Below are 72,089 nucleotides of genomic sequence, written 5' to 3' on the forward strand. Positions count from 1 at the left end.
AAGTATGGAGGCTTGTCCGTTGGTAGGGAGTCTTCCATGTGGAACGAGCCGGAGGTGGAGGTCATCTTCTCGGTTGTGTCGGGAATTGGTAGAGCTTCTTCGAGGATCGTCTCAAGGTGGTTAAACCTTCTTAACGAGTTAGGCTCTGATGCCAATTGTTAGGATTTTCGGAAGCTCAAATCGACAACCGAAACGGTTTGCAAAGAGGGGTCGGAATGGTTTTGTGTTTAGGGAGTAAGGAGATTGAAAGATAGAAAATTGCACAGCGATTTAGAGTGGTTCGACTTTATCAACCAAAGTCTACATCCACTACCTTAGCTCCTCACCAAGGATTTTCCAACAAATTCACTAATTTGTTCTTTCTTTTGAGGACAAAGAGATAACCTTACAACTCCCTAGTTTTTCCGGGCTAAACTAGAACCTTTCCCTAGCTTTTACACGGGCTAAGCTAGAACCTTTCCCCTTTACAAAAGGATAATAAGTGTAAACAAGAAAACCTCTCTAAGGTAGGTGTTTACAAGATTGAGCTCACAAGAAAAATATTTACAAGAGAAAGATGAAATAAATTGAAAAACTATTCTCTTGTGTTGATTGCTTGGATAGTTGTTCTCTTACTTCTTCAAGTGTCCTCAGCTTGTATTTATAGCTTGGAATGAGTTTGAAGTCGTATATAGCCGTTGGGGATGTTTTGGAGCCGTTTGGGGATGATTTTTATATTCAAAAAGGTTGACCAGAATAGAGGGAATCGGTACCCCTTCATAGGAAATCGATACCCCTTCATAATATTCAAATATTATGACCGTTGGGCTGTTGAACAGGGGGGGAATCGGTACCCCCTGGACATTCTGTTTTTCTCGGAGGCAAAAACCTGCAGGGGGTATCTGTACCCCCTGGGGGGGTATCTGTACCCGGGGTATCTGTACCCCCTTGGGGGGGAATCTATACCCCCTGGGCAATCTTGAAACCCCTTAAAATATTTTTGGCTCAAATTCGAATTTAATTGATTTTGAATTATTTTTAAAACCTTTTAAAAACTTTGAATAAATTCAATTAAGTCCAAAAACATTTTGTAAATTCAATTCAAGTCCAAAAACCATTTTGCCTTAAATTGTTATATCGAAACATAGTTCAACAGTATATAATCTAGTCTAAATGAATCGAGCTTGTGTATTTGTTGGCTAGAATTGGTAGTCTCCCTAATGGTTAATGTTGCTGGTGGATTAAATCTTAAGCGCTTGTCTAGAGTTGTTCATTAATAAGAGAAATAATCAAAGAACTTCTCTTGATTATCAAGAAACTAAGGAGAAACAGGTTGTTAGAGCTTGTCAATAACCATAACCAATTTAGTGAAAGGTAGAAGATTTTATCATTGCATCTATGATCAATTCTCTGAACCAATTCTGAAATTATACCTTTAGTTGGATATTTTCTTAATATTAATCTCTCTAAATTCTTAGTTGATTTTCATTAGCTTTAATTTTCATTAGAATAAGTAAACCCAATCCCTGTGGATTCGACCTTGCTTATCGCTACTACAATTTATATTTCTAAAAGCAAGTATTATTATTTGTTAGATTCGACACCCACCAAATTTTTGGCGTTGTTGCGGGGGATTGGTGTCATTTAGATGTATTTTGATGCCCCGTTCTTCTCGTGCAGGTGAACTCCAATACGATCCTGAGATCGAGAAGACCGCTCGTAGGTTAAGAAAATAAACAAACTTGCGCAACAGACAAACTTCTTCTTCTTCATCCCCTAAATTAGAATCTACACTCAACTTGGTTGATTCATCCAGCGATTCTGAAATAGAAGGAAAAATGGCCAACGAAGAAATAACTCTAAGAGAATTAGCTACACCAAATGCGAATCAACAACCGCTCAACATTGACTACCCAGCTTTGGAGGTAGCTTTTGAACTAAAATCTGGTTTGATTAATTTGTTGTCTACTTTCCATGGACTTGAGAATAAAGACCCTCATAAGCATTTGAAGGAATTCCATGTGGTATGTTCAAGTATGAGACCACAAGGAGTGACTGAAAAGCATATAAAACTGCGTGTTTTTCTGTCTTCGCTAACCGATAAAGCTAAAGATTAGCTCTTCTATTTACCCTATAGTTATGTGACTATTTGGGCCGAGATGGTGAGGTTGTTTCTTGATAAATTTTTCCCTGCTTAAAGATTCACTGGCATTCGAAGGGATATATGTGGAATAAAACAAAAAGATACTGAGACCCTTCATGAGTATTGAGACCGATTCAAACGACTGTGTGCCAGCTGCCCTCAACATGGGATTTATGAGCAACTTCTCATCCAATATTTCTATGAGGGACTTCTACCCATTAAGAGGAAGATGATGGATATAGCTAGTGGAGGTGCCATAGTGAATAATACTCCTCACAATGCTAGGGAATTGATCTCCATCATGGCCGCTAATTCACAATAATTTAGCTTTAGGCAAGACACATCTTCAAGAAGGGTGAATGAGGTAGGTTCTTCCTCCATTGAACATCAATTATCGCATCTCACCTCCCTTATTCAACAAATAGTTGTAGGAAAAATGCAGCAAGTAAAAGCTTGTGGGATATGTGCTGCGATTGGTCACCCAACTGACATGTGCCCTACACTTCAAGATGATTCTCATGAGTACGCCAATACAGTTGGAAGGTTTCTCGATCCACCACAAAGAAAATATGATCCTTACTTAAATACCTATAATCCATGATGGGGGGATCATCATAACCTGAGCTATGTACCAAGGCCATCGTAATTCTAGCGTTTTCCACCCGAGTAGTCTTCTTCAAAGCCAGGTATGTCCCTAGAAGAAATTGTCAAATCACTTGCAACTAATACACAACAATTTCAGCAAGAGACAAGAACAAGCATACAAAATTTAGATAATCAAATGAGTCAATTGACATCCTCCGTGACTTGGTTAGAATCCCAAGGTAAGTTACCTTCACAAATCATTGTTAATCCAAAGCAAAATGTTAGTACAATCACATTGAGAAGTGAGAAGGAGTTGAAGGAACCTAGTTCATTGGCATATGGGAGAACCTTAGTGGAAGAAAATGAAAAGGAAGTTGTTGCTCCCCAGACTCAGAAATACCAACCTAAAGGACTTAAAAGAGAAAAACCGAAGGAATTTGTCATAAAACCTCATTTTCCCGCTAAATTTCCCCAAGTCTAAGAAAGAAGCAGAAGAGAAAGAAATTCTTGAGACATTTCGCAAGATCGAGGTAAATATTCCTTTACTTGATGTAATTAAACAAGTACCTCAATATGCTAAAGTTATTAAAGAATGGTGTACCAACAAGAGAAAGCTCAAGGGTAATGAAAAGGTAAGTATGGGGGAGAATGTTTCAGCTGTCCTCCAGAAAAAACTACCCCCCAAGTGCAAAGATCCATGTATGTTTAATATCCCTTGTAAACTCGATAATGTTAAGATTGAGAGAGCAATGTTAGATCTAGGAGCCTCAATAAATATCATGCCTCTTTCTATTTACTCATCTCTAAATGCTGGGTTTTTGAAAGAAATAGAAGTGATTATTCAACTTACTAATATATCTAATGTATATCCTGAGGGAGTTTTAGAGGATGTTTTGGTGCAAGTTAATGAATTGGTTTTTCCTGCAGATTTTTATGTGCTTGATATGCAAGAAGATGATTATTCTAAATCAACATCAATTTTGTTAGGAAGACCATTTTTAAAAATAGCTAGGATAAAATTTGATGTAAATGATGGTACACCTACCATGAAATTTGATGGTGAAATTATTCAATTCAATATTCATGATGCCATGAGATATCCCAGTGATGTGTCCTCTGTTTTTGTCATGGATGTTATTGACCTTCTAGTACAGGAAACTTTTGATCAAAATGATGATGACAAGTTGAAAGATACACTCAACATGAATTTCACCTCTGAAGGATTGTAGGGAATTATGAAAAAGTCTGTGTTGGATCTTGATTTGCAAGATACAATCCAATAACTAGAACCACTCAAACCCATGAGGTATGATGTATCTTATATTGAGTTACATCTTTCTCACACCAAGCTTCTTCCTTATCTTGTGCAGGCACCAAAGTTGGATGAGTAGGATGTACAAAGGAAATTACAACTGCAAGAGCTAGAGGAAATTCGTAATGACGCTTATGAAAGCTCGAGAATTTACAAGGGAAAGACCAAAACCTTCCATGATCATATGATTTCCAAGAAAAATTTCTCTATTGTTGAAATAAAAAGTTTGGATACATGTCAAATATTTAAGGTCAATGATAATCATTTAAAACCTTTTTATTAAGGTTTTCAGGCGCATAATGTTGGTCAAATCATTTTGGAGTATCAAACTTAGGATGATTGAGAAGTTATAACATTTAGCCAAAGACGTTAAAGAAAGGCGCTCTTATGAATCAACCCAATTTTTTCCTTTTCAATTTCTATTTTCGTTCTTTTTATTTTTATTTTTATTTTTGATTTTTCGGAATACAATTAATCTTGTTTTCTTCTTTAGGTCTAAAGATGATTTTTTGTAACCCGTGGGCACGTTTTACAAAAGTAGAATTAATCCTAAAGTCTCTCACCATCCAGAAGATGTTTTTATATAAGACGTGTCCACGTCTGAACTCAACACCACTTCTGGTTTATGAAGAAAGATTCAAAGAAACTTTTTAAAATGTGCCTTATCTTTTCTTTATTTTCTCTGCTCCTTCAGAAGAATGCGCGCCACCAGCCATCCTCCCCGCTCCACTCGACCCACGTCTCCACTCAATCCGAGAACCAACCCAGCCGACGAACAACACCTTCACCCCCAGCTCGTGACAAATATCGTGGTTGATGCTCAATATTTTCAGGGGAGTTTTCTGCTCTTATTCTTTTATGGTTTTTGAGCATATACTTTTGATACATTGAGGACAATGTATGGATTAAGTGTGGGGGAGAGTATTTCATACATGGTTTTGCTTTGAACATAGTTTTGCTTCAATTTTTGAGAAAAAAACAAGTATGCTTTAGTTCTTATTTGTGTTTTTTCTCTTCGAAATTCCAGACCTTTCGATGTTTGTCCTTACATGATTTGGATTATTTTGAATTATCGAATTAAGTTGAAGCCTAATAGGGGATTAGCTTGAGTAGTTGAATTCTTATTTGCTACACACTGGTTGATTACTCTTGATGACTGATTAAATGAAAAATGTGTGGGATTTGATACATGTTTACCCTTTTTGCGAGTTTTTGGGCCAATGAGCACTCATTTTTAGCATGCTCCATTTCTTGATTGAGTGATAAGGGCATTTAGGTGAAACCACTTTTAGCTTTCGTAAAGAGCCTACCCTGATTATCATTATTAGAAAGCCAATTTTGAGCCTTTTTGTTTGAAATTAACCATGATACAAGCAATTATTAAATCCTTTTTGTTAATTTCCCTCTTTTGAACCTTAAATTGGAGGATTGTATGAGCTTCTTCACATGAGAATTCAAATTATCTTGAGAAGATCAGAAGATGTTGGAATATAGTGACTCGAGTTGCAATCTATTTTATTGGAAAAAAAAGCAAAATTGTGCAAAGGAAAAGAAGAAAGAGAGATTGTGCAATGAAAAAAAGTTATGTGGCTTGAAGAGAACATTTGGGATTGAGTTCCATGTGGATAAGTTTGTATGACTCCTTCGATAAAACAACTTAAATTCATTTCCTACCAAACCTCACCTAAGCCCCATTACACCCTATTTAAGACCTTGATGTTTTTATGCATTCAATTCATTGATTAGTGGTGGGGATGTGATAGGTTAGCAAGCTTATGGTAAAAATCTTTCTATGTTTTGGCTTGAGAGTTTATTGACACCCTAAATACTTCGAGCGTATTGAGTGAATCCAATGTGAGGGTATTAGATCCCACTGCATTTTGATTTCGAAAAGATTGATGGAGTGATTATTCATGTGCGTTGTTTATGAGAATTTCTTCTACGAATTGTTCATTCCTTACTTGTGTCTAGATTTGAGTCTTTAAGGCATGACAATTTTGATTGTGGAACGATGAACAAAGGAAAAAGAATGATTGATGTCGAGAAGAATTATGAATTTGAACTATTGTATGCTTGAGGACAAACATTGGTTTAAGTGTGGGAGAATTTGATAAGATGCATATTAGTCATAGATTCTATGATATTTTCCTCATATTTGAATAACTAAAATTGCTTAAATCATGGATTTTGATTATATTTCGTATTTTGTGGATTAGGTTGAAGATTTGGATTAAACAAGTTCAAAATCCAATAAATAGCATTATCTTCACGAAATCCCCAAATTAAGGAGGAAAAATCGGAATTCAAGAAGTTAGCAAGACCAGAAGAGGTTTTCGCATAAGGTGTGGGCACGACTTATTCATCCTGAGCTATCGCAGAAGAAGTTTTCAGTTAAGGCGTGGACGCACCTTACCAGTATGTACAACCCTAAATTAGGGTTACATATTTACAAGGAAAAATGAGTTTAATGACGGCTAAAAAACTCTTTTGAATTATTCTTATCTTTTGAATTATTCTTATCTTTAGAAAAAGATGAGGGTATTTAAAACTCTATTTTTGTGGGATTTACTTTTAATAAACTTCATTATCTAGAATAGGGAAGTCCTTATAAAAGAGGGCTAGGGATTTCATAGGGGCCATTAAGTTTTCATTAAGTTTTTCTCTAAGATTATTTTCAGACTTCATCTTTATTTTCTTTTGGTTTTCTTTTAATTATGAGTAGCTAAATACTTTTGTTTAAACTGAATGATAATTTAAGCTTTGGTTCTTCAAGGATTGTGAGATCTAAATAATTTTTATTGTTATTTTATTTCTTCGCTATTTATATATCTTCTGTTTTTATTAAGAATTATTGTCTTGATTGATTGTGCAAAGGGCCTGTTGTTCAATTATCAGGTTGATATATTGTCATTTAGAACTTTAAATCCGTAATTGTTTAAACGTTCTAATATTAGTGGTAAAGTAACATAGTTGATTTTTGATTATGTTATGAAGATATATAATCTACTCTAAATGAATCAAGCTTGTGTATTTATTGGCTAAAATTGGTGGTCTCTCTAGTGGTTAATGCTGTTGGTAGATTAAATCTTAAGCGCTTGTCTGGGTTGTTCATTAACAAGGGAAATAATCAAAGAGATTCTCTTGATTATCAAGAAACTAAGGAGAGACAAGTTGTTAGAGATTGTCAATAACTATAACCAATTTGGTGAAAGGTAGAAATTTTATCATTGCATCTATAATCAATTCTCTGAACCAATTCTGAAATTATACCTTTAGTTGGATATTTTCTTAATATTAATCTCTCTAAATTCTTAGTTTATTATAATTGCTTTTTATTTTTGATTTTTTTCTCAATTTCAAAACCCATTTTATTCGCTTTAATTTTTATTAGAATAAGTCTACCTAATCCTTGTGGATTCGACCTTGCTTATCGCTACTACAATTTATATTTCTAAAAGCAAGTATTATTATTTGTTGGATTCGACACCCACCACTATTATGCTCAAAATAAAATGTTTTTTTGTTATTTTTTTGTAAGTGAATTTTTATTTTGGGCTTTGAAAAAAGAACATTTTTGTTTTGGGCCATAATAAAAAATTAGCTGACCCTTATTCCCATATGTAATTGGGTAAGGGAGGTAGGATAGTAGGCTGTCTCAACGTCAAGTTGAGAGCAACTTTCGTAGGAGACCTCTAAATTATGAAATACCCTCCGTGAGACTCGATCTTACGACCCATCAAACCGGTCATTTCCTTTTTGGGCCATAAACTAGTCTAAATTCAAAAGCTCCAAAAACAGCAATGGAATTTGACCCGAAATATTACATCAAGTTCAAAAGATCCTCTCCAGAAAACACCGCCACACGACGCCCCGCGGCAACTTAAGCCCCCGACATGAGAAGAACAAGAAGAGGATCATCAAGGCAAGGCTACCACAACCACGGAAACGAAGATACCTGGTCCGTCAAACCTCTTCTTCATACTCCTCAACAACCGCCACACGATCCCCAACAACCGCCACACGATCAATCGACCCTTAATTCTCTTTCGACTTCATCTACTTCTAATGAACAACAGTTCCCTGATTCGATCCAAAAACCCCATAAAGATAATCGAAATCGAAGCTGGAAATACCGTCGTGGCCCCGTGGTAAAAACAGAGTTCGTTAAAAAATCCGAGCTCGCTTCTTCACCTGAGGTTAGTTCCGAGGATAATAAAGCGAGTTTGCGTGCAGTCGAAGAAGTGAATGTAGACCAAGATGAAAATAAAGAAAGAGAAGCTTTGGAGTCAAAGATTGAAGAGGATGGGGAGAACATTGACGGAGATGAATCGCATAGCGGTGCGGATTATGTAGTGAGTATGTTGGAGGAGCTGCGGTTAAGGGGGGAAGAACCTGAGTTGCCTGAGGAACAGCTGAGAATCAATGAGCAGTTGCAGGAGGACGAGGTAATTCCTCGAATTTTGATTGTTAGGTCTTTTTTTACCTATTATGTTTTTCCCATGCCATTTTATCGATTATGTTGTCTTTTGTTTTATTCTATTATCATTGTATTCTAAGGCATTATAATTTTTGGTCAACGAATAAGGATAATTCTGTGATTGGCTTAGCTTCTTGAAAAACGTATGCTTGAAAACAGTGTTGTGTGTTCTTGTTGTCCCAATAAAAAAATGAATTCTGTGTCAAAGGAACGTGATGATGTTAAAAAGATTTTTTTTCCTCAGAACTTTCTGAACATCAGAAAAGGTTTATTTTTTTCTTTAATCTATATTCAATTTCCATGTCTGATACTTTTTCTTGTTTTTGGTAGGTACTTGTGATACAGTCTATTTATGGAGAAAATGTCTTCATCCTCGACGATCAGATGGGCTTACGATCCTTGAAGGTTAGGTTTTTTTCTCTATAAGTCATTGTTTTTAGCTACTAGCTACAACCAAGTGAGTAAGCTATACCCTTGTGTGTTATTTTACAGGTTCATATTCATCTTGAAGGTGGTGGTGAGACTACCATAACGACAAAACTAAATACCTCTAATGTTGGTGTAAAAAGCGAGACTTCAGATGACTTTTCATACTCTTTCAAAGTCCAGCATCTTCCACCGATTGTCTTGACTTGTTTACTGCCTAGATCATACCCCAGCCATCTTCCTCCTTATTTTACACTCTCTGTTAAGTGGTTGCGTCCTGCTAGAATTTCCGAGCTTTGCAGTCAGCTTGACTCAATATGGAAGGGGCAAGAAGGGCAGGAAATTATATACCAATGGGCAGAATGGCTGCAGAACTTCTCTCTGTCACATCTTGGGTTCGATAAAGAAATAATGCTTGGTCCTTATGCAATTGAGAGCACCAGGGATAGGCGTGCCGTTTCAGGAAGTGTCTCTCCAGATGTTGATGTTCCATTTATTAGGAGTTACAATGATAAGAAATTCCATGAGAACTTCCTCAAAAACTTGCATGAATGTCCTATCTGTCTTAGTGAGCATGCAGGTAATTCAGTATCAATTGTAAACGTTTCGCTATTGTGAGCATTTTCTACAGTGAACATTTTAGGGCTCCTCCTTTTTGCTTTACCGGATAAGCAGAAGATAATAAGGAATGATGGAAGTGACTTGAAAAGAAGCTAAGGCTTTATTGTGTTGTGTTCTCTTAAGTGTGATGTATATATTTTTATGGTTTTATTTGTTATGCTAAGGTTGATTAACATGGTGGGATCCTGAGTATCGGTAATATAAATTTCATTTAATGATTTTCCAATTATAATAAGTTGTAGAACTTGCATTAACCCTGCTACAAAAGCATCTATTTGTATCACCCAGGGGTTCTTTGGGTTTGATTAAGAATCAAATGTTATTAAGATTAGTCTACATAATTTTGCTTAAGGGGTTTAGGATGATATTTTATGGATCTAGGAACTAGTGACTTCTTTTTGGGTGTGTGTGTGGATTTGAATATGGATAGCTATTAAGCATATGTTCCATGCATATTTAGTAAAAGATTAGAATAAATTATGATTTTGACTTTTAATCTGAAGATAATACTGTACATGCTATTCTGACATTTTTGGTCGTTTGTTGAATCTTTCCCTTCGTGGTTTTTTAATCAGGTATTGAACTTATCAGGCTGCCATGCCAGCATTTCTTCTGCTGGAAATGCATGGAGACATATTCCAATATGCATCTCTCTGAAGCTACCATAACCAAGCTGCAATGTCCCGAAGCTAAATGTGGAGGTATGGTCCCTCCTGGTTTGTTGAAACGGCTACTTGGTGATGAAGGGTATGAAAGGTGGGAATCCCTTATGCTACAGAAAACCCTTGATTCAATGTCAGATGTTGCATATTGCCCAAGATGTGAAACACCTTGTATAGAGGATGAAGAGCAACATGCACAATGCTCCAAGTGCTTCTTTAGCTTTTGTACACTTTGTAGGGAGCGCCGTCATGTTGGCATAGCATGTTTGACACCAGAAATAAAGCTTCGTGTCCTCCAGGTATTAGCTATGTCTTTTCTTCAGTGATGTTTTCATGCTTATCATTTTTTTAAACAATTTTTTCTTCAGCCATTGCTCTCATATTTTCCTGGTAAATTGTAGAAAGTGGAAATAGCTGTAGAAAACACTATTTCAAAATAATGAGGTCATGAGTGGTTACTGGCTAGAGCCGTTAAAGGTTACTTTTATTGTTTATTGCTCTAGCTTGGATTTCATGGATAAAGTTGGATCAATGTTTGTCAAAGTCTTCTTCTGGGCTGTGCCCATTTTCCTTCACTGCTTTCAGATATTGCAGTGTACATTTTATCATTTTCCTTGTCATGTGGTCATCTGCTTTGTATCCTGTAGAGACTTTTCTCCATCGTTTATGGAATTAATATTGATAACAGGAGCGCCAAAGTTCATCCCAATTGAATCAAGAGCAAAAGCACAAGGAGCGTGAGATGATCAATGAACTTCTTAGCATGAAGGAAATAATGCGTGACGCCAAGCAATGTCCGTCTTGTAAGATGGCAATCTCAAGAACTGAGGGATGTAACAAGATGGTATGTGAGAACTGTGGGCAGTATTTCTGTTACCGCTGCAACAGTGCTATTGATGGATATGATCATTTCAGGTACACAACTTAGAATGTTTACAGATCAAGTCTTGTCATTTGCTTGGTTCAACTTTTGAATAATTGATCGGTCAGTATTTAGCTAATGAGCTTTTGCCTCTTTGCGTGTTGTAGGGATGGGGCATGTGAACTGTTTCCACAAGAAATGATACGGGACTGGGAGGAAAGGATGAATGCACGGCAGGTGTTAGGTCAAGTTCAGGCTCAACTATTCGCTGACCATGGGCTGCCGTGCCCTAATTGTCGTCAGTTCAACGCAAAGGTGAGAATATATCGAATTTGATGGAAATTTTCTCCTCCTATGCTTTCCTTTAATCTTCTAATGTGAAAACTAGGTAAGATTAGATGCCACAAAAAAGATACTTTTAGCTTTGGACTAGTAATGTCCGGGATTTCCTTTACATTATCCGTCTAGTTAAGGTTATCCATATGTATTGTAGTCGAGTTTGTTCGATAGTTAAACCCGAATTTTTGGATTTGTTATATAGATACATGGATTGATTGTTTCAATTGTGGTGCATTTAAGCAGGTAGGCAACAACAACCACATATTCTGCTGGGCATGCCAAATGCACTACTGTTACTTGTGCAAGAGAACAGTAAGGCGCAGCGCTCAACACTACGGACCCAAGGGTTGCAAGCAGCATAGTGAGGGGTAGTGGCAAGGAAATAAGTTTGAGACATTTTTATTGGGTGTTGTAAATTGTTCAAGGAAAGATGGTTTGGTAATAATACAGTATCCAGGTTTGATGCTGGTGCTGGTTGTGCTGATTATTCATTTTTCACCTGAATTATACCAAATAAAAAGAGATCCTTCCACTCCCCACAATAAGACCCTCAATTAATAGAATGGCTTATTTATCCTTGTGCTATTCTCATTTTTTTATTATATGTAAAATTTGGCTATCCTTTTGTTTGTTTTTGGTTTGTCTTATTTTGGTCATTAGACCGTTAGTTCTCGTTATTTTATTGACGTGACATGTTAGTAAAAGAATTTTAGATAAAATTTTAATTTACACTAAATTTTAGATAGAATGTTAGTTTGACCCTTAAATCTAGTTAAAATTTTGGCCATGGATTGTTGTTCATCATTGTTGCTGGTCATTGTTTTGAGATTAAAGTTTCCGATGTAGGATTAATTTTCCCAAATGGAATTCTTTCGGGAAAGATTTTTTTTTAAAGAAAAAATATCTGTTTATTTTCGTTTGAAAACCATAAAATTATTTTTAAAAATTGAAAATTCTAAAATCTATTATATATTTAATTCAAAATTTAAGAAGAATAAAGTTTAATTTGAGAAGTTTAAAACAGGAGGGATTGAATTTGCCATTGGATAAAAAAATTGGAGGATGAGAATTAGATTTTTTAAATTCATATAATAATTTTTGAATTTTGTGCATGATAATTAAAAATATATGTTATAAGTGCATTAAATTCATGTAAACTTTATGCTAATATAATCTTTCTCATGTTGAATTATTTGAGGGATAGTGTCGATTTCTTATATATTTAAAAGGAATGAAAATTTGTTCATGATGAATTCTTCTCAAACAAAATTTTATAGTTTTATATTTCAATGTTGCTCATCTCTTACAACTAAATGATTACCTCAAAATCTTGGCATTTCTCCTTTATTTCTCTGTTTTATGGCAAAAGCAACCAGGCTTTAGTTGGAATATCTCAATCCTAAACCAGGCATTGGAGTATCTCAATCCTCGAGAGAATTAACTTTAATCAATATTTTTCAAGCTTGCTTTTTGCATATCATTTCACCATTACTTCCAACTGCCGAGAAAATGATCACCTGAACAGATTTGCAATAAAAGGGCTCATCTCCATCACTTATCTTCGCTTCCTAAACCTTCCCTTTCATTCATTTTCTTCAAATTGTCTTTTGTTCTTTGGTTTCCGTTTTTATTTGGGGTAAAAATGGAACCTTCGAGTAACAAGGACAGTGATCATACAAACAAGAAACAAGAAGAAAAGGAGCATCACAAAGTTCCGTTGTTGAAGTTGTTTTCATTTGCAGACTTTCACGAATATGTTCTTATGGCTTTGGGTTACATCGGTGCATGCGTGCATGGTGCACCTGTTCCGGTTTTCTTCGTCTTCTTTGGGAAATTGATTAACGTTGCCGGAATGGCTTATCTCTTCCCTAAAGAAGCTTTTCACAAAGTTGCAAAGGTAAATAAACAAAACTTGTTTACGTTTTGGTCAATCATTTTAAGCAAATTTGCTACTTACAAACTAAAGATTTTTACTATCTGTTCTTTTTTGGGCAGTACTCATTGGATTTTGTATATCTCAGTGTGGTTATGTTGTTTTCCTCATGGATAGGTTAGTGAAAATGTCTCTCCCAGCTCACGTGAAAACATCATTAATTATATATTTGATGATGTTTATATATGTAGATATAGAGGTGGCTTGTTGTATGCATACTGGAGAGCGACAGGCAGCGAAAATGAGGATGGCATATCTGAAGAGTATGCTGAATCAAGATATAAGTTTATTCGACACTGAAGCTTCAACCGGAGCAGTCATTTCTGCAATCACAAGTGATATTATTGTCGTCCAGGAAGCTCTTTCCGAGAAGGTAATTCATTTTCATCCCTTCTTTTCTTCTTTAGTCTTGTTTCTCAGTCTCATGATGGATGACAACGTGAGGAATGATGTCAGGTGGGCAATTTCATGCTTTACATAAGCAGGTTTATAGCGGGTTTCAGAATTGGTTTTGCTAGGGTATGGCAAATCAGTTTGGTAACACTGGCAATTGTCCCTCTGATTGCCGTCATAGGTGGCCTTTATGCTTATCTAGGAACTGGTCTTACTGCTAGAGTTCGAAACTCGTATGTCAAGGCTGGTGAAATTGTGGAAGAGGTGTAACACCCCAATTTAGGGGTTAAATTTTAGAATTATAAAGTGGTGGATTTAATTGGTATTTTGGAAGAAATTGAGAATTAAATTGTAAAATTTCAAAGTTAGAATACCATTTTATAAAGTGCAGGAAATTCAGTGACTAAACTCATGATTTGCCCATTTTTCTTTTGGAGAGAATTATAAACCTCTACCTCGTATGTTCAGCAGAAAATTTTTCATTTTTCCTCTCCCCGGTCAACGATTTTAAACTCCGATCTACTCACTGTACGACCACCGTTCGATAAACCAAAACCACCATTGTGTTCGTTGTCGAAAGATGAACAAAACCCCCAAACCTCTCGTCGTGAATCGATGTCGTTCATCGTTAATTTCAATCGGAAGTATCGTCGATTTTAACTCAATTTCCGTTGGTTTTCCGTCGATTCACGTAAATCCGACCATCCGTTTTCGACACCTCTCACACCATCGTGTTCCTTGCATCGTTCCGAGTCCACCGATGTCCTTCGTGTCTCCGTCATCGCCGACGCGTGTAGGGGTGAGAAAGTCAGAGTTTCCAACGTTTCAGAATTGAACTCTCTACCGTTCAAAAATGTGAACCGAGCTTGGAAAGTGTCTTAAAATGACTTAAAATAATTTTTAGAAAATTTTCGAGAATTTTTCGGACACCTTAACACTGTTCATGCGCCCCACGTGCCACCCCCTAAGAGTGGGTTTTGTCTGGCAGCTTGGTGAACAGTTAAGCCGAGCCGCTGAGCCAAGCCAAGCCGACTGAGTCAACCTGCACTGAGTTAACTCGACTGAGTTAACTCACTGGGTCAACCCGTTGACTTTGACCGAGTCAACATGTTAGCTGTTGACCGTTGACTTTGACCGAGCCAACCTGTTGACCGTTGACTTTGACCAAAAAGTCAAAAATTTCGAAAAATCATATTTTATGCTTTTTGATGTCCTGAGTTTGATTCGATCCGTTATTTACAATTAAGCTCCGTTTTTTAAGAAATTTGTATTGTTATGTATTTGAGGATTTATTGGAAGATAATTTCAAGATCAAGGGCATTCAAATGGAATTTAAATGGTCGATCAGTATGGCACGAAAATCGAGGTAATACATTACTACCTCTTTATGCTTTATGAAACATGTTGATAATTGATAAATGCATGAATGTATATGATTAGTCTATTATGCCTGTTTGATTATGGATGGATTCAAACCGAATACGGTTTAAGTGATAAATTAGTTAAGATTCTATGGAATTACAAGTCCTGTGATTAAGTGATAAAGGAATCAGTCATGAATATGTAAATTATAATTTATCTCATTAAAGGTACTTGGATGATAAATTATGATAATACTTCGATTAGTAAAATTACGAAATTACCCTTATGTTGTAAAAAGACAAGAATTTACCCTAGAAGTTGGATAAGAACTTTGTAAAGACATATTGATATGATGAAACTACAGATGTGCATAGAAAATGCTAGTTTTGCTTAGAAAATCTGGATAACTGATTTCTAAATGCAAGATGGCTTATACAAGATACGAGAAGTTTGATAAGGAATATTTTAAAGTTTAAAGAATATCCGGAAAAGAGGTAAACCCTAGAATCTCTAAATTATAATTATCTTTGTTAAGAGTTTTAATACCGAAATTATATGGTTAAGAAATTATGAAATTACCACTGAGAGGGAAAACAAGCCCGAATTGACCCTGAATGAAAAAGTATTCTAGAAGTCATACCTGAATGGATGAATTACTAGTTTCATCGTTAAATTATACATTTATACAGAAAATTCATGATAATTCGTAAATCTCCGAGTTATGAGTAAATACATGAAGAATAATTTATCGATGGTGCTCTTTTGATAGAATTGTTTGAAATGACTGAAAGAAATGATAAGTTTAAATTCGATAATAAGATCGGACGGAAGAAAATGATTGTAATACACTAGATCTGTAAAATGACCAAAATAACCCTGGAATAGAAATGACCCAAGAATATCACCAAGCTCAAGAATGATTAGATATCCTCTAGCTCTGAAATTAATGGAATAAAACTGAACACTAAAATGACCAAAATACCCTTATGGCCTAGACTAAGTAGATGTTTTGGATTAATTAAGGAATCCAAGTAAATATGGGTGTTGTACTACCCTTAAAAGTTCTGGAACACAACTTAAGTGAGTTGATCAGCCTTAATGATATGTCAGTACCTGAACTGTATATATATTACTTGAATGCGTGTTCACCTACTCAAGTTTGGCTCGATGATAATTTTGGAAGTATTCAGCTCAACTAAACTCTAGATCACATTCAGTACTAAAAGTTGGATATTTGTTCAACAAATCAACCACGAAGACCGAAGTGAACTGAACGAAAGTATAACATGTATCCGAAATTCAGAAACGTCCGAATTACTCTAGAAAACTCCGAAGGAACTGGAATGGATTTGACTACTAAATGAACTAAGTAACCTCAATGACTGAGGATTAAGTAAGTGATTTGGATAAGTCTGGAAACTCTGATGAGTTTACATAGTGTACAATTATTATGGGTTATGAACAAAAGAATCAAGTACGTCAGCATTTCATGATATCGTTGAAGCGTGGAAATGAATTAAAGACCATTGGAAGATCCATTCAACGATGACTCGAAAGATGATTTATGGACAATAATTATTGGTATTAAAGAGTGAATACCTGGAAGGACAACGAATGGACTGGTCAACATGCATTAGTTCTAGGAGTTGTTCAACTTAAGTTATTTCGATAATTCGATAGATCGACACAGACTGTAAATGTCTTGAACCTTCATTTCTTCCTTATCAGCTCAAACCTCATTCTGAATAACTAATGATTTCGTCAGTTATTGAACTCTTCCAATAGTGATTTTAAACTATTAGTATACTAAAGATATGTGTTTCTCTGCCTGATAAGATTATCCAGTACCTCTGAATAATATCTGTAAATTTTGGTGTGTTCCCTAATCACATGAATATTTTATCTGATTTCTGATTTGAATTATGTTATGATACCTGACCTGGATTCTAATATGATATTTGACATGGATTCTGATCTGTTACTTGACATGGATTCTGATATGATACTTGACCTAAATTATGTTTTGATTTTTGATATATCCGTTTAAGGACGGAATATATTTTATTTGGGGTATTGTTGGAGGAAGTATATCTACAGGCTCATCGGCTTGTGCTCAGGACCTTACTTGGTGTGCTGGTGGGTGTATGGTTCTGGGGAACCTACATATTATGGTGTGTTCGGTTAGAGGGATTACTATGGTTTTTGATAAATGTTTTATGGGAGGGTGTTGTTGGAGGAAGTTACCATTACTGCAGGCTCCTCTGCTTTGTACTCAGGGCCTTACTTGGTGTGTTGGTGGGTGTATGGTTTTGGGAACCTATACATTCTGGTGTGTTCAGTTAGAGGGATTACTATGGTTTTTGAATAAAAATATGTTTTAAACTTCTACTGTTTTAAAAAACTATGTATCTTTTCACTGGTTTTGTAGGAACACACTAGATAACCTATTTTAATCTCCTGAACTAAGTCATTCAAAATATTTCTCTGAACTGAAAGCTTATTGTCCGTTACCACCTGAAATATCAGTAGGATCTCCGCTCAACATAAAAAATTGTAGATGTTCGAAACCAATAAGGAAATATATGTTTATGTGTATCTGCACCTTTTTCAGTATCATCTGGTAGTTCTGTATTACTGAGCTTTCCAAAGCTCACTATGTTACTCACCTTCTCAGGTTAAAAGTATCGTACCAGTGCATCTATCGACATCAGTAAAGAAGTTCTTCCGGCGTTGCTTGTAGAGAATGATACATGTGATTAGGGGGTGTGTAATTGTATTTTGTTTTATATATGAGCCTGAAAGTCTGTTTTATCTCTACATATTGATAAATGATTTTATGAGTTACATGTTTTAAATAAAAGTTTTAAATTTCCGCTACTTTTATAGTGGGTCACTCCGGTGGCCCTAATGTGACACTTCAGAACGGATCGTGTTATCAAGTGATATTATATTCGTCCATGAATCTCTTTCCGAGAAGGTAATTCATATTCATTCTTTCTCTTCTTCTTTAGTCTTGTTTCTCAATCTTATGATGGATGACAACGTGGGGAATAATGTCAGGTGGCCAATTTCATGCATTACATAAGCAGGTTTATAGCGAGTTTCAGCATTGGTTTTTCTAGGGTATGGCAAATCAGTTTGGTAACACTGTCAATTGTCCCTCTGATTGCCGTAGTAGGTGGCCTTTATGCTTATGTGGCAATTGGTCTTACAGCTAGAGTTCGAAACTCGTTTGTCAAGGCTGGTGAAATTGTAGAAGAGACCATTTTTCTTTTTTAATCTCCCATGCATTAAGACATTTAGAGTGAAAATTGATCGGAACAGATAATACTATAGATTTGAGACATAACTTTTCAGGTGATCGGAAATGTTCGAACATTCCAAGCATTTGCAGGGGAAGAAAGGGCAGTGAAATCATATAAAGAAGCAGTGAAGAACACTTACAAGTATGGTAAAAAAGCTGGCTTAATCAAGGTACTAGGAATGGGTTCTATGCACTATGTGCTTTTCTTTTCATGGGCTTTGCTCGTTTGGTTCACCAGTATAGTGGTTCATAGGAACATTGCAAATGGTAGGGATTCTTTCACTACCATGCTTGTTGAATAATCAGGTAAAGAAAATAGAAAGAACACAAGAATTTTAACGAGGTTCAGTAATGTGCTTACATCCTCGTTGCCTTAGGCGGCGCTAGAATTTTTATTTAATTCAATGTCTCATAGGTTTAGGTTACATCTCATTTTATAATAAATAAACTCTGATAAATATTTACAAAAATAACCCTATATCGTACCGCGAGGGATGCACCCCAACCCACATAATCGTAACCCCCACTACGAGACTTTTTTTTGTAAGGACAAATGATGTTCGCTTCGCTCACTCTGCTCCATCATCTGTCATCTGGTATATTTATGAGTCATACCTAACAAATCTCCACCTTTGCGAATATCTTTCCCCTTAGAAAACATTCAATGTGGGTTGGGTTACATTACTTCTTTAACAACTCGAAACATTCAACAAGTCTAAGCAATGCATGAACTTGTCTGTCGTAACTGTCTTGGTGAACATATCAGCGACATTCTCATCAGTATGTACTTTCTGAAACAAAATCTCTCCAGATGCAACCAATTCTCTGATCTTGTGAAACCTTAAATCAATATGCTTAGTTCTAGCACGATATACCTGATTCTTAGCTAAGTGAATAGTACTTTGATTATCACAAAGAAACTAAACTCCACCTTGCTGAACACCCAACTCATTCACTAAACCAGTAAGCCATAAATCTTTTTTTGCAACCTCAGTTGTAGATAATGTCACAACAGATTGAACAGTAGACTTCCAACAAATAGGCCCTCCACCAAGAGTAAAGACATACCTTGTCGTAGATCTTCTATTATCCAAGTCACTAGCATAATCTGAATCCACATATCCTACAACCAATAGATTATCCCGCTGACTACAAAAAACAATTCCATGTCCTATAGTACCCTTTAAGTACCTAAAGATCCACTTGACTGCTTCCCAATATTGCTTACCAGGTTTAGACATATAATTACAAACTTGACTAACAACATAAGCTAAATCAGGACGAGTACATACCATTGCATACATCAAGCAGCCAAAAACATTAGAATACGGAACCTTTGTCATATTTTCAGCTTCCTTATCTGTCTTAGGGCACTGTTTTGATGAGATCTTAAAGTGATTCACCAATGGAGTGTTCATTGGTTTTGCGTTGCTCATCGCAAACCTTTCTAGCATTTTCTCAACATAACCCCATTAAGATAGCCACAGTTTCCTTGAGTCTCTGTCCCAGCAAATTTCCATTCCAAGAATTTTCTTTGCAGTACCTAAATCATTAATATCAAATTCCTGACTCAATAAATTTTTCAAACCGATAACATCATCCATGTTCTTCGCAGCAATTAACATATCATCAATATACATTAACAGAAAAATAAAAGAACCATCATCAAGGCTCTTAACATATACACAACAATCATACTCACATCTCTTGTAGCCAATCTTGATCATATAGGAGTCAAACCGTTTGTACCATTGTCTCAGAGACTGTTTTAACCCGTACAAAGATTTCTTCAATATGCAAACTAAATACTCGTTTCCAGGTTGAGTGAAACCTTCAGGCTGTTGCATGTAGATCTGCTCCTCTAAATCACCATGCAAAAAAGCAATTTTAACATCCATCTGCTCTAAATGCAAATCCCAACTAGCCACCAATGCAAGTACTGCTCGGATTGAAGTGTGCTTGACCACATGAGAAAAAATTTCATTATAATCAACTCCTTTCTACTGTGAAAAACCCTTTGCTACCAAACGAGCCTTGAACTTCTCCCCCACTTTTTCCGTTACTGTTGGTTTTTTCTTATACAACCATTTGCAACCAATAGGCTTCTTACCCTCAGGAAGGCGAACTAAATCTCATATACAATTGTGATTCAAAGACTTCATCTCTTCAACCATGACAACCATCCACTTGTCATTTTCTTGACTAGTAACATCATCATGAAAAGTAACTGGATCATCACTGCTAACAATAAGTGCAAAAGAGGCCAATTCTTCAAAACCCAATATGTTCAGAGGCTTTATATTTGTTTGTCTCACCCTGTCTATGGCAAGACTATAATCATGCAAATCATCTGTAACGGAAGTACCATAAGTCAATTGAGAAGTTTTTGTTTTCTCAATTGGAAACTGCTCGAAATCCACTACTGTTGTGTCTTTCTTTTGCTGCAACATGGACTTTTCATCAAAAACAACATCTATACTGATCACAATTTTCTTCATAACTGGATCCCAGAACTTGAATTCTTTGACACCTTTCTTGTAACCCAGAAAAATGCACTCCTTCAATTTTGCATCAAGTTTAGATCTCTCATCAGCAGGTACATGCAAATAAGTAGGACAACAAAAAATTTGTAAGTAATCAAAAGTAACATCATGACCAGTCCATACCTCTTATGCAACTTTCCCAGTCAATGATGCCCTTGGCGATCTATTGATAAGATAACAAGCCATGTTAACAACCTCAGCCCAGAAGTGTTTGGGAAGCCCCACATTCAACCGCAAACATCTGGCTTTTTCATTCAATGACCTGCTCATCCGTTCTGCAACACCATTCTATTGTGGTGTCTTACGCACTGTAAAATGCCTCTTAATCCCATACTCCTTATAGAAGTTTAGAGACTCTGAATCTGTGTACTCCATACCATTGTCAGACCATAAACACTTGATTTTTCGTCCTGTTTGGTTTTCTACCTCAGCTTTCCACAGCTTGAACTTCTAAAAAATGTCAGACTTCTGTTTCAAAAAATACACCCAAACTTTCCGTGAAAAATCATCAATAAAAGTAACATAATACCTAGATCTACCCAAATACGATGTCGTGGAAGGCCCCTATACATCAAAATGGACATAATAAAAAATCCATTCAGTTGTGTGCTTCCCTGTCTTGAAACGAACGTTAGTCTGTTTACCAAGAACACAATACTTGCAAAAATCGAGCTTACATCTTTTAACACCATGCAACAGATTTCTTTTATGTAATTCAGCCATACCACGTTCACTAAGATGAGCAAGAAGCATATGCCACAATTTGGTAGTATCATCACAAGACTCAATAGAATGAACTCCACCTACAACGATACTCCCTAATAATCTGTAAATATTATCTGCAGTCATCTTTCCTTTCATCACAGTCAAAGCTCCTTTAACAATCTGAATGGTTTCCCTATCCTCATCAGCCTTAGGGATAAAACCATTCTTGTGCAAAGTGCCCAAAGAAATCAAATTATTCTTCAAATATGGGATAATTCGAACACCACATAACGTCCGAACAGAACCATCATACATCTTAATTATGACATCACCAATACCAACAATATTGCAACATCGATCATCACCCAAATAAACAGAACCAGAATCAACCGACCTGTTTGTCGAAAACCATTCCCTATTTGGCGTGATATGATAAGAACATCCAGAATCAAGAATCCAAGCATTCATAAATTGAGCCGTTGAAATAGAGAACATATCACCCTCACTGCAATTAGAATGACCACATTCACAGACTTGGATGAGTCATCACGCTTCTCTTTAGTATGCCTTTTCAACTTCGGATAATCTCGCTTCATATGCCCCGCCTATTTGTACTTGTAATAGTAAATTGTCTTTTTATCCCTAGATTTGGATCTGAAATTCCGCTTCCCAGACCATGCCTTCTCTAGCTTCCGTCCACGGTCTCGATTACCCTTGACATATAAACTATCAGCTTGAGTGTTTTCCCCTGCATTTTGCTTCCATTGGTTGTGAGCCAACAAGGTTGCAATAATCTCCTCAACTTTGATAGTCTCTTTTCCATATGTAAGAGTAGTCACCATGGTTCGTAAGAGGGTGGAAACGAACATAACAGAATTATCGCTTTGTCTTCATCCTCAATTTTCACATCAAGCCGAGCCAAATCAGAAATGATTTGATTGAAGACATTCACGTGTTGCGCCAAATCATGATCATCCTACATCTTCAGCCCATACAATCGTTGTTTTAGATAAAATTTAGTCGTTAAGGATTTGGACATAAACTGACTTTCCAACTTCTTCCAAATTTCATCTGGAGACGACAAATGCATGACAAGATACATGAACTCGTTCGCCAAACATAATCGTATGGTTCCTGCCGCTCGCTGCTGCAATTCTTCTCAATCTTCCTCCTCCATCGACGCCGGCTTTGTAGATCGCAAAGCCTTCAGGATCCCTTGCTGCGCCAACAGATCATTCACCCTTGTTTGCCATAATCTGAAGTTACCCTGACCATCGAATTTCCCAACTTCGAATTTGGCTCATGACATCTGATACCAATTGTTGAATAATCGGGTAAAGAAAATAGAAAGAACACAAGAATTTTAATGAGGTTCAGTAATGTGCTTACGTACTCGGTGCCTTAGGTGACGCTAGAATTTTTATTTAATTCAATGTCTCATAGGTTTAGGTTACATCTCCTTTTATAATAAATAAATCATGATACATATTTACAAAAATAACCCTGTATCGTACCGTGGGGGGAATCGTAACCCCCACTACGAGACTTTCTTTGTAAGGACAGATGATGTTCGCTTCGCTCACTCCGCTCCATCCTCTGTCCTCTTTACCGATATATTTATGAGCCATACCTAACAATTCTCACTGTTGTCATCTCCGGCACGTAAGTTATTTTATCCTCCTATGAAAACTCAATATATAGAAGTTCTGAAAATTTGTTGTAATTCCTTGGTTTTGTTGTGTTGCAGGTCAGTAGGAATGGCAGCACCGGACATCTCAGCATTTATTCGAGCAAGGGTTGCTACGTACCCCATATTTGAGATGACATAGACAAATGCCATAAGCAAAATAGACTACAAACTAAGCAAAGTGGAGGATCACATTGAATTCAAGAACGTGTTGTTCAGTTACCCGTCTCGTTCAGATATAGTAATCTTCAATAGGTTCAACCTCAACATACCTGTTGGCAATATTGTAGCTCTTGTGGGAAGGAATGGCTCCGGAAAGAGGACAGTAATATCATTGATTGAGAGATTTTATGAGCCCCTTGTAGGGGAAATTTTATTGGATGGGAATAATGTTAGGGACCTTGATCTCAAATGGCTTAGACAACGCATTGGTTTGGTTATTCAGGACCCAGTTCTTTTCGCAACAACGATTAGGGAGAATATTCTTTACGGAAAAGATGATGCTACACTTGAAGAGATAATTCGTGCCGTAAAACTTGCGGAGGCCATTGTGTTTATTAATAATCTCCCTGATAGATTTGAGACTCAGGTACTCTAACATGAGTTTTCTTTGGAAGCAACTTGTATGATCATCCATTTGTAAAACATTTTTGTCTTGCATAGCAAGAACTACGAATTCACTTCTCTAAAAGATCACTTCGGAAGTGCAGGTTGGTGAGAGATACAACTATCAGGTGGACAGAAACAAAGGATTGCGATATCTCGGGCAATAGTGAAGATTATGTTGGGAAATAAACAAGTAACGAGTAATTTCCCTATAACCATATTAGTGAGAATGCAAAATAAAGGCGGAAAAATAATACCCGAAATTGATAACGGAGTTCAACCAATTTGCTTACGTCTCTGGGCTGCTGCAGATCTTTTACTAAGAGAGACAATTTACAAGTGTTTACAAAACACTCACTACTCACAAGAAAGCTCTCTAGTATTGGGAGAAAGAAATGATTTTTGGGATCTTGGGATGATTTTGAAGCTAAATGAGCTAGGGTATTTATAGTTGAAGCTTAAGGACTAATATTGTAAATACCCTAAAGTATGTATTGGATAAAATGTAATTAACCATATTACATTTTAATTAAAAAATTAGGGCACCGAATTTTTGTTGAAAACGTGCATAGGCGGTGCCCCCTCCCACCATTGTTGACTTTACAATTGTTGAAAAACTTCAGCCCCTGCCCCCCTTTATTGAAAATCCGTTCTGCTGCCTTTGTTGAAAAACAATGTCCCCACTTTCTGACTTTTACTTTCAACAATCTCTCACTTGAAGACTGATTTTAATCTGTCTTAACACCTCGATCAATGCATCAGCTTTTCTAGTCTTGTTACTCTAGCATGCCAACTAAAGTTGAACACAACTTCAGTTTTTCCGTGGTCACCGTCTTTGTCAACATGTCTGCCGGATTTTGAGCTCCACTAATCTATTCAAGTTTCAAAATCCCATCTTCCAGAAGAGACCAGATAAAATGATATCGCAATTGTATGTGCTTCTTCTTGGAATGAAAAGACAGATTCTTCGCTAGATGGATAGCACTTTGACTGTCGCAATATAAGACATTGTTTTCTTGTTTCTTGCCTAACACTTTGCTGGCTTCCGTAACAGAAAAATATTCTGCTTCAGTTGTGGAGAGAGCAACTATCTTCTATATTGAGAAACCCAACTCACTGTAGTACCTCCTAGAGTATAGACATACTCTGTAGTGCTCATTCTGATGTTAACATTTTCGACTAGGTTAGCATCTACATAGCCTATCAGTATCGTATCTCCACCTTTGAAACAAAGTGCTTTGTTTATAGTACCCCGCAGATATTTGAGGATCCATTTGACTGCTTCCCAGTGTACTTTGCCTGGATTATTCATGTACCTGCTAACAGCTCCCATTGCATGAGAAATATCTGGTCTAGTACAAACCATGGCATATATTAGACTTCCAATTACTGAGGTATACGACACCTTCACCATGTATGCACGTTCTTCCTCCGTCTTTGGTGACTGTTCTTTGGAGAGTCTAAAATGAACACCTAAAGGTGTACTTACTGGTTTAACATCTTGCATGTTGAACCTGGAGAGTACTTTGTCTCAGCCTGTGACAACATCAAAGTCACCGACTTTGTCTCTCTTGATCCTCATCCCAAGAATCTGCTTTGCAGCGCCCAGATCTTTCATTGCAAACTGCTTCAAAATTTTTTGCTTCAAGTTTATAATCTCTTGCATGTCTGATCCTGCAACGGGCATGTCATCAACGTACAACAATAAAATAATGAAGCTATTGTCGAACCTCTTGATGTAGCAACAATGATCTGCTTGGCATATGGTAAAACCACTGCTACTCATGAAGCTATCAAACTTCTTGTATCACTGTCTAGGAGCTTGTTTTAAACCATACAAGTTCTTCTTCAACCTGCATACCAGGTTTTTCTTGCTTGCCTCTAGGAAGCCTTCTGGCTGCCTCATATAGATTTCTTCCTCTAAATCACCATGAAGGAAAGCTTTCTTTACATCTAATTGCTCAAGATGTAAATTCTCTGCAGCTACAACTTTCAACACCAGTCTGATTATAGACAGTTTTACGACTAAAGAGAAAATTTCATTGTAGTCAATACCTTCTTTTTGATGAAAGCCTTTGACAACCAATCTTGCTTTGTAGTGTTTGCTCCCATCGTGCTCCTCTTTGATCCTGTAAATCCACTTGTTATGAAGCGCTTTCTTGTCTGGTGGTAATTCAGCTAATTTCAATATCTGATTTTACATAAGCGAGTCCATCTCATCTTTCATGGAAGACTCCCACTTGACTGAATCCTCCACTTGTATTACTTCATCATAGCACTCTGGTTCACCATTGTCAGTCAGCAACAAGTAGTCCAAAGAAAGAGAATACCGTTGGGTTGGTTTAGGAATTCTGGAGGAGCATCTTAGTTCCGGTGTGCCTGGTTCTTCTTGAACTGCTTCAGGACTAATTTGAACATCATTTCCGGAAATCTCCTCAAACTCAGAAAATTCCTTTGTTTCAGCTTCGGTATTGGAGCTGCTTGATTCTACAGTTGACCTATCTTTGTACATCACATTCTCATTGAAAATGACATCTCTGCTTCTGATGATCTTCCGATTTTCATAGTCCCAAAACCGATAACTGAACTCATCATCTCCATAACTAACAAAGGTATATTTGTTGGACTTAGCATCAAATTTACTTCTTTCAGCAGAGTCTATATGTACATAAGAAATACAACCAAACACTCTTAAGTGTGAAAGGTTTATTTCTTTCTTGCTCCAAACTTCCTCTGGTATTCTACCATCCAAAGGAACTGAGGGCCCACAGTTGATCAGGTAAGTTATAGTATTGATAGCTTCAGCCCATAGAAATTTGGGTAATCTGGCATGTATCCTCATGCTTCTGGCACGTTTATTCAGAGTTCTGTTCATACGCTCTGCTACGCCATTCTGCTGCGGTGTCATGGGAACTGTTGTCTCCATCTTGATCCCATTGTTTGCGCAGAAATCTCTGAATCTTCTATTTCTGTACTCTCCTCCATTGTCAGACCTCAACCGCTTGACTTTCAGACTAGTCTCATATTCCACCATGGCCTTCCATTTTCTTAAGGTATCAAAGACTTCTGATTTCTTCTTCAGAAAATAAACCCACACCTTCATTGTAGAATCATCGATGAAGGTGACATAATATAATGAGCCTGCAAGAGATGGAACTGGAGATGGTCCCCATACATCATTATGAACCAATTCTAACTTTTCAGCCTTGGGTGTCTTACTAATCTTTGCAAATTTGACTTTCTTTTGTTTGCCAAAGATGCAATCCTCACATAGTTTGACATCTACATTCTTTAGATCCGGCAGCTTCCCTTTTGAAAAAAGTGTCTTCATCCCTTTCTCGCTCATATGACTAAGCCTTTGGTGCCATATGTTTGATTTTCCATCAGCATCTTCTGTAGCAATGATATTTTCTAAGTTTGAGGTTACATAGAGAGTACCAGTCTTCTTACCACGAGCAATGACAAGTCCTCCATAAGACCTGCCGTGGTCTTTTCCTTTGCTATGTTGAAAGCAACATTGCGGGATAACGTCAGTCGGATAACTCCGAGGGTCTGTCTGTCGAGAAGAGCCCAGTCTTCATTCTTCATGCCCTCTGGTTGCTTTCCTAAGAGAGGTTGATATAGATTTTTCTGGTGCAGAAAATCTTCAATCTGCATCTTCCAAAAGCTAAAGTCCGCACCATTGAACTTTTCAATTTTCATATTCCCTTCGTCTATAGTCATCGCTCCCACTCGAATCTGGCTTCTTTGAATCGTTCTGATAAATTTTCGCGAACCGCCGTGTATTAGAACACCTCCGTCAACAAATTCGTATAGCCGACAAAATTTCACTATTCACGAAATTCACTATTCACGTGAATAGTAATGAATAGTACCTCACAAAAAATTAATAAAATTCACAACCAAAAGCTCTGATACCAATTGTTAGGAAATAAACAAGTAACGAATAACTTCCCTATAACCAAATTAATGAGAATGCGAAATAAAGGCGGAAAAATAATACCCGAAATTGATAACGGAGTTCATCCAATTTGCTTACGTCTCCGGACTGCTGCAGATCTTTTACTAAGAGAGAAAATTTACAGGTGTTTACAAAACACTCACTACTCACAAGAAATCTCTCTAGTATTGGGAGAAAGAAATGATTTTTGGGATCTTGGGATGATTTTGAAGCTAAATGGGATAGAGTATTTATAGTTGAAGCTTAAGGACTAATATTGTAAATACCCTAAAGTCTGCAATGGCTAAAATGTAATTAACCCTATTATATTTTAATTAAAAATTGGGACACCGAATTTTTGTTGAAAACGTGCATAGGCGGTGCCCCTCTCCCACCATTATTGACTTTACAATTGTTGAAAAACTTCAGCCCCTACCCCCTTTGTTGAAAATCCGTTCTGCTGCCTTTGTTGAAAAACAATGTCTCCACTTTCTGACTTTTACTTTCAACAGAATCCATCTATTCTTCTACTTGATGAAGCAACAAGTGCACTTGATGCAGAATCTGTGAAGTGTGTGCAGGGGGCACTTGACCATGTGATGGTGGGACGAACCACGGTCGTGGTGGCTCATCGACTTTCTACAATTAGGAATGCATATGTGATAGTTGTTGTTCAAAGTGGGAAGATTGTAGAAACTGGCAGCCATGATGAGCTCATTTCAAATCCTAACAGTGCCTATTCGTCACTCATTCAGCTTCAAGAGACAGCATCATTGCAACGATACCCTTCACATAATCATACGATGAGTATGCCACTAAGGTACATTAACAATGAATTTAATTGTCCTTTCAAAATATGGAGTTAATTTATCTAGTTTTAAGCCGAAAGTTAGTCATAAAGGACTTAATTTGCACCAGGCAGTCTAGCATGTTTTATGTATGCTATTCTAGTAAGAATAAGAATTCATTAATCAGAACTTTGTTTGTTTTGGACCCTTCAACATCTTTATAGCTCGAGTTATTCACGAGAATTATCCCGAACATGGACAAGCTTTGGAACAAGTTTTCATTCTGACAAGGACTCCGTATTAAGCCATGTGGGTGTTGAAGCAATAGATACCGTGACTGGTGTTATGGCGTTTTTGGCACCGTTGCTGCCTTAATCGCTAGAGCTCAGATGCATCTCTTTGCTCTTGGTGTTTCTCAAGTTCTTGCATCCTATTACATGGACTGGGAAACAATGTGCCGTGAAGTCAAGAGGGTTTCTGTCCTATTTTGCTGTGATGCAGTAATAACCATCATCGTTCAGGGAATTGAGCACTTGTGTTTCAGTATCATGGGAGAGCGCCTCACTCTTCGTGTGCGTGAAGTGATGTTTTCTGGTAATATGTGATCTAATCCTAGCACTCCTTATTCTAGCCACCCGTAAAAGTCGTGTTTTTACTTAATTTTATTTTTGCATCCATTTTGAAGACTGAAATCGGATGGTTCGACGACTTAAACAACTCAAGTTCCATGCTTGCATCACGGCTAGAGAGTGATGCAACGTTTTTAAAAGCTGTAGTTGTCGACCGGTCAACGATTCTCATTCAGAATTTAGGTTTGATCGTTGTTGCCTTCATCATTGCATTCATCTTAAACTGGAGAATCACACTTGTTATCCTGGCCACCTTCCCATCGATCATAAGTGGTCACATTAGCGAGGTTTGCATCATTCCCAATATTAATCTGTATAAACTCAAAAGTTATAGATAGGAATCTAGTGATATTCTTCCCATCATTCAGAGCCTATTCTTGCAAGGCTATGGAAGTAACTTGAGCAAAGCATATCTAAAAGCAAACATGCTTGCCGGTGAGGCTGTCAGCAATATTCGAACTGTTGCTGTATTTTCTGCTGAGGAAAAGATCATTGATCTTTGCCCCCATGAGCTGGTAGAGCCTTCAAAGCGTTCGTTTAAACGTGGTCAAATTGCCTGGATATTCTATGACATTTCCCAGTTCTTCATCTTCTCATCTTATGGCCTTGCCTTATGGTATGATGGTTGAGCTTCATAATAGTTAATTAATGAGCAATGAGCACTGCAATAACTAATACATTGCGGTTAATTTGTGCAGGTATGGGTCTGTGTTAATGGGGAAGGAGCTAGCTAGCTTTAAATCTGTGATGAAATCATTTATGATTTTGATTATAACTGCATTTGTCATGGGAGAAACTTTGGCATTGGTTCCTGATATTCTAAAAGGGAACCAAATGGTAGCATCAGTGTTTTGAGATCATGGACAGGAAGACGCAGGTCACTGGGGATGCTGGTGAAGAACTAACAAATGTGCAAGGTACAATCGATCTAAGGGGTGTCCAGTTATTTATCCATCAAGGCCAGACGTAGTCATTTTCAACGACTTTAATCTAATGGTGCGTTCAGGCAAGAGTATGGCACTGGTGGGGCAAAGCGGATCTGGTAAATGTCGGTTCTTGCTCTTATACTTCGATTCTAAGATCCAACAGCTGGGTAAGTGATGATTGATGGTGAGTTTTTCTCCTGAAAATCTTGAAATCCTACTAGTGAATTACTTATTTCAACCATTCATTCATTTAATCCTTGTCAAATCCTTAACAGGCAGAGATATACGGAAACTGAAGCTCAGTTTTGCATGGTGATGGGCTTTGGTAACTGTCCACTTTTGCATGGAAGCAAATAGCTGAAATTGGGGATCATGGAGAAGGTAGAAAATTTAATTTGATGTGTCAAATTAAGAAAGGCTAAATTACAAGATTAACTACTTTCGTTTAATTTTTATACATTTTTCCTCGTTAAATTTAAAAATATTTGATCACTTTTATTTTTTATTTAAATCATATGTGATCATTGAGAATTGATTGTTGTTAGACCTTTAACGAATTGCTAAGGCGACATAATAAAATTATAAAAATAAAAAGGTAAACTACACAAATAGTCACTAATGTTTGAGTAAGTTTATGTTTTTCCACTAAAATTTCAAAAGTAACAAATTGGTTAGTAAAACATCAAATAGGTCATTGAAAAATGATTTTATATTTAGTTTACCCCAAAAGTTTTCTATTTTCCCAATATTTATATATATACTTTTTAAATTTTAAAAATAAAGCTTAGAAATTAATTTTTTTTGAACATGAAGCAATCGAATATTTCGAATTATAAACAAAAAATTAGAAAGTTTTTGGAACAAATTAGATATAAAATCATTGTTCAATGACCTATTTGATATTTTATGGACCAATTTTTTACTTTTGAAACTTAAGTGAAAAATGAGACTTACTCGAACATTATTAACTATTTTTGAAGTTTACCCTTTTTAGTTTTATAAATCCATTGTCACATCAGCAATCTGTTAGAGGTTTAATGATAATTAACCCTTAATGATCACATCAAAATTAAATAAAAACGAAAGTGATAAAATATTAATGAAATAAAAATAAAAGAGACTATATATTATGTTTTTTTAATTCAACGAGGAAAAATGTACAAAACTTAAACGAAAGTGATTAACCATGTAGTTTACCCATTTAGAAATTATGTGAAGAATTTTATAAGCGGTAAATTTGAGTTTTAAAATTTTAACTACTATTTTTTTTAAATGCGGGGTAAATATTTTCTTAAAGAGTGTCAATTTTTTTTAGAGAAAATAACCTCAGTGACCGAAAATGCCTTATAATATACGATTTTGACCAACTTTTTTTGATTTGCCAAGATGACCAACAAAATCGCAATGCGATCTCTAAATCGCAACGCGATCTCCAGTATCGTAAATCAGTCAACGCGATTTTTACTATCGCATTGCGATTTTCCAAATTCGCGTTGCGATTTTAGAAAATCGCAATGCGAATATGTAAATCGCAACGCGATATTCAGTATCGCAAATCAGTTTCCAGATTTGCAACGCGATTTTGACTATCGCATTGCGATTTTCCAAATTCGCGTTGTGATTCTGACTATCGCAACGCGATAATACAGAATCGCGTTGTTGCGATTTTAGAAAATCACAATGCGAATATGTAAATCGCAACGCGATCTCCAGTATCGCAAATAAGTTTCCAGATTCGCAACGCGATTTTGACTATCGCATTGCAATTTTCCAAATTCGCGTTGCGATTCTGACTATCGCAACGCGATAATACAGAATCACGTTGTTGCGATTTTAGAAAATCGCAATGCGAATATGTAAATCGCAACGTGAATTTGGAAAATCGCAATGCGATAGTCAAAATCGCGTTGCGAATCTGGAAACTTATTTGCGATACTGGAGATCGCGTTGCGATAGTCAGAATCGCGTTGCGATTTACATATTCGCATTGCGATTTTCTAAAATCGCAACAACGCGATTCTGTATTATCGCGTTGCGATAGTCAAAATCGCAACGCGAATTTGGAAAATCGCAATGCGATAGTCAAAACCACGTTGCGAATCTGGAAACTGATTTACGATACTGGAGATCGCGTTGTGATAGTCAGAATCGTGTTGCGATTTACATATTCGCATTACGATTTTCTAAAATCGCAACGCGAATTTGGAAAATCGCAATGCGATAGTCAAAATCGCGTTGCGAATCTAGAAACTGATTTGCGATACTGGAGATCGCGTTGCGATAGTCAAAACCACGACCACGACCCGACACGAGACGAGACGGGACGGGACTGGACGGCGGCGGCGGCGCGCGAGAGTTCCCCTTGTTCTCTTCCACCTAACAAGGAAGTGGGAAATCCAAGCCTTAAATACTCATTCCCAATAGTGTTTGCAATACTATGTGGGATTGAGCATTGCAAACACTTGAGAATCTTTTACACTATCACAACACATTCTTTATTGTTTCAAACTAAAATCTTACAAATGGGTTGGGAATCTTTTACACTATCGCAACACATTCTTTATTGTTTCAAACTCCACGTGAATTTGGAATAGTTAAAATATAAAATTATTTTGGATTTTTCACTATCGCAACATTTTTTCACTATCGCAACAACACGTTTTTCAAACTCTCGCAACACATTTTAACTATCGCAACACATTTTAACTATCACAACACATTTTTCAAAATCACGTTGCGAATCTGGATATTCGCGTTGCGAATTTGAAAACTGAGTTGAAAAATTAGAGTTCGCGTTGCGATTTTGTTGGTCATTTTGGCAAATCCAAAAAAAAATAGTTAAAATCGTATATTATAAGGCATTTTCGGTCACTGAGGTTATTTTTTTTTTTAAAAGGATGTCATTTTTTTCTTTTATATTATATATATATATATATATATATATTTATATGGGAAAAATTATGAACTTTTGGGGTGCCAATTGACATCCCTCAGCTGATACTGGCTCCGACAGTGATCATCATGCTTGCTAGTTTTTACATTCGAGCATGAAATGGGGACACCAGCAGTCGGGTTATTATGCATCAGTGATTGTGCAACATCAGTGATTGTGCAACATCAGTGATTGTAGTTTGATTAGGTCGTAACAACAAAGTCTCTAATGTAATAGATGGGAGCTGATGAGGTGAGAGAGGCGGGGAGGGGAGGAATACGATGGTGGTGGTGAGTAATTTTTAAAAAATATATAAATTAAAAAGATTTTGAGATAAATTAGATATAAATCATTATTTAAGGATATATTTGACGTTTTAATAGTAATTTAGATATAAAGATAAACATTAACATTGTCACGCTATCAATTTAAAGAGAATGATTGTAGAATGACCACTTTATAACAAGTTGATAATAAATTTGTAACTTTTGAAACTTTAATGAAATTTTTTTTACTCAACCTTTAATAATCATTTGTGTAGTTTACCCTAAAATCTTTCTCCTGTTGAATTATTTGAGAGATACAAGATAGGTTTTGATGTAAGAGAGGGGTGCCGATTTCTTTTAGATATAAAAAAGGACATAAAGACAACATGGAGAAAGTTGGGACAAGGCTTGCTTTTGTCACCTGTCAAAACTGAATAGCCATTGAAGATACATAACCATTGTCATTAAGCTCCCATTGTCCCATACATACCCCATCCTTTTCCCAAAGTCAATTATACATGTCCTTAGGGAGGATGGTTCTAGGGATGGACAGAACCGGTTGTTCCTGAAAAAAATTAATTTTTTATATTTTAAATATTTTTTATTTTTTAAAATATTATAATTTTTTTTAAATATTAGAGAATTCATTATTTAATATAAAATACACTCGTTCCTACGTGAACCTTCCCATTTTTCAATAAAACGAAAAGCCCTTGCTTTTTTAAAGCAATGCTCCATAAAAAATTAGAACCCTTAAGCACGTTCCAGATCAACTGTCCTTCACCAAAAGCATAGTTGATATTCCAACTTTACAACCGCATTTACATGCAAATTTTAACTCTTCCATTGGATTCAAACAAATCATAACAGTAATAGATGTATATTTCGAAATTTAAATTTTATTCCACTAATTATTTATTTTACCAGTTATATCCATTCTAAAATTTTATTTGTATTTATCTTTAAAATTATTTTTTGGAGTATTTTAATCCATTGCTCTAAAGATTGTTAACAATTATTTTTGGATATGTTATTATAATAATATGTATTTATAATATTTTATCAACTTAATATAAAATAAGCGATCAAATTATACCATTTTTTTCATTTACGTGCTTAATTTTTTTTCCAGTCAATTTAAGTGTCTAATATTACAAACATTACCATTTTGAGGGCCTCTTCCATAATGATGTTAAAATTATGTTAAGTGACATATGTCACATTCTGGTAAATTTTTAAACTTTATTTAAAAAAAATTAAAATATTATTATATTTAAAAACCTAAAAATTTACTAAAATTAAAAAAAGAGCTGCAAATCATTAAATTTTCTAACCCTACCAATATCATCTCCTTTATCGGCCACAACATTGTCATCTCCCTTTTTGATCGTCGTCACTTTTGTTGTCTCTCGTGTCGTCGGGTTTCGTAGGGTCGCACAAATGACATAATTTTCCTTTGTCGCTCGTCGGATTTAAATCACGATTAGGGTTCGTCGGTGGTTATTTATTGGGTGGATGTGTGATCGGGGTAGGTTCGATCGACAACAAAAATGATGGTCGGCGTGAGTATAGGGGTTGAAATTAAGGTTTTCAAAGTTTTGGAGTTTTTTAAGATTTGAGAAAATTGTGGGGTTTTTAATAAAAATATAATTGTAAGTTTTTATTTTAAAAGAAAATTTCAAAATTACCAGAATGTGACACGTTTCACCTAACAAAATTTTTTAATGTATTATTACGGTAAGGGCACTTGAAATGGTAACGTTTATAACGTTAGGTACTTGAATTGATTGAAAAAAATAGACACTTAAATGAAAAATAATATAATTTAGACATTTTATCCATAGCTTTTAAACTAACGATAGTGTTTCTTCAATTAGGTTAAAATTAATAAATGCACGAACCAAGTTACATGGTTAGAAGGATGTTTATTATGAGGTCCTAAGTTTAAGTATTAGAGATTATAAAGACGTTTGAACTTTCACCGTCAAATAGTTGAGAATCTTTAGAACAAATAATATTTGTAATTAAGAGTGTTTAAAAATACCCAACCCGAATAGCCTGACCGTTGACCCACCGACCTGCTCTAAAATTACCGGGTATTTATACTGAAAATACACGACCCGACCCACTATTTTTGACGAGTTTTCGAGTCAGGCCCGAGTCATGAAATAATGCTTAATTGGGTACCCACTGATCCGATACTCGATTTCTTATATATTTTTGTTTTTATTTTATATTATATTTTTTATTCTTAATTCTCAAAATATTTCACTATAACATTTTAAATTCCAAATTTCTTAAAATATTTCACCATAACTCCATAACATTCTAAATTTTTAATTTCTTAAATTATTTTACTTCAACGTTCTAAATTATTTTTTAAAATATTTATTTTAACTTCAAAATATTTTAAATTTAATTGTATTTATTTATTTTAATTTTTAATAAATTTTATCTTCTAATTATATAATTTGAGTTTTTAAATTTTATTATGAGATTTTGTATTATAGATTTTTAAAATTTTATATTTTTCATGATTTTTTAAAAATAATTTAATTCAAAAACTAAATTAAAAAATATGAACCGAGTTTCCATGATCTGAAAATATGAGTATCCAACTTCTAGGTACCCAGACTTAACGGGCCAGAACACGAACTAATGTTTTAATACCCAAAACTCTCGAATATCAAATATTTTGGATACTCAAAAATATGAATATCTTGTGTGAGTGTAAATTGTGGGTTCAAAATATATTCTAATGTAAATCATGTTATGTGTGCACATTGCCTAAATTTATTTTGGTGTAGGTCCTAATAAATGTTGTTTATCAATTCATTGATTGTGCGTCATAATGATTGATTCTAGTCATAGTTACATGAACATATTGATAGTAATTATAATTTTAGTTGCACATTATATTTATTGATTTTACTTCAAATCTAAATATATACATTTATTAGAATTATATTTTTTTAAGAAAATAATACTTTAACCTATAAAAATTCTATTTTAAAATATAAATCACACATATTTCAGATCTTGATATCAACAAACAATAGCTTTACCCTAAAGAACTAGGTCATCACCATGACATAATTGATCATCGGTTACAACTTCTTTTTGAACAATTATTGATTACAACTTTTAACTACCAGCTATAGTTTTTGTTTAGGGCATTCAATGGTAAACCTAAATTATTTATAGATTTCATATCCTAAATTAATAGAGGATTTATATATGGTAATTGTTTTAATCTTTATTCTTGATAATAAATTATATCTCGGGTTTTGGTAAAAAAGTTATTAACGGTTATTATATTTATCAAAAATTTATTTTATTCTCTCTATTATTTAAAGGAAATTTCTAGTCCTTATACATTTAGAAAAATAAAGATCTTAGTTGAATATGTTAAATTTATAATTAATTTAATTGATATATTGGATTTAAATTCTCTTGGGGTCCATACCAATTTATAAACTGAACAAATTGATCCTTGTAGAAATGAGTAATTTAATCCAAATACATTTCGAAAGTTTGATGACGCTAACTTTTTTTTTATTGATACGTGACATGAATTAATAAAATTTTTAATATTCGATTCTAATATTAAAATTGTATTTTAATACATTAGATTCGAATCTTTGGTAGATAAAGATAATAATATTTACCAGGTATATTTTGAAATGTTACTCTAGTGATAAAAGTATTGAAATCAAAGTTAAAGACTAAATTGTAAAGAAAATAAGTATGAGGGGGGAAATGGTAATTTTCCAAAACTTTTCAGGAAGGAGATTTTTCTAGAAGTTAGTGCTTATATGATTGTTAGGTATTATTTTACAAGTTTTAGATTCATAGGAGTCAAATTATAAATTTGGAAAAATTTAGAGATTAAACTAAAAAATCTTTAAAAATTGAAATTTAGTTTAAATGTAATTAATAGTTAGAAATTTCATTAGTTAATGGATAAGAAAATGATGACGTGAAAAGTAAAGGGATAAAAAAATAATTTTTTAAAATAAAATAAAAAAGAAAGAGAAACAAGGTTCAAAAGGGGGGGAGAGTTAAAGAAGAAGAAAACTCCTTCAATGGACACATAAGAGAGAAAGGAAATAGAAAAAGAAAGAAATTGTAGAAAAGGAAAATAAAGAAAAATATAGAATTTGAGACAGAATTCAAGAAAGGTTATTAGAGAGGAAAATGATCATACGAGCTTGATGATTATAGTTTACCGATTTAATCATCGTGAAAGCAAAACATTCATACAAACGTCATGCTCGAGCCTGAAACAAAATAAGTTTGAGAAAGAATTTAAGAATTTTTTTGAAGAAAACAAAATAAGTTTATCACCATGGGGTGATTATAAAACAATATATGTTTAAAAGACTCTTAACTATTTGATAATAAACGCTCAAACATCCCTACATGCGTCATGCTCGAATTTGAAAACTTTTGAGATAACAACTATGCCTTTAACTACTGAAGTCACTTGATTTGTGTATGTTTTCATGATTTTGAATTATGAAGTTAAAACTTAATTTTATATGACATGATTCATGGATTTATGTTTATTTATAAATATTTTGGAGAGGTAAATGAAGCTAAAGTATGTATTAAATGAGACGTGAAGTTTTCATAGTTACACCAGTATAAATATATGTATGTGAAATATTAATATTTACATCAGTGTAAGTATGTGTCTTTGTAATATGTGAAATGTTCATATTTACATCCGTATAAGTATGTGTATGTAAATATGTAGAAATGTTCATATCTACAGTAGTGTAATTATGTGAAATCTGTAAAAATATTCATAATATCATTGGTGTAATTATGCATTATATGAAATCTATAAGTACATTTATGATATTTGCCTTAAATTAAGATGAAAATGAGACTTGTGATAAGATCGTGTGTTGTATGTTCTATCCATGAGTCAAGGTATAATATTCCATATTATTGAAATGTTGCAAGAATCATGTTATGTTGTGCAAATGGGGCCATAGTTGTACCCTATAATTATCCAAGTTCAACACTTCGATGCATTGAAACCTTTACATGGTTTGTTTGTATGGTGTGAGTGTTGGGACCTTTAGGTTCATCCATATCACGTGATATGTTTTGTATAGTGTGAGTATTAGGACATTCAGGTTCGTCCACTTAAATGGTATGAGTAGTGGGACCTTCAGGTTTTGTTCCATATGGTGTGAGTATTCAAACCTTCGAGTTCGTCCACCTTAATGGTATAAGTAGTGGGACATTCAGGTTCGTCCATGCTACATGATTTATTTTATATGGTGTGAGTATTGGAACCTTCGAATTCGTCCACCTTAATGGTGTATGTATTGGGAAATTCAGATTTATCCATATGATGTGATTTGTTCTCTATGGTATAAGTATTGAGACCTTCGAGTTCGTCTACCTTAATGATGTGAGTATTGGGACTTTTAGATTAATTTATCTTAAGCAATTTGTTTTGTATCGTGTAAGTATTATGACCTTCGAGTTTATCCATGTAATGTGATTTGTTCCATATGGTGTGAGTATTGGAACCTTCGAGTTTGTCTACCTTACATGATCTATCATGTATGGCGTAAGTATTAAGACTTTCGAGTTAATTCACTTTCCGTGATTTGTACCATATGGTGTGAGTATTAGGATCTTTGGGTTCATCCACCTTAATGGTGTTGTAATACCCCAATTTCGTCCGGGCCATTTGAATCCATTTGAAGATGATCAAATTAATATGAAGGTGCTCGATGAAGAATTAATTCAAATGATGAAGCGAGGAAGCTTGCATTCGGGAATTTTAGGTGCTTAATTGGGTTGTGATCATATTTGCTTCGTTTTGGAATTCAAGATATAAATTGAAGCCCCAAATTCAATCCCAAATCCAAATTAAATGTTTAGAGTCCTTGTACATCTTATAAACCTAAACCCAAATTACAAATGAGGCCCAAATCGGACCCAATTACAATGGGTCATCAGACCCAAACCTGAAACTCATCAAACCCAAAATAGGACCCGGTTGAAACATCACGTGATGCCCACGTCCTACCAGCACTACAACCGAGCAGACAAGGCTCAGCTCCCAGCTGTGACCGAGCAACATCCCACGTGAAGCCTGCTTGCATAGACATCACCCTGCCAGCACTCTGACCGAGCAGCTCGGTTCCCCATCACCCGTGCCCTGCTGCTCCTACTCCACTGCCCAGTCCATCTCATGCCCAGACCATGCACAAATGAAGAAAGACAACAAAAAAATAATTAGCAGAAGAGATCACGGGGAACAATTAACAACAAAGGGCTTTAATCAACGAGGGGGAGAGATCCATCGACGAGGAGCCATCAAGAACAGAACCAAAAAAACCAACAGGGAGAGGTTCGGCTTTTGGAGAGAACAGAAGGAGGGGATTCCTCATAGGATTTTAGAGTGAAAAGCAAAGTAAAAAAACAGCAGAGGAAGGGCTCTCGGCAATAAAAGTGATCACCACCAGAGAGGGAGACCATTCGGAACAGGGGTAACCATTTCGAGCAGAAGGGGTCAGTGATCAATTGGAGAACAAGCAAAGAACATTAGAGCAGGGGAAGAGAACTACCAGCCATCAACAACAACAAGAAAAACAGGGTCCAACCATCAACAACAAAAGGGAAAATCGTCCAAGAAAAAACGCTCAACCCATCAGCCATCATCGAAGGAAAAAAAAAGGTACAGAACCAAAAAGAAAACTTCCAGTAACCAAAAAATCAACAAGAACCCAAAATCCACCATCAAACGAAAAAAGAAGGAAAAACAAAAACCCACCTCATTAATCCAGAAAGCTTCCGTCGCCCTTGCTAGGAACCGAGAAGAAGGTAGACCCTTCGTCTTTCTTTGTTTTCTAAGTCGTGCATGTCGGTTTTGAGCAATGGGTTGTAGGTTTTTGTTGGGTTTGAGTTAAGATTCAGTCGGGGTTGCCCTTGGGTCCTTTGAGTATCTTGTTGGAGTCTTAGGAGAAGGGAAATCTGGGTTTCGAGGGGTTTTGGCCTTAGATTCAGGTTGGTAACTACCGGGGTTACCGTCGGGGGGGGGTTTATGTGATGTCTGGGCTCCCCATCGGAGCCCCACGGTGGTGGCCATGGTGGCCACAGGCTTTGGGCTTTATCGAGGGTTGCGAGCGGAGATGGTGGTCTCGATCTGCTGTGGAAGAGAAAGGAGAGAGGAAGAGCAAAGCGGCTGGGCGAGAGTCTTCATCTTTTTAGAGAAAGAGAGAATGATTTTAGGGTTTAGAAACCTACCCTAATATCCGATATATCTGCGCGTTAAAACGACGTAGTGTCGAGCTGTTCCAAAACGACAGCGTTTTATGGCTAGGGGAATATCCCATGTTTTAGGATATTGGATGAATCTCGTGTGAGGCCCAGTAGGTTCAGTCTGTTACATTTTGGTTCCTTAACCGAGCTTTACTCTTTTCTGATTTTGCCTTGTAATTTTCTGAGTGTTTCATTTTTGTCCAATTTCATGTTTAGGGCTATTTTCGGTTGTTTTCACATTGGATATGCAATTTGACAAACGTTCATTTTGGTCCTATGTAGAACTTTGGTTATATTATATTTGCGGTACTTGGAAATGAATTTTTATGAAAAGATCCTTCTGTTTATGTTCTTTACATTTTAGTCCTTGTCTAATATTTTATGCATAATTATAGGTTAATTTCAGATTTATTTTAAATATATGCATGTGTATATTATTTCGAGTATTTTGTCCATACGCATAGAGTCAAATGTAGTTTATTTTTATGTTGCATGTGTATATCATTTCGAGTATGTTGTAATTTGCATAAATTTAGGTGTAATTCATTTTCTATAAGCATGTTAGCCTCATATGCAACTCGACTCCTATTACATAATTTGATTAAGGATAATACCCTTTTAATTTAAAATTGTCGAAAAGGCTTTTCATAACTTACTGGAAGGTCGTTATTGATGATTTTAAATTACAAGTGTATCCCGTCATTGTCACTAAAATTTTGATTCTCCACTTTAAAATTTGGGAGTGAAAGAAAAAGAAATGTTCGGCTATTTAAATTTATTGAGAAAATGTCGTTAGAACTGACCTAAAGATCTGGTCTCGATATTTTTAAATAATCGAATATTCTTTATCTTTCTAATGACTTGGTAATTTTAAATTAAATCATATTTTGTTGCTTTTCAATGTTACAAATTTGCATTTTTGTTGTTTAAAGGGATCATTAATCAAATTAAACTCGAACTTGTGAAATTCGTCGCAAAGACATTAATTAATCGACTAGGTACCGATTTAGGGCGTTGTGGGGGTGCTAATCCTTCCCCACACGTAACCGACTCCCGAACTTGGATTTTGGTGACGTAGACCGTAAATTTGTCGTTTTAATTAATTGTTATTTAAAATGACAACGTTTTTGGGTGCCCAATCACACCCTAATCAAAGATTGGTGGCGACTCTTCGAACCCGTATTTTATCGTGAATGAATTTTCAAATTTTCGAAACGAGAGGTTTTCTAAAATCACATTGTTTTTAATTAAAATCCAATTGAAAAGATAATAATTAAAAATGACGCGGTTTTCAAAAATCTCGCCCCGCCCCCGTACGGTTAAAAATCGTTGCGACAGCTTGGCGACTCTGCTGGGGACTTTTTTTTAGAGAGTCAGGCCGATAGTCGATTAATTAATTGTCTTTGCAAATGAAAGTTATAAGTTCGTTTTAATTTGGTTTTTGATCCCTTGTTTGTTTGGAATTCCTTGTTTCCATTTTTTGTGATTTGGTTTATAAATAAATAGTTGTACTAACGTGTGATCTACATGTTTCAGTTTTCTGACCTTCACTTTGTTGTGTTTCTTTGATCGAGGCAAAGGATTATGAGTTTCCCCATTGTTGCTATAACTTTTTCTAGAGCCTTCTAACTGTGCTCTGTCCTATTAAGTAGGGGTGAAAGCTACGCTTACGTGAGAAAAATTATTTTTCTCCGCACGGGCTTTAGCTAGTAAACTCTGGGGTACATGCTTTATGTCTACGAGAAAACATTGAGTTTTCTCGCATGGATATAGGGAAATGTATCCTCTCGGATTGAACTTGATTTGTTTTAAGCCTATAATGGGTGAGAATCGAGGGTCTGGCAAGCCCAAGGGGGCACCAGCAAAGGACAATTCGAGGACCCTTTTAGAAATACTGAAACTCTGCCCATCTTATGTTGAATCTCTGTCTGCAGACACGAAGGGGAAACTCATTCTAACCTTTTCCTCGAATTTATTTTTGCAATAAGTATGAGAACTAGAAAAGCATGCGGTTAGGTTTTATATTTTCGCACAAAACATGTGAATTAGATACCATGCGGTTAGGATCTTTTATGAATGACAAAACATGTGGGTAGATATCATGTCGGGTAGGATCTACTAAAGCATGATTGGGTAGCCAGCATGTGAGGGTAGATTTTATGTGGTGTTTACGATATCCACTATCTTGTTGTTTATCTTATGTGTACTAACCCGTTTTTGTTCTATGTCTATTTTATTGTGATTTTATTGCATTTGCATCCTCATGTCATCAAGGGGTGTTAATTCACAAGTGATTGACAAAGAAGAAGGCTGAACATATTGAGGTAAGAAATTCTCCACTATGTAGTCAAAAACCGGGAGATCCAGAGATGTTCAAACGATCCATGAAGGAGGACATCCAATGAACGAAGAGATCTGAAGCTGATTGAAGAATTTCTTTAAAGCTGCAAAGGCCAAGATGTTGACTCAAGGGATAGATACAGTCATACCAAGGACGAGAAGACCCTTCATAACGACATGAAGACCACTTCACATTGGAGGTGAGAATGGAGATTTCAAGATTCAATTTAAAGACATTCGACGTCATCAAAGGTGATGAAATACGCCAACAACTTTGGAGGTGCGATACCAGATCCCATGAAGAGTACGACTCAAGGAAATGAAGAGATGAAAAATCGCAGTTGTATTTTGACTACATGGTGTACTTACGAAATTCTTGTTGTCTAAGTGAACGGTTGTTCTTAAGTGGTCACTTTTGGGATTAACACCTCGTGCATTTGCATTTGCATTTTGCATTTTCGCATTGCATGTATTAATTTAAGCATTTTTACATGCATCAATCATGAAAATATGAGAGTAACTCGGGAATGATGATGTGGCAGAAGCTCTGAAAGCAAATTGAAGTTACCCCGAGACGTGTTTCTGGAAAGATAGAGAGCAATGAATGAGATATTAGCACGAGTTAGTAGGATCGAGAGAATTCAAGAACGGCTCGTAAAGACCCAACAAGAAATGATTGATGAAGTAAAGAAGTTCCAAGTTGAATCTAGGGAACAAATGTCCAAGTTGATGAGCATGATGATTACAGTGATATATGGGGAGAAATCATCAGATGACCCTGTTACACAAGAAAAGATGAAGACTTCGGGTGAGAATTTGAAGGTTAGCGCTGCAGCCAATGTGATGATAGCAAATGATCAAGAACCTGTTAGGGGATGTGGTAATTCAAGTCAACTCCAAAAATCAAGTAAGATTCCAGAAGATGCTACGGAGATCATACTGGGAAAAGCAGAAGTTAAGGGTGAAACTTCTAATACGAAAGTGGAGCCGGACTCAAAGAAGAGAGGCATAGAGGATGTTCAAATGCCAGTGAAGAAGGCCAAAAAGAATAGAAAGAAGAAGAAGGGGATGTCTCTGATTTCGATTCCGATCTCATATTCAGACTTGTTACCCTTTCTTTTTGAAAGTGGGCTCCTAAAGCCTTTTCCTCCGAGGTATAATACTTATTTGCGTCCAGACTGGCAAGGTGTCAAAAGATCATGCGGTTATCATTCTCAAGAGTTTAGTCACTCTACAGAAGATTGTACGATCCTGAGATATAAAGTTCAAAACTTCATCACGGAAGGGTTGTTATGCTTTGAAAATGGAAAACCTAAGCTCCCCGGAAGCTCAAAACTTGTCGATGAAGGGAGATATGCAAATCAATGTCTCTCCCAAGATGTTGGTCAAACGTTAAACCTTCAAAGTGAACGTTCCAGTGGTCAGTCACAGGGTCTTCAATATGATCATAATAACGGCAAGGAGAAAGTAGGGTCAAAAGAGCTTTCATATAGCCAGATATATCCCAAGTTGCTCCAAGCCCAGCTGATTGCTCCACGTCTGGCCAAGCCTTTGTTGCCCCCTTATCCGAGTTGGTATAATGAGAAAGTTTCCTGTGAATATCATGCGGGAGCCCGAGGACACTCCATCGATAATTGTAGCAACTTCAAACGACAAGTCCGGGATCTTTTGGCTCAAGGAGTTATAGAGGTGGATGCTAAACAGCTGAAAGTCAATCCCCAGAATAGAGTTGACGGGGTCAAAACAAGTGAAGTACATACGGAAGAGAGTGTTGAAAAAGAGAAGAGCAGAGTCAAGGAAATCGAGGTATGTGAAGCAGAGATAAATTACCCAACTCTTGAGACCTCTCTGACACTAAAAAAGAAGATAGAAGTGGGAAGTGACAAGATAAAAGTCAAAGGAGAGGTAGTCCGAGACTGGCCGCAGAAGATGTCTTGGGAAAATACGACCCTCAAGGTTTTTCAAGTGCCCATTTCTGACTTGCTATCCCCTTTAATCAAGAATCAATACCTCACTCCAAGGCCATTAAGAATGAAGACTAGCCCATCCGCTTATGGCTATGACCCGAATAGTGCTTGCGATTTTCATCTAGGGGCATTGGGCCATCACACTGATAAGTGTATACCATTGATGGAAGAAATAGAAAGGCTCGTTGACAAAGGAGTCCTGACAAGAGAAGTGATCGAGAAATGGGGAGTAAGTGAGGGTAAAACCCCTAATCCAACGGGGCACCCGCTATTCTAGGGAAAGTAGGGCCTTTTGGTTGAACAAGTGAAGGTTGTGCTCCACCACAATCGCATTTTTCATTTGCGGCATCTTGTTTGAACATGTTTTTTTTGTACTGTCTCATCTTTCTGTTTGTAAGGATATTTTAAATGAATTCATGTTACTTTAAGGATGGTGAGCATTGAATCGAATTTTCAACTTGAAATTCTTTGAATATCAATTGAATTAAAAGCTCTTTAATGATTAGAGTTATAAATCTTTGACAAAATGACAAGATTGAAACCCGATAAAACAAGGACCTTGACCTTACCCCCAGAAGATACAATCGAACACCATACCCTTTTCTTGCAGGAACCGATATAGCCTTCTCCTATCATAAGGGAATGAACCATAGGCTTGGTATTCAGGTATGCATAGGAGCGGACAACATGGGGCATCTTTTGCGTATGACATTACAAAATTGACTAGACCATTTTTGTTGACGACGTTCGATGATGATTATGATCTTTACGGATGAAATAGTCGAGTAAGTGAATCTAGTTTAGGTCAGTTGCTTGGAAATTGAACTCTAACGATGAGATTTTCTGACATTCAACAACACCTAGACTATGACAGGTTCTTCTTGACAAGCTTAAGAAATTGAATCCACATACTCATCAAAATATATATATACATGTATACAATAAAGCTGAGCTATTCCACTAAGGCAATTGGTTATAGAGGAAACTCGAAAACCCTGGCTTTATGAATAGATTATACTCAAACCATGACCTTGATCGGGTACCTGGCAATTCGGTGTATGCTCCACTGTGATTGTCAAGTCAAAGACTTTGTGATGAGATGAACCCTTCAGCTAGCCTGATAAAGGCAAATTACAATAAAGCTGATTTCAACTAGCCCGATAATGGCAAATTAAATCAAGTTTATCTAAATAAGGAGTTGCGATAAAAATGGACTAAGGGAGTTAAGGAACACCTGTCATAGTCAATTTCACACGAGCACTCAGAAATTTCATTTTTAGATCGATATTTCTGCACTACCTTGGTTAGAGGAGTCTACGAAGCTTGAACAAATGGAAGATTTCAGAGAACTGAAATGGAAGTGTTCTGGAAAGTCTAGTAATGGAGTATACTATTTGCGTCATTTTGTCCGCATCCGATTAAAATACCAAGCCAAGAAAGAAGGGCATGTTGTGATGGTCACAACGATCAAGAAAGAGATGGTATTTTGGTGGTCGAAGCCTTAGAAAATAGGAAGCCAACCTAAAACCAACCCCTCAATTTTGACACTTGTCAAAGATTTATAACCCTGAAAACATTAAAGAGCTATTGATTCTTTTGATATTCTGTGAATTCATGTTTATGATTTGATTTGATTGTGAGTCTGAATTAAGGGACAATGTTTTATAAGGTTCTTTCATTCTTTACTCCCTAAAATAAGAGAAAGAGAAAAGCATTTTCAAACAGGACAATTCAAATGTAAAAGGTCCTTGAAGCGGGTGAGGCTCATTGTGCCTCTATTGGAGAAAAAGAATAAGCGGCGCCATAACATGAAGCATTTCGCGACCTTGAAGTAGAAGGTCAAAGAGATCAGAATGGATGAAGAATAAGAGCTTTTAGCATTTCCAGATGACGTTGTCAATAACCCATCAAGGAGTAGATGCTCGCCATATTTGAAAGGGGCACATATCTCAGTCCGAATGAAAATGCAAGACAGTTGTTAGAAGGGTTGATCACTTCTTAAGTAGCACGAAGAAATGCCCTCAAACTATTTGACAACACTACTGTGTAGTGACACCAGAATGAGAACATTCAAGTTGTGATATGTTGGGGCGCGACTGAACCCACATCATGTTGAGAAGACAAGATTCAGACCAAGGAGGTATTAAGAATGAGCCTTACAATTTGAGGTGTTGGGGCATTTTGATGCCCGTACCAGTATAAGATAATGTTGGGGCATGACTGAACCCACGTCATGTTGAGATGAAAAGATTCAGACCAAGGAGGCATAAAGAATGAGCCTCACAATTTGAGGTGATGGGGCATTTTGAAGGCCCTTACCAGTGTAAGATAATGTTGGGGCGAGACCAAACCCACGTCATGTTGAGATGAAAAGATTCAGACCAAGAAATTATTGAGAATGAGTCTCGCAACTTGAAGTGTCAGGGGGAGACCGGGAATTTGAGCTGAGCTTACCTTGTAAAGCAAATCAACTGCATCGATCAGTGGCAGAGTCCTGAAAGAACAACTCTGAAAGCATAGTTGTGCTGAGGACGGAAATGGGGCAACACAGTCGTATTTCTGACTACAGCAAGATATTGAGAGAGAAAACACTTTCTCCGAAGTAAAGAAAGAAAACAAAGATGACAAGAAGATAGAAGAATATCAAAGGGCTCGTAAAAAATGCAAGTTGGGAACTATGAGTTGCTACACGGGTATATGAAGCAGACCTTTTAAAGAGTGATCGAGTAGAAGAAGAATGAGTTCACTACTCTGGAGACGAGTGAAGATTGATTCAATATTTTTGCATTCATGAAAACATCATTCGCATAAAAGAAAATGCATTACATTGCTATATTTAGTTGCATTTGCATTTAAACACATGGCTTTGACAGATTTCAAGAGAAAAGAGAAGATTCATGATGTCAGAAGACCAACAACTTGAAATGAAGATTTCAAACCTCAAACGCAAGGAGTCGCGTTTAGAGAGACATACCCTGAAGAATTGAGAGGTCTAATCCACAGAGGAGACATTAATCTGGAGTGATGACCATCAGATGTAGAAAAAAAACAAAGATACTTGTGTATGAAGAAGTGAATCGATCGATTGGAAGGACTTGCACACATGAGATTGGAGCAAGTCAATCTTAAGCCTTCACCGGAGAATAGTGAAGCAAACCATCTGAAGCCTTCACCGGAGAATAGTGAAGCAATCAATCTGAAGCCTTCACCGGAGAATAGTGAAGCAAACCATCATAAGTCTTCACCAGAGAGTAGTGAAGCAAACCATCTTAAGTATTCACCAAAAAGTAGTGAAGCAGATCCATTTTAAGCCTTCTCAGAAGAGTGTTGGAACAAACCATCCGACCATCAGATGTAGGAGAAAAAGAAAAAGTTTTCGAGTACAAAGAAGCTGATCAAGTGATTAAAAGGAAACACGCGCGAGGAGTCATTAACCGATTCAAGGTCTCAGAAAGGGAGAGGTTCAAATGGCAGTCAAGTCAAGGAAGACTCTCGTATTCAATTGCGGCGAGACAAGCTCTCACAAGAGAAATGATCTCGAAAAGATTCTCTTAAATTCTAAATTTTTGAGCATAATGTTTTTCGAATCTTCAAGCATACATTAATGATTGATAATGTTTGATTTTCAGGTTTGACCTTTGAAGCAAATCAAACTCAAGCCTTCACAATAAAGTAGTGAAGCAAATGAAGATATGCGAGTTCTATACTCCTTAGAGAAAGAAGGAGCGAACCCGTTTGAAGATGTTCGAGTTCTATACTCCGTAAAGAAAGAAGGAGCAAACCCGTTTGAAGATATCCGAGATCTATACTCCCTAAAGAAAGAGGGAGCGAACCCATTTGTTGAAGATTATTCGAGTTCTATACTCCCTAAAGAAAGAGGGAGCGAACCCATTTGTTGAAGATTGTTCGAGTCTTATACTCTCTGAAGAAATAGGGGGCAGACGCGATCGTTGAAGAAATATTGAGTCTTATACTCTCTGAAGATATAGGGGGCAGACACGATCGTTGAAGATTGTTCGAGTCTTATACTCTCTAAGGAAATAGGGGGCAGACGCGATTGATGAAGATTGTGGGTCTTATACTCTCTGAAGAAATAGAGGGCAGACGCAATAGTTGAAGATTGTTCGAGTCTTATACTCTCTGAAGAAATAGGGGGCAGACGCGATCGTTGAAGATATATTGAGTCTTATACTCTCTGAAGATATAGGGGGCATACACGATCGTTGAAGATTGTTCGAGTCTTATACTCTCTGAAGAAATAGGGGGAAGACGCGATTGATGAAGATTGTGGGTCTTATACTCTCTGAAGAAATAGAGGGCAGACGCAATAGTTGAAGATTGTTCGGGTCTTTTACTCTCTGAAGATATAGGGGGCAGACACAATCGTTGAAGATCGTTCGAGTCTTATACTCCCTGAAGAAATAGGGGGCAGACGCGATTGATGAAAATTGTGGGTCTTATACTCTCTAAAGATATAGGGGGCAGACGCGATTGATGAAGATTGTGGGTCTTATACTCTCTGAAGAAATAGGGGGCAGACACGATTGGTAAAGATTATTCGAGTTCCATACTCCTTGGAAGCAATAGGGAGCGAACCTATTTTTAAAAAAAATTCTTCAAGACTCACCCTGAAATAGCAGTGAAGCAAACCATCCATAAAACCTTCAGCCTTTTTCAGAATAGTGTTAGAGCAAGCCATCAGGTCATCGGATGTGAGAGGAAATCGAAGATTCTCGGGTACGAAGAAGCGGAACAATCCATTAAAAGGGTTTGTGCACTTGAGATGAAGACAAAAGTCAAGAAGAAGATTGAATAAGGGAAAATGACGCCGCAATCAGACAAAATTAGGTTATTATTTGTCTTTGCTACGTTCTTCTGTTCACAACAACGAGCAAAGAGGGGCAGCTGTAATACCCCAATTTCGTCCGGGCCATTTGAATCCATTTGAAGATGATCAAATTAATATGAAGGTGCTCGATGAAGAATTAATTCAAATGATGAAGCGAGGAAGCTTGCATTCGGGAATTTTAGGTGCTTAATTGGGTTGTGATCATATTTGCTTCGTTTTGGAATTCAAGATATAAATTGAAGCCCCAAATTCAATCCCAAATCCAAATTAAATGTTTAGAGTCCTTGTACATCTTATAAACCTAAACCCAAATTACAAATGAGGCCCAAATCGGACCCAATTACAATGGGTCATCAGACCCAAACCTGAAACTCATCAAACCCAAAATAGGACCCGGTTGAAACATCACGTGATGCCCACGTCCTGCCAGCACTACAACCGAGCAGACAAGGCTCAGCTCCCAGCTGTGACCGAGCAACATCCCACGTGAAGCCTGCTTGCATAGACATCACCCTGCCAGCACTCTGACCGAGCAGCTCGGTTCCCCATCACCCGTGCCCTGCTGCTCCTACTCCACTGCCCAGTCCATCTCATGCCCAGACCATGCACAAATGAAGAAAGACAACAAAAAAATAATTAGCAGAAGAGATCACGGGGAACAATTAACAACAAAGGGCTTTAATCAACGAGGGGGAGAGATCCATCGACGAGGAGCCATCAAGAACAGAACCAAAAAAAAAACCAACAGGGAGAGGTTCGGCTTTTGGAGAGAACAGAAGGAGGGGATTCCTCATAGGATTTTAGAGTGAAAAGCAAAGTAAAAAAACAGCAGAGGAAGGGCTCTCGGCAATAAAAGTGATCACCACCAGAGAGGGAGACCATTCGGAACAGGGGTAACCATTTCGAGCAGAAGGGGTCAGTGATCAATTGGAGAACAAGCAAAGAACATTAGAGCAGGGGAAGAGAACTACCAGCCATCAACAACAACAAGAAAAACAGGGTCCAACCATCAACAACAAAAGGGAAAATCGTCCAAGAAAAAAACGCTCAACCCATCAGCCATCATCGAAGGAAAAAAAAAGGTACAGAACCAAAAAGAAAACTTCCAGTAACCAAAAAATCAACAAGAACCCAAAAATCCACCATCAAACGAAAAAAGAAGGAAAAAACAAAAACCCACCTCATTAATCCAGAAAGCTTCCGTCGCCCTTGCTAGGAACCGAGAAGAAGGTAGACCCTTCGTCTTTCTTTGTTTTCTAAGTCGTGCATGTCGGTTTTGAGCAATGGGTTGTAGGTTTTTGTTGGGTTTGAGTTAAGATTCAGTCGGGGTTGCCCTTGGGTCCTTTGAGTATCTTGTTGGAGTCTTAGGAGAAGGGAAATCTGGGTTTCGAGGGGTTTTGGCCTTAGATTCAGGTTGGTAACTACCGGGGTTACCGTCGGGGGGGGGGGGGTTTATGTGATGTCTGGGCTCCCCATCGGAGCCCCACGGTGGTGGCCATGGTGGCCACAGGCTTTGGGCTTTATCGAGGGTTGCGAGCGGAGATGGTGGTCTCGATCTGCTGTGGAAGAGAAAGGAGAGAGGAAGAGCAAAGCGGCTGGGCGAGAGTCTTCATCTTTTTAGAGAAAGAGAGAATGATTTTAGGGTTTAGAAACCTACCCTAATATCCGATATATCTGCGCGTTAAAACGACGTAGTGTCGAGCTGTTCCAAAACGACAGCGTTTTATGGCTAGGGGAATATCCCATGTTTTAGGATATTGGATGAATCTCGTGTGAGGCCCAGTAGGTTCAGTCTGTTACATTTTGGTTCCTTAACCGAGCTTTACTCTTTTCTGATTTTGCCTTGTAATTTTCTGAGTGTTTCATTTTTGTCCAATTTCATGTTTAGGGCTATTTTCGGTTGTTTTCACATTGGATATGCAATTTGACAAACGTTCATTTTGGTCCTATGTAGAACTTTGGTTATATTATATTTGCGGTACTTGGAAATGAATTTTTATGAAAAGATCCTTCTGTTTATGTTCTTTACATTTTAGTCCTTGTCTAATATTTTATGCATAATTATAGGTTAATTTCAGATTTATTTTAAATATATGCATGTGTATATTATTTCGAGTATTTTGTCCATACGCATAGAGTCAAATGTAGTTTATTTTTATGTTGCATGTGTATATCATTTCGAGTATGTTGTAATTTGCATAAATTTAGGTGTAATTCATTTTCTATAAGCATGTTAGCCTCATATGCAACTCGACTCCTATTACATAATTTGATTAAGGATAATACCCTTTTAATTTAAAATTGTCGAAAAGGCTTTTCATAACTTACTGGAAGGTCGTTATTGATGATTTTAAATTACAAGTGTATCCCGTCATTGTCATTAAAATTTTGATTCTCCACTTTAAAATTTGGGAGTGAAAGAAAAAGAAATGTTCGGCTATTTAAATTTATTGAGAAAATGTCGTTAGAACTGACCTAAAGATCTGGTCTCGATATTTTTAAATAATCGAATATTCTTTATCTTTCTAATGACTTGGTAATTTTAAATTAAATCATATTTTGTTGCTTTTCAATGTTACAAATTTGCATTTTTGTTGTTTAAAGGGATCATTAATCAAATTAAACTCGAACTTGTGAAATTCGTCGCAAAGACATTAATTAATCGACTAGGTACCGATTTAGGGCGTTGTGGGGGTGCTAATCCTTCCCCACACGTAACCGACTCCCGAACTTGGATTTTGGTGACGTAGACCGTAAATTTGTCGTTTTAATTAATTGTTATTTAAAATGACAACGTTTTTGGGTGCCCAATCACACCCTAATCAAAGATTGGTGGCGACTCTTCGAACCCGTATTTTATCGTGAATGAATTTTCAAATTTTCGAAACGAGAGGTTTTCTAAAATCACATTGTTTTTAATTAAAATCCAATTGAAAAGATAATAATTAAAAATGACGCGGTTTTCAAAAATCTCGCCCCGCCCCCGTAAAAAAAATCGTTTCGACAGGTGTGAGTATTGAGACCTTTAGATTCGTCCACTTCAATACGTTGGGACTTGTGTATTTATCATTAAACTATATGTTATATGAAAGTGATGATGTACATATGTGTGATGAAAATTACTATTGATGAATATACGAGTAATGATCATTGATGAAACTATATGTTATATGAAAACAATGATATATGGTGTAAGTATTGACTTTTGAGTTCGTCCTCCTTATGTGGATTTGTACCATATGGTGAGAGTATTGGGATTTTTAGATTCATTCACTTTAATGGCGTGAGAATTGAAACCTTCAGATTCATTCATTTTACATGTCATATTTTGTTTGATGTAAGTTTAACGCTTCGATACACTAAAACCTTTGAATTCATCATTAAATTATATGTTATATGAAGTGATTATATAATATGCGTGGTGACAATTAATATTAATGAATACACGATAAATAATGATCATTGATGAAACCATATGTTATATGGGAGTGATGATAAATATATGAATATGATTACAGTTAATGTTCATACATACATTACACAGTGATCATTGATGAAATTATATACTACGTGAATATGAGCAGCGTTAATATTGGTGTTATATATATACATATACGTATATATGGATATGATGACAGTTAATGTTAATGCATACCTGATAAGTAATGATCATTGATGAAACTATATGATATATGAAAGCAATGATAGATATTGAATATGATGACAGTTGAATGTTGTGCACATATAATAAGCATATGATCATGAGTTGAGTTATATGATATATGAAAATGATGTTGAATTTATGATAAGTATATACTTATGAAAATTATTTATCAATAGTGATCAAGATAACAATTGTTGACAATAAGTTGTGGTTGGACGATAGACAACTATTACAATGATTAAATTTTAAATGAATATGATTATAGATATTATATATACCTTCTAATATGATGGTAGAAAGAGATATGACACGAATTTATTTTATACGTGGAGTAGCAATGATTAAATCAAGTCAAAGAGCTGATATTCACAACAATGTTTGCCATTAAACATAACGTCGTTCCTGTACAACCAAATGGACCACGAGATTCCAAAGAGAGCCATGTTCCATATTGGCCGTGAAGCCCTCTTCACCGGTTGAGAAGCCCAAGAACAGAGGAAACCTTTGACATTTTCAGGAACAACGAGCACAATCGACCAACCGGAACACCACCTTTGCCAAATCTTCCACACTATGCTGCAATGAAAAAATAAATGCTCAACCGATTCCACCTCTTCACGACACAGCACGCACAAGTTAGATGCAATGTTAACACCACGCTTCTCTAATTCCGATAGAGTCCAAACTCCGTTCTGCTTAGAGCCGAATGCATTAATCTTACCCGATTTCCTGACAGCGACGGCAAATATCCGGGGGGAAAGAAAGGTTACGAGTTTTGGAACCTCCTTCAATGGTTTCAGAATCTCTAAAGCAAACTTTGAATCAAATTGACTCTATTAAAGACTTATGTTGCAATATGATTCATATAGTTGAAATATTGTCAATTCAGACCTTAATTAGAAATTTTATAGTGAAAGAAATGATTTCATGTCTGGTTCGATTTTAGATTTAAATCGATAAGCCAACTTTTGATTCAATTTTTTACTAGGTCAAGTTGAGGGTGTTACACTTTTGTTAGAATACGACATGTGCCTAATTGTGACTGGATAAATTTTTTAAATAAAATAAAAACATAAAATTTATAATATTGTTCATAATTTTAAAATTTTTATGCTTAAATATGCATTTGGTATATGAAATATATATATTTTTTCTCCCGAGTCGATACCCAAACTTTAATTTTAGTCATTGTTTTGGTACTTTTTTAATTATGTTAACTTTTATTGACATGAAAACATAATTATTTTTGTTAAGAGAAAGTGCCTAGTTCAAGTACTTGGGAGAGAAAATTCCTTATGTACCAATTTAAGAAAATGTGCATAGTTCATACACTAGATATATATTTAAACCAAAACTTTAATAAAAGTTTAAATATTTTTTTTTATAAAATTGGTTTTTTTAACCTTTTATAAGTCTTTGACCATGATATGAAGTCTCTATGCCTCCCTTTATTTCTCTGTTTTCACTAAGAATATTGATCACAAAAGCAACCGATATTTGCAATAAAAGGCCTCATCTACTTCACATCCCCAATTCATTTTCTTCATTTCCTAAATCTTCCCTTTCATTTATTTTCTGCAACTTATCTCTCATTCTTTGGTCTCTGCAATAAAATGGAACCTTCGAGTAACAAAGACAGTGATGATACAATGAAGAAACAAGGAAAGGAGGAGCATCAAAAAGTTCCGTTGTTGAAGTTGTTTTCATTTGCAGACTTTCACGACTATGTTCTTATGGCTTTGGGTTCCATTGGTGCATGCGTGCATGGTGCATCTGTTCCTGTTTTCTTCACCTTCTTCGGGAAATTGATTAACGTTGTCGGAATGGCTTATCTCTTCCCTGAACAAGCTTCTCACAAAGTTGCAAAAGTATATACACAAAACTTGTTTACGTTTTGGTTAATCGATCATTTTAAGCAAATTTGTTACAATCTTTTTGTTTGGGCAGTACTCATTGGATTTCGTATATCTCAGTGTGGTTATCTTATTCTCCTCATGGATAGGTTAGTGAAAATGTCTCTCCCTCACGTAAAAACATTATTAATTATAGATTTGATGATGTTCATAAATGTATATACAGAGGTGGCTTGTTGGATGCATACTGGAGAGCGACAGGCAGCGAAAATGAGGATGGCATATCTGAAGAGTATGCTGAATCAAGATATAAGTTTATTCGACACTGAAGCTTCAACCGGAGCAGTCATTTCTGCAATCACAAGTGATATTATTGTCGTCCAGGATGCTCTTTCCGAGAAGGTAATTAATTTTCATCCCTTCTCTTCTTCTTTAGCTGTGTTTCTCATGAAAACGGTGAAGATGAGCCGATAATCGCAAGAGAATTACTGTGATCTGACGCAGCTTTTATGTATCTTCATTTGCAACGGCAACCTGTGTTAATAGTATCAAATTAAATGAAAGAGAAGGTAGTTTTAAAATTTGCATTCATAAAGGAAATTAGAAAGATAAAATAGCATTTATTATGAGTCGGTTGATTGTTCGGTGTATTTTTCTGGTTTTTTAAGATAAGTCCCTCAGGAATTTAGATTAATGATGCGATTGCATCGTATTTATATTATAATGTTGATTTTAAGTATTGTAATTATGAAATAACAATCTCATTTAACACTTTTACTTTTATTTGATGATTACTATTCTGATAACGGGCTGTTATTTAAATTCCTGTTCTCACCTGTTTCACATTTCACGAAGCCGATTTGAGTTGACTGATCACCTGCTTCACAGTTCCGAGCTCTGAAACAAGAGTTGACAGAGATAAATATGAAATTGAAGGCTGTTTTGGATAAGTTTGAGATGCAGTATGGCCGTAAATAAAGTCTGTCTGATCATTTGCATCTCGATCGGATTGAAATTAAATCTGATCATTCATAAATGCAGTTTGACTATTTATTGCTTTTTGTCATTTTTCTTTAATAGATCAATGAGGCATTTTGGATTCTAATCAGAAAATGTTTATCGATAAATATACCAAATTTCTGGAGACCATTGTTGAATTCAATCTGAAACGTGGGGAATGATGTCAGGTGGGGAATTTCATGCATTACATAAGCAGATTTATAGCGGGTTTCAGCATTGGTTTTGCCAGAGTTTGGCAAATCAGTTTGGTTACACTGTCAATTGTCCCTCTGATTGCCGTCGCCGGTGGCTTTTATGCTTTTGTAGCCACTGGTCTTATTGCTAGAGTTCGAAACTCATATGTCAAGGCCGGTAAAATTGCGGAAGAGGTCAGTTATTTTTTCAGTCTCCCATGCATTAAGACTTAACATAAAAATTGATCGGAACAGATAATATGGCAGATTTGTGACATGACTTTACAGGCGATCGGGAATGTTCGAACAGTCCAAGCATTTGCAGGGGAAGAAAGGGCAGTGAAATCGTACAAAGAAGCATTGATGAAAACTTACAAGTATGGTAGAAAAGCTGGATTAATCAAGGGACTAGGAATGGGTTCTATGCACTGTGTTCTTTTCTTTTCCTGGGCTTTGCTCGTTTGGTTCACCAGTATAGTGGTTCATAAGAACATTGCAAATGGTGGGGATTCTTTCACTACCATGCTCAATGTTGTCATCTCCGGCATGCAAGTTCTTTTCTCCTCCTGTGAAATCTCAATATATGGAAGTAATGAAAATTTGTTGTAATTCCTTGGTTTTGCTGCGTTGCAGGTCATTAGGACTGGCAGCACCAGACATCTCGGCGTTTATTCGAGCAAGGGTGGCTGCCTACCCCATATTTGAGATGATAGAGAGGAATACTACAAGCAAAACAGGCTACAAACTAGGCAAAGTGGAAGGTCACATTGAATTCAAGGACGTGTCGTTTAGTTACCCGTCTCGCCCGGATGTAGTAATCTTCAATAGGTTCAGCCTCAGCATACCTGCTGGCAAGATTGTAGCTCTTGTGGGAGGGAGTGGCTCTGGAAAGAGCACAGTCATATCATTGATTGAGAGATTTTATGAGCCCCTTGCAGGGGAAATTTTGTTGGATGGGAATAACGTTAGAGACCTTGATCTCAAATGGCTTAGACAACAAATTGGTTTGGTTAATCAGGAGCCAGCTCTTTTTGCAACAACGATTAGGGAGAATATTCTATACGGAAAAGATGATGCTACGCTTCAAGAGATAATTCATGCAGCAAAACTCTCGGAGGCCACTGCGTTTATTAATAATCTCCCTGATAGATATGACACTCAGGTACTCTTACATGAGTTTCTTTGGAAGCAACTTGTATGATCATCAATTTGTAAAGCATTTTTGTCTTGCATAACAAGAACTATAAGTTCACTTCTCTAAGAGATCACTTCGGAAGTGCAGGTTGGTGAGAGAGGAATACAACTATCCGGTGGACAGAAGCAAAGGATTGCGATATCTCGGGCAATAGTGAAGAATCCATCTATTCTTCTACTTGATGAAGCAACAAGTGCACTTGATGCAGAATCTGAGAAGAGTGTGCAGGAGGCACTTGACCATGTGATGCTGGGACGAACCACAGTCGTGGTGGCTCATCGACTTTCTACTATTAGGAATGCAGATGTGATAGCTGTTGTTCAAAGTGGGAAGATTGTAGAAACTGGCAGCCATGATGAGCTCATTTCAAATCCTAACAGTGCCTATTCGTCACTTGTTCAGCTTCAAGAGACGGCATCATTGCAAAGATACCCCTCGCAAAATCATACAATGAGTATGCCACTCAGGTACATTAACTATGAAGTTAATAGTCATTTCACAATATGGAGTTAATTTATCTAGTTTTATGCCAAAAGTTAGTCATAAAGGACTTAATTTGCATCAGGCAGTCTAGCAAGTTTTCTGTATGCTATTCTAGAAAGAATAAGAATTCATTAATCAGAACTTTGTTTTTTTTGGCCCCTTCAACATCTAGAAAGTTAATTATGAAGTTAGTCATTTCACAATATGGAGTTAATTTATCTAGTTTTATGCCAAAAGTTAGTCATAAAGGACTTAATTTGCATCAGGCAGTCCAGCAAGTTTTCTGTATGCTATTCTAGAAAGAATAAGAATTCATAATCAGAACTTTGTTTTTTTTGGCCCCTTCAACATCTTTATAGTTTGAGTTATTCACGAGAATTATCCCGAACAAGGACAAGCTTTGGCACAAGTTTTCGTTCTGATAAGGACTCAGCACTAAGCCGTGTAGGTGTTGAAGCAATAGATACTGGGAAGCCTGTTTCACCGGGAAGACTGTATTCTATGATAGGGCCTGATTGGTATTATGGCGTTTTTGGCACCATTGCTGCATTAATTGCTGGAGCTCAGATGCCTCTCTTTGCTCTTGGTGTTTCCCAAGCTCTTGTATCCTATTACATGGACTGGGAAACGACGTGCAGTGAAGTCAAGAGGATTTCCATCCTATTTTGCTGTGCTGCAGTGATAACCGTCATTGTTCATGCAATTGAGCACATCTGTTTCGGTATCATGGGAGAGCGCCTCACTCTTCGTGTGCGTGAATTGATGTTTTCTGGTAATATGTGATCCAATCCAAACACTCCTTTTTTATAGTCACCTGTAAAAGTCATATGTTCTTTACTTAATTTTAACTTTGCAGCCATGTTGAAGAACGAAATCGGATGGTTCGACGACTTAAACAACTCAAGTTCCATGCTTGCATCACGTCTAGAGAGTGAAGCAACATTTTTAAAAGCTGTAGTTGTCGACCGGTCATCGATTCTCATTCAGAATTTAGGTTTGATCGTTGCTGCCTTTATCATTGCATTCATCTTAAACTGGAGAATCACACTTGTTATCTTGGCTACTTTCCCATTGATCATAAGTGGTCACATTAGCGAGGTTTGCACCATTTCCAATATTAATTTATATAAACTCAAAAGTTACAGATAGGAATCTAGTGATATTATTCCTATCATTCAGAAACTATTCATGCAAGGCTATGGAGTTAACTTAAGCAAAGCATATCTAAAAGCAAACATGCTTGCCGGTGAGGCTGTCAGCAATATTCGAACTGTTGCTGCATTTTCTGCTGAGGAGAAGATCATTGATCTTTACGCCCATGAGCTTGTAGAGCCTTCAAAGCGTTCCTTTAACCGTGGTCAAATTGCCGGGATATTCTATGGAATTTCCCAGTTCTTCATCTTCTCATCATATGGCCTTGCGTTATGGTATGATGGTTGAGCTTCATAATAGTTCTTTAATGAGCAATGAGCACTGCAATAACTAGTACATTGCGGTTAATTTGTGCAGGTATGGGTCTGTGTTAATGGGGAAGGAGCTAGCTAGCTTTAAATCTGTGATGAAATCATTTATGGTTTTGATTATAACGGCACTAGCCATGGGAGCAACTTTAGCATTGATTCCGGATCTTCTAAAAGGGAACCAAATGGTAGCATCCGTGTTTGAGATCATGGACCGGAAGACGCAGGTCACTGGGGATAATGGAGAAGAACTAACAAATGTGGAAGGTACAATTGAGCTAAGGGGCATCCAGTTTAGTTATCCATCGAGGCCATACGTAGTCATTTTCAACGACTTCAATCTAAAGGTGCGTTCAGGAAAGAGTATGGCACTGGTGGGGCAAAGCGGATCTGGCAAAAGTTCGGTTCTTGCTCTTATACTTCGATTCTATGATCCAACAGCTGGGAAAGTGATGATTGATGGTGAATTTTTCTCCTGAAAATCTTGAAATCCTACTAATGAAATACTTATTTCAACCAGTCATTCATTTAATCCTTGTCAAATCCTTAACAGGCAGAGATTTAAGGAAACTGAAGCTCAAATCCCTTCGGAAACACATCGGTCTAGTCCAACAAGAACCAGCTCTCTTCGCTACATCAATTTATGAGAACATCCTTTATGGCAAAGAAGGGGCTTCAGAATCAGAAATAATTGAAGCAGCTAAGCTTGCCAATGCACATGGTTTCATAAGTTCCCTCCCCGAGGGTTACTCAACGAAAGTTGGGGAACGAGGAGTGCAACTATCTGGTGGTCAGAAACAAAGAGTAGCCATTGCTCGAGCTGTTCTGAAGAACCCGGAAATCTTGCTTCTTGACGAAGCCACCAGTGCTCTAGACGTGGAGGCGGAGCGTGTGGTTCAACAAGCTCTCGACAGATTAATGAGGAATCGAACAACAGTTATGGTGGCACATAGGCTGTCAACCATTAAAAATGCAGACAAAATCTCAGTTATACAAGGAGGAAAAATAATAGAGCAAGGGACTCATTCTAGTCTGATAGAAAACAAAGACGGCCCATATTTTAAGTTAATCAACCTTCAGCAGTAACAGCAACTAGATCATTAATGCCACAATGTCTATAAGATGTAACAAATTACCAAGACAGTTTATGCAAGGTATTTTGTTAAATATTATATATATATTTTATAGTTTTTTCTTCATTAGATCCATTGTTTCCGTGTGAAGAAAATACTGATACGTGCGTGTTTATTTTCTAACTCAGACAGGTTTTCAACTTCAGCTAAACAGTTCATTGTATTAAAATTATCTCTATTATTGAAAGAGAAAATAACTTCAGTGACCGAAAATGCCTTAAAATATACGATTTTAACCAATTTTTTTTGGATTTGCGAAAATGACCAACAAATTCGCAACGCGAACTCCAATTTCGCAACTCAGTTTCCAAATTCGCAACGCGAATATGTAAATCGCAACGTGAATCTGTAAATCGCGTTGCGATTTCCAAATTCGCAACACTGAATTTCAAATTCGTAACTCGATTTCTGAATTCGCAACGCGAATTTTGTTGTAGCAACTCGATTTTTGAATTCGCAACACGAATTTTAATTTCGCAACAGGTTTTAGTTTCGCAACACAAATGTTTTGGGTATATAACTACGCAGCAGCAGCAACTCATAACCTAAATCCTTAAATCACAACTCATTCCATCTCCATCTATCACTCTTTCCGGCGACATCCGTTCCTATATCCAACGACATCCTTCCCCATCTCTATTTTTTTTACATAATTTTATTTCTATATAATTTTTCAATGATTTCTCTCCCAAATGATCAACTATCAACTTAATAAAGATATGTTTTTCTCTAAGTTAGTGATTATATATATAGTTTATAGCTCGTTTATTTAGTAAATTAATTTACAATTTGTAGAATGAAATCATCTAATGTTGATCATGTTTGGATAGATTTATGTTTTAGAGGGTCATGGGAGAATGTTCATGGTGTTTTACAATATATGTCTTTACCCATGAATCTTCAACTAAAACTGTCATTAAAAAGTTAACTTATGAAACTCTAATGTTACGTGTTGCAAAGAAATTGAATTTAGAGCCTCTAAGTGGATTTAGGCTATCTTATCAAAGAAAAGGTAAAGTTTATTTGTTAACCGACAATGAAGATGTTGAACGATTCATTGCTTACATTGGTGTTTCGCAAGAAGATGATGTTACATTGTATGTTGTTGAACCTAGAAGTAGTGAAGTTGGGTCAGTAGCGAGTAGTAATCAACTAAGTTCTTCAACCCCAGTTTATGGTACTCAAAATGTACAACGTTGTTATCAACCTCAAAATTTAATGGTTCCACCACAATTTCATCACCAAGAAAATTCTGTTTCACCACATTTTCAATACCAAACACAATATCAAACACAATCTCAAAACCCGCAACCTTTTCCTAATCCAAATCCCAATTAACTTTCAGCACCAAATTCCCGTTTTCGTATTGACCAGTTAGACGATTATGAGCCAACAGAAAAAATTGTGAGTACTAGTCAGTATTCGAAATTTGATCTTGGTCAGTACCCAGACTTTGATATTGGTCAATACTCGGATTTTGATGATGTTTTAGAAGAAGAAACAGACTCTGCGTGTAATGATTTTGATATTGGTCAATACCCGAATTTTGATGATGAAACAGCCGTTGCCGAGGAAGATGTTGTTGATAATAATGAGGAGGAAGTTACGACTGTGAATGAACATGTTGAACATCCATTCTGTAATTCATATAACACTGAAGAAGAAAAAGAAGAAGAAGAAGTCCCGAAGAAAAGAAAAAGAAGAAAATGCCACGAGAGTATAACTGGAATATGCCCGAATTACTTCAGATACCGGAAGAAGAGTTGGTAAAGATAGCAGTTGATTGTTATACAAAAGTTATTCGTATCAAGAAAGATGATTGTTTTGATACAAAGGAAGACTTGAAGATATCTTTGTATACGAAATGTATGGAAGATGACTATCAACTAAAAGTTAACAAATAAAGAAAAGATCGTTTCGAAACAAAGTGTATGATTGACAAAAACTGTACGTGGTGTATGATTGCAAAGAGGATAAAAGATTGCAAAATGTTTCAAGTTAGGACTTTTATTGATAAACATACATGTTCAAGAACCCAAGTTTTTTCTCACCATAGACAGACAAACAAAAAGGTGTTGGGTGGTTTTCTGGCTGAGTTAATGTTTTTGAATGGCAGGATATATCGGGGACATGAAATTATGACTGACATGAATGCTCGGTTCAAGATAAGTATCTCATATTCTCAAGCTTGGAGAGCCAAATGTTATTCCTTGGAATTGTTAGGGGGTCTCCAGAAGCATCGTTTACCCAACTGTCGGCTTATTGTCACAATTTAAAGCTGAAAAATCCTGGGTCGGTAACTCATATCAAAACAGATAGAGATTGACGCTTTGAGTTACTATTTATCGCCATTGGTGCTGCGGTTAGTAAATCAATATAATTTTGTTGACTCATTTTTGTTAGTTATATGCATTTCACATTTAAATGATTATGTCTTGTGTATATTATTTTGTAGATTCGTTCGTTTATTACTTGCATACGCCCAGTTATTATACTTGACGGAGCACATTTGAAAGGTCGATACCTTGGAGTAAACTTATTAGCAGTGGCCATGGATGCTAACAATGAGATACTGCCAATAATTTACGGGGTTGACAAATTTGAAACCTCTGATTCATGGACATGGTTTATGAGGCATCTTAGGGATTGCATAGGTCTATTAGCAATCTGACAATCATATCCGATAGGGCAAACTCAATTGACAACGCTGTTAGAAGGTGTTTCCCAAATGCTTTTCATGGACTTTGTGGTGTTTATTTGTACATAAATCTAAAATCAAGGTCTGCTGGTATAAAAAATCACAAATGGACATACTGGAAGGCTGTAAAAGCTTATCGGGAAATGGATTTTAATAAGCATATAAATTGTTTAAGACGTGTTTTGCCTCAATGTGCTCAAACACTAGAAGATGTTGGGTTTTAAATATGGTCAAAAGTACATCAACTTGGAGCAAGATATGGTTTCATGACGTCTAATAATGTAGAATCAATCAACGCTCTAAGTCGTCATTCCCGGAAATTACCCATTACTATATTAATGGAGTTTTTTCGAGCCTCTATTCAACAGTGATACTACAAGAAAAGAAACCATGCATGTATTATTTCTTTAAATTCGTAACTTATCATATATTTTACTAAGTATTATTTATTTAAATTTACAGGAACATTGGAACGTCGTGTTAACCATGGACTGAAAAAAAGATAACAAAATGTTTTGTGAAGTCAACGTCATGGAGAGTTGAACCATGTTCAAACACTTTGTTTGAAGTATTGGATAATAACTTAAATGGGCTTGTGGATCTAAATGCAAAGACGTATAGTTGTATGAAATGGCATACATCTGATTATCCATGTGGACATGTTATAAAAGTTGCTCTTCATCTAAACCAAGATGATTCAAGCGCATACGCTATGAATTGCTACACTACAGAAGTATATCGACAGACTTATGCCGAGATTGTCTGCCCTATTCCACATCCTTCTGAGTGGGACATACCAGATGACTTACAAACAATTTTGCCACCAGTCATGGATAGTAGGCTACCTGGCCGACCAAAAAATCACGATCGTATACCGTCTAAGGGTGAAGAGAAGAGGATATTGATATGTAGTCGGTGCAAGGAAAGTGGTCATACAAGGTTGACCTGTGGATCACCAGTGCTATCACAATCATCTTTTCCTCTACCAAAATATGGATCCTCATCGAAATCCAAAGCTCATATGGTGCCAAGTAAAAGGAAATCAAAACCGCAATCAAAATCAAAATCTCAATCACAACCGGCTTCACCTTTTGGGACTTATTAACTTAGGTGATTTTTAAATGCAAACGTTGTATTATGTGTATTTTATGTATGAATGCATATATTTCAGTTAGACAATCATTAGTAACTTGAGTTTGAACATTGCTATTATTTGTTCAGTTGTTATCACTTATCAGATTTTTTGTTGCGAATGTTGTGAAAGTCAAATTCGCGTTGTGATTGTTGCGAAAGTCAAATTCAAAACGCGAAATCGCAACACAAAGTTGAATTTTGCGTTGCGAATTTGACTTTTGTAACGCGAAAATCGCAACGCGAATTTGACTTTCGCGTTGCGAAAGTGTACCTTTAACAGGTCTTTTTTGCCGTCAACATAATGCAGATTGAAATTTAAAACAACAAATCAACTTTTACAAATCAATTAAACAAGCAAATAATAATTTTTATTTCCTCATCAATTAAACAAATCAACTTTACAAATCAACTTTTACAAATATATCAATTTCACGCAGATAGTTGTTTATGCACAAATACATCAATTTCACGCAGCTCACTTCAGGATCAGGATTAACCTGCAGAAACCAAACATTTGCTCAAACAACACTTTCTACACATCTAAAACCAATAAACAACAAATTATCTAGGTACTTAACCAAACATTTTCAAACCAACACAAGAATATATATGTTAACAACACTTGCTCAAACTTACCAATTTGTGTTGTTTATGCACACTTTCAGCACGCGAATGCAGGTAGGCAGCATCTCGCATATATCACTCTAGCCATAAAATGTTGAAACTACAAGCCTAATGCACCTCTATCTCTATCTGTGGGAGGTAGAAACTCTTTACTTCCTGTCGTCAAACGTTCCAAACACATGCATACGAGAGGACCACAATCCCCTCTGGCTCCCTGCGTTTGTTGTGGCGCGGTCTCGTCTCTGATCATTGTAACTTTGAACTTCTTTGGCTTCTTGTTTCCAGAATTAGTCCAATAATCAATCGCATCCAAGTATTTAGCCAAATGAGAGCTCATTCCCTTACAAATAATATCTCTCAAATCAGACAATGGTATGTAATTCAACATGATGTCATATACCATTGTCTTCAGGGATGGGAGCTAAAGCTCAAAACAGGGATAAACACCTGCAATCATAAATTTGCGCACATCAAATTTTTATTTATGAACACCTTTAAAATATTCAAAATTAAATACTAACCTTATCGACCTCCCACCACGCAGGATAAAGTTTAGCGTTTCCATTACCCAACACATATGAAGTGTCTCTCTAATCCTTCAAGTAAGCTACGTGAAAAAACGTCGGTATAATAGTCCATCGCGTATTTTTTATTTTCTTCAATTTCCTTATTATCAGAAGACGTGACACCCATGCATCAATATGTTGTTTTATAAAAAAAATACATATATTAGTGAATTTCATAAATTTAAAAAAAAATTAATCAAAATGCAATATAAGAAGAATATAAGACTTACCCCCCGGTTGAAATAACCATTGTCTTCAACCCTCTAATAACACACCCCACCTAGACCGATCAAGAAACAAATGCATATCATCGTCGAGTTTGCATATGTCAGCGTAACACCCCTGGCTCCGCTCACGTACACGATGTCTGATGCGTGAACCCCGTCGCACAAAAAAACCCGACGTAAAGCATCTACCTTATCGGGCCGCTAAATATAAATTAATACATAAATCAATAAATAAACAAACAAATAATGTCAAAAAAAGGTTATTTGCATTTTTAGCATAGAATTAAACAAACTTACCTCATTGCGTAGAGTATGAACCTCATTCTGTAACGATGCAATAATCTCACGTAGAGCGGCTACCTCATCATGTAAAGTAGATACCTCACCATGTAAAGCACAATTGTCATCGCATAAAACCTCTACCTCACCACGTAAAGACTGTACCTCATCACACCATGCACCATTGTCTTCACGTAAAGTACCGATATCCTCATGCAAAGCATTGACCTCATCACGTAACTCCCCTAACTCATCCCATGGAGGTGAAGAACAGAGAGATAAATATCGTGGAATCTTTGCCGGTCGCCTATCATGAGGTGATGGTGGAGAAGAGGCTCGATAATGTGATTGAATAGGTGTGGCTCTCGTTGTGGAGGTGTATAATCAGCTCGATCAGGTGATGTCTCTGGGTGAGGTGATGGCTCTTGAAGTGGGGGCTGCTCATCATCTGTGCCATCGAAAAAACTCTTATTAGCTTTCCTCCAATCAGTGGCAAGCTCAGCCTCTGTGGGTGTCAGCTTCTGTAATGGATAGTTGGCCTCCTAACAATATAAAAGCTCAAACAAAGTTAAACGTGTACTAGTAATAACTTGTTTATATATGGTAGTATTTGTGTTAACTTACATCATTCATCATCGTATATGGTAGTAACTCTTCCCAATCCAACAGTCAGATACTCCTCCAGGAAATAGCCCTAGGAATATCATTTGAATTTTTAATTGCATATATCCACATGCTGGGAAAAGCCTCAAATATCCAAATTTACAAACAATATAATACACAAACATTAGTAATTGTTAAATAATTAATTATTATTTTGGAAACATTATATAGAAATTCTTACCTTAAAGGCCCAAATAAAGCCTATCAAAGTGTATTTGGAACCATGGTTACACAAACTTTTTCGGTCCTCAAAGGCAGACGACAACTTTTTCCAGGTAGCTTTCCATAGATATGAACCCCACGGAAATAAGTTCCATGCATTTAGGTCCTCTACCAATAATATTAGGTCCTCATAAATAGATTGTCTGACCTCTTTGCCTAAAAAGCCGACATGTAAAAGAAATAAATGGCATACTCAGACAACATCGAGGTCATCCATCCTAGTAAAACCATCTTTAACAAATAATCTCTTCAAGTCGTCGATGTGTAAACTCGGCTTCGCCTTTGCCAGCTCAGGAAAAACCTGAGATAACCATGATGGGCGGGCGATATGACTAGTGTACCGACCTACTTCATCGAGTCCGAAGTGTAGACCAGTGATTAAGCAAAACTCCTCCCGCCCAAAACAAGTATACGCCGGAGGAAAATGAAACCATATCTCTTCATCACCACGTTGTATCCTCTCGGGTAGATTGTTAGTCATGGTATGAAGAAACAAATGGGTCAACATAGCATCTCCACCCGGATGTTGTACTTTCAGCCATGGCCCGAAGCAAGTATCCTCAAACAATTTTCTTTGTACATGTGTAAGCGTCGACGCAATTGTAGTGGTTAGGCTTAATTTATTCCTTAAGGTCAATGAAGCCGAAAAAAATTCTACAAAAACAATAAACATACCAAGTTAGATATACCAAAAACTAAAAATTATACACTATAAACAGACATGATATTAAACAGTGAAAACAAAGCCAAACATGTTTCAAACTTGCACGATATTCACCCAAGTCATTATTCTATCATAGTTCACAAAATGCATAAGATAACATTGTGAAGTTAGTATTTGTCTTTGTTTTTTGGTTAAAGTAATGCAATTCATTCAAGTTTCAATTTGCAGAAGAAGAATAGTTTCTGAAACTTAAAATCGCAACGCGAAATGAAAATCGCGTTGCGATTTTCATTTTCGTGTTGCGAATTTAAGTTTCAAATAGTCTTCTGCAAATTGAAACTTGAATGAATTGCATTACTTCAACCAAAAGACAAAACAAAGACAAATACTAACTTCACAGGGTTAAAGACTAAACAATTTAGCAGTATTGGCAGCAACCGAATGAATTTACTAAGCAATCTAAGTGAAATGGTTAATCTATTACTGAAATTACCAGTAAATTTATCATCAATTTAAATATGAAAAATCTAATAATAATACAAAAAATTAAAAATAAAAATAATTAAAAAACTAACCCTCGGTGGTTGATTTTCTATTTCTGACCGTGAATGGTTTTGAGGGTGGCTCTGAGAGATGGAGATAGAAGGATTTCGTCGGAGATGGGGACGGAGTTGTGATTTAGGGTTTTAGGTTATGATTTGTGATTATACTATTTACATTTGTGTTGCGAATAAATATTGTGTTTCGAATTCGAAAATAAACGTGCTTTGCGAATTTGACTTCTGTGTTGCGATTTACATATTCGCGTTGCGAATTTGGAAACTGAGTTGCGAATTCGAGATCGCGTTGCGAATTTGTTGGTCATTTTCACAAATCCAAAAAAAGTTGATTAAAATCGTATATTATAAGGCATTTTCGGTTACTGAAATTATTTTCTCTTATTGAAAACCCAATTATGCCTAATACTAATCTGACACTAAAATTGTAGCTGAGATTAAAATGAGAAAATCACGACAAATTTGACATTGAACATAGGTTAAAACTGTACAATAATTCTGTTGGGTTGGAGCTTTTAATCAAATCATGATACAAGGTCTCTCTTCTCTGTTCCTACCTTAACCTTTTGCCTTTCTTATGATGGGAACCGCTCACTGGACTGAAGTCCAGCTTGTGTTTTACATCTGTTTGTTTGGGAACACTACCAGCCTTGTGTGCTTTTGTCTTGGCCTTTCTAGCAACAACAGCTGGCCTTTTGGTCATGCGTTCTTTTGGCTTCTCTGTTATCTGAACTTTAAATTTCGTTTTTACAGGGCCAAGACACACCTTAGAACGAACTTTCTTCTTCTCGCTACTTGATTTGCCAATACGCAAGCCCTGGTATGACAAAGAAGCTTACGTATTTGATCTGTTGTCATTAGTTGATGGAGTACTTGAATCAACTGCAATCTTCCTGGCTGGGGTACTACTATCTTCCCTTGGGGATGATTGTTTCTTTCTCTTAGATGGGGTAGCTGTTACGGAAGACGGCTATCGGATAGAGCAAAATCGCAACTGATAATTTGAGAAAATAAAAAATGAAGATAAAAAGAGACACAAAATTTATGTGGAAAACCTCTAAATAAAATAGGGTAAAAACCACGGGCAACGGTAGAAGAATTTCACTATGAGAAAATAGGAATTACAACTTCTCTCGATCTACCAAGGAGAAAACAATGATAATTCTCTCTTGATAAAAAGGAGAAAACAACTCTCAAGAAACTCTCTAAATTCTCTCTAGTATTGGAAGAAAGCTAGAATGCTTTGGGATGGTTTTGAAGCTAAATGAGCTAGGGTATTTATAGTTTAAGCTTAAGGACTAATTTGTAAATACCTTAAATTTTAGTGACTAGAGTTTGTAATTTGCCCATATAAAAAATCAACAATTTCTACACCTAATTTTCGGTGCCTACAATTGTTGACAAAATTCAATATTTTTTTCTTCAAACCATGCACTTTCGGTGCATTGATTTTCAACAATCTCCCACTTGATGATTTGATTAGAACAATCATATCTTCACACCATTCTTTCTACCATGTACCATCATTTTGCTTACGTCTCTGACAGGCCACAAGAGAATCGACACCAAGTAAATTTATCAGTATTGATCGCCTTTGTCATGAAATCTGCTATGTTATCTTTGGTATGAATATTCTGCATATCTACCATTCCTTCTTCCACATTTTCACGAATGAAATGGTACTGAACTCATATGTGCTTTGTCCTTGAATGAAATACTGGATTCCTTGCTAGATACAAGGCGCTTTGACTATCAAAAAATAGAGAGACATACTCTTGATTGTGCCCAAGCTCCTCTAATAGCATCTTCAACCAAATTGCTTCTTTACTGGCTTGTGTAGCTGCTACATATTCTGCCTCTGTTGTGGACGTAGCCACAACTGACTACAATTTTGAAACCCAGCTTACAACTCCACCAGCAACTTTGAACACATATCCTGTAGTAGATTTGCTTTTATCCAAATCCCTTGCATAGTCAGAATCTACATACCCATTGATTAATAAGTTTGATCCTCTGTAACATAATGTAACATTTGAGGTCCCTTTGATATATCTTATGATCCTCTTACAATATTCCAATGCTCTTTGCCTGGATTTGCCATGTACCGACTAACCACTCCCACTACTTGTGCAATGTCTGGTATTGTGCATATCATAGCGAACATTAAACTTCCCACTGTTGATGCATACAGTACTCAAGACATCTCCATCCTCTCTTCTTCACTGCTAGGACTCATATTGGAGGATAATTTGAAGTTAATAGGAAGAGGGTAGAAATTAGCTTACAATCTTGCATGTTGAATCTTGACAAGATCTTCTTTAAGTAATTATTTTGTGAAAGCCAAATCTTCCTATTACTTCTGTCTCGGTGAATTTGCATCCCTAGAATCTTGTTTGCTGATCCCAAGTCCTTCATTTCAAATTCCCTAGCCAGTTGTCCCTCCAATTCTTCAATATGATCTTTGTTGGGTCCTGCAACCAATATGTCATCTACATACAACAACAATATAACAAAATCGTTATCACCAGACCTCTTGAAATAAGCACAAGGGTCTGCGTTAAGTCTGTTGTATCCAAGGTACATAATGAAGGAATCAAATCTTTTATACCAACACCTTGGCGCCTGCTTTAGACCGTACATAGATTTGTTCAACCTGCAAACCAAGTTCTTCTTTTCTTTTTCTTCAAAACCTTCAGGCTGGAGCGTGTAAATCTCTTATTCAAGATTTCCATGAAGAAAAGCTATTTTAACATCTAGCTGCTCTAGATGTAAGTTCAATGTAGCACACATTGCCAAAACTACTCGAACTGTTGTTAGTCGAACCACATGAGAAAATATTTCATTGAAATCAATACCTTCTTTTTGAGCATATCCTTTGACCACCAGCCTTGCACGATACCTCTCAACTTGATCGTCACCATTTCGCTTGATTTTGAAGACCCATTTGTTACCAATTGGCTTCCTTCCTTGTGGTAGTGGCACAAGGTCCCATGTATTATTTTTATGAAGGGCTTCAATTTCTTCTTGCATCGTCATCATCCATAGTGAAGCATCTGAGCTGTTTATTGCCTCCTCGTATGTTGATGGCTCACCGTCCTCTGTTAAAAGGCAGTATGCAATATTTCCTTCTATAACATAATCTAAGTGCCAATTGGGACGTCTTCTCACACGATCTGATTGACGAGTTGTTGGAGCTTCAGAACTCTCTGGTTCTTATTCATCATGTGATGGTTCTGCTTCAGAAGAATCTCTTTCTTCAACCTCTTTTCCACATGTATCTGTGTAGTCTCTGATTTTTCAGTGCTATCATCGTCTTCTTTTCTCTGTAGTTTATCTTCTACAAAGATAACATCCCTGTTGATGATCACTTTACGGGCAGTGGGATCCCACAAGCGATACCCCTTGACTCCATCAACATACCCCAAGAATTTGCATTTCCTGGATTTTGGATACAGCTTTGAGATTTCTTGGGAGTTGTACATCACGTACACAATACTTCCAAATACATGGAGGTTTGAATAATCAGCTGGTTTACCAGTCCACATCTCTATTGGTGTCTTCAGCTCTATTACAGTTGATGGAGCTCGATTCACCAAATAACAGACGGT

General features: G+C 36.5%; 1 protein-coding gene and 2 pseudogenes across 2 annotated transcripts; all 3 read left to right on the forward strand.

The window, feature by feature from the left end:
• Positions 1-7,874: 7,874 nt before the first annotated feature.
• LOC120193516 (E3 ubiquitin-protein ligase RNF14-like) lies at positions 7,875-39,659 on the forward strand. Of its 2 annotated transcripts, XM_039195999.1 has the most exons (9): positions 7,875-8,464; positions 8,827-8,901; positions 8,989-9,502; positions 10,119-10,504; positions 10,894-11,120; positions 11,235-11,382; positions 11,650-11,780; positions 34,627-34,636; positions 39,649-39,659. In XM_039195999.1, exons 1-7 carry the CDS (start codon positions 7,913-7,915, stop codon positions 11,776-11,778), a joined length of 2,031 nt encoding a protein of 676 aa, XP_039051930.1. In that variant the 5' UTR covers positions 7,875-7,912; the 3' UTR covers positions 11,779-11,780; positions 34,627-34,636; positions 39,649-39,659. The 2 variants fall into 2 exon arrangements, with proteins under 2 accessions (XP_039051930.1, XP_039051931.1); XM_039196000.1 differs by lacking the exons at positions 34,627-34,636; positions 39,649-39,659 and having other exon boundaries at positions 11,650-11,784.
• LOC120193588 lies at positions 13,049-30,538 on the forward strand (annotated as a pseudogene).
• A 15,484-nt stretch (positions 39,660-55,143) lies between the features above and the next one.
• Positions 55,144-60,818, forward strand: LOC120193589 (annotated as a pseudogene).
• Positions 60,819-72,089: the final 11,271 nt, after the last annotated feature.

The sequence above is a fragment of the Hibiscus syriacus genome, unplaced genomic scaffold, assembly GCF_006381635.1.
Source record: "Hibiscus syriacus cultivar Baekdansim isolate YM2019G1 unplaced genomic scaffold, ASM638163v2 tig00116996_pilon, whole genome shotgun sequence".
NCBI lineage: Eukaryota > Viridiplantae > Streptophyta > Magnoliopsida > Malvales > Malvaceae > Hibiscus > Hibiscus syriacus.

Bases quoted from the DNA above. Each gene is read 5' to 3' on its own strand.
- LOC120193516 (XM_039195999.1), top strand. From the start codon at position 7,913: ATGAGAAGAACAAGAAGAGGATCATCAAGGCAAGGCTACCACAACCAC. The intron at 10,505-10,893 runs GTATTAGCTATG...TATTGATAACAG, and splicing joins TAAAGCTTCGTGTCCTCCAG to GAGCGCCAAAGTTCATCCCA. The intron at 11,383-11,649 runs GTGAGAATATAT...GCATTTAAGCAG, and splicing joins GTCGTCAGTTCAACGCAAAG to GTAGGCAACAACAACCACAT.